Source organism: Capra hircus, chromosome 11 (assembly GCF_001704415.2).
Source record: "Capra hircus breed San Clemente chromosome 11, ASM170441v1, whole genome shotgun sequence".
Taxonomy (NCBI): domain Eukaryota; kingdom Metazoa; phylum Chordata; class Mammalia; order Artiodactyla; family Bovidae; genus Capra; species Capra hircus.
The window spans coordinates 47,543,314-47,615,402 of record NC_030818.1 but is presented as its reverse complement, the minus strand read 5'-3'; the positions used below and the strand labels follow the sequence as shown (position 1 = coordinate 47,615,402).

Sequence of the window (72,089 nt, the reverse complement as noted above, 5' to 3'; positions counted from 1 at the left end):
AATATTTTTAATCTTCAACCCTGTATCATTTCATATACCATATCAAATCGTAACTTCTCAAGTTAAGACTGCTTATAAGGCTAAAGTACTAGCTTTTTGCTCACTGGAATGGCAATTTCAGTATGAAAACATTTAGTAGGCCTCTGATATCGCATATGAGCTTGAGCAAACTCCAGGAGACAGTGAAGGGCAGGGAAGCCTGGCATGCTGCAGTTCATGGGGTCACAAAGAGTTGGATATGACTTAGTTACTGAACAACAACAATAATGTATTTTTTAGTTCAGAAAATACTGCTCTGAAGAAGTTACTGGGGCACATTGCAGCAGGACTCGACTTGAGGGAAACGATTTGGGGCATTCAGCCTTAGTACTTTGTGTCTTAGAGCAGACATGTTTCTGATTTCTGATCTTTGTAATTGTTAAAAGCCCAGTGGTAGCATCTCTCTCCCCATGTTGGCTAACTTCTCCCATCTGGGACTTAATGTAGTTGATTTACTTTTCTAAATGCAGGACTTTACACTTTACCCTGTTAAAGGTTTAGGCCACCATTCTCATCTTTGACGATCTTTAAAATTCAGATTCTTTTAATCTTGGCATTTGCTACAATACTAGTTATAATCTAAAACGGTACACAGTTTTGAACAATTTCTTTAAAAGTTAAACACCTACTATAGGACCCAGTCATTTCACTCGTATGTATTTGCCCAAAAGACATGAAAACATGTCCATGCAAAGACCTGTACATGAATATTCATAGCAGCTTTATTTCTTATAGCCCAAAACAGAAACAACTCCATCAGCAGGGGAATGGGTAAGCAAAGTGTGGTATATCCATACAACAGAATTATTCAGCGGTGAAAAGGAACAAAATAGCAATACATACAACATGCATGAATCACAAAATAATCATGCTGAGTAAAAGACATGAGTACCTACTATGAGTCTACTTATAAAAGTTCTAGAAACACAAATTAATCTATAGTGATATAAAGCAGATTAGTGGTTTCCAGGCACAAGGATGGAGGGAGGGATAAACTGTAAAGGAGCAGGAGGAAAGTGTTCAAGCTGGTGGAAATACCTGGCGTTTTGTTTATGAAAGTAGTTTCATGTCAAATACCTGCCAAAAACTCACTGTACACTTTTAATGAGTGCTGTTTATTATAAGTAAAGTAAACCTCAGTAAAGTGTATGAGAGGAGCTTAAAGATCTAAACTGAATGTTTTGGGAAAAAATTCTACCGTAATTTGTTAAACTGGATACATAACCGTGTATTAGTCGCTCGGCCGTGTCTGACTCTGTGATCCCATGGACTGCAGCCTGACAGGCTCCTCCGTGGAATTATCCAGGCAAAAATACTAGAGTGGGTTACCATTCCCTTCTCCAGGGGATCTCTCGGACCCAATGAGTGAACCCAGGTCTCCCGCATTGCAGGCAGTTTACCGTCTGAGCCACCATATACATATATACATACGCAGCTATTTGGCCAAGCAACAAGTGGGATCTTAGTTTCCCGACCAGGGATGGAACCCACCTGTGTCCCCTGCACCAGAGGCACAGTCTTAACCACTGAACTTTAGGGAAGTCCCTAAACTTGATCTTTAAATGTTGGCTTTGTTTCCAGGAAGATCATCCACCTAACATAGCTTAAGCCAACTATGCAGAACTACTGGTTGCCACACAATGTTAATTTTCTCACTGCTTCAAGGAGCTAGACACAGGGACTCTGGAGTCAGTACTGGCACTTATTATATAGACTTGGTTAAGTTTTTCAGGTATTGTGGATCTTAAGGAAATTAACAAATGTAACGTACTTGGAAGACTATATGGCACATAGTAAATGCTGTACAACTGGGCTGTTTTTATTGTTATTCGGGATTTCATCCATTTAACTGAAATGTTTTTCCAACCAATTATTCCAGTAACTGTGTGCTCAGCTGCTTGTTCTGTCTGACCATTTGGGACCCTAAGGACTGTAGCCCGCTAGGCTCCTTTGTCCATGGGACTCTCCAGCCAAGAATACTGGAGTGGGTTGCCATGCCCTCCAGGGGTCTTCCCACCTAAGGATGGAACCTGCGTCTCCTTCATCTCCTGCGTTGCAGACAGATTCTTTACCCACTGAGCCATCTGAAAGCCCATTCCAGTAACTACAGAAAGCCAAATGAAGAAAAGATTATGGTTATACAGGTCCGGAACACCTGACAGGAGTACCTAATTATTTGCATTTCAAGCTAACCTTTTTTGTTTTTAATGAAAGGTCAAATTTCAACTTGATTCTTACTGTCTTTTCTGATTGCTGATCTTAAACCAACTCTTATAAGATTTCAGTTTATGTCCTGTGTTAATGTTTGCTATATGTACTTTGATGTCTAAAAGAATAATCGAATGTTAAGCAGAAATACCCAATCTATTTACAAGTTGATATTAGGTCTCAAGCAAGAAAGTTTGTTTCTTCTGAAACTCATTTGGAGTATTTTTCTCAGATTGGGGTTAATTTTTGTAAAAAATCTAGCAAAATTCTGAAAACTTGATGTTCCTATTTGTACATCAAAAGTCTAGTTATAGATGACTATCTACAATGCCATTCACTTCCAGGAAAGATACAGTGCATATAGAAAGAAAATGTAATCTTTTATTTGGAGAAATGAAACTGCGCCTTGTTATTCAATATCTGTACAAGGCTTGGTCTTATTTCAGTATTAATAGGTAAAGCCATTGCAAAAGCTCAAGTAATAAAAACACTGCACATGAACTACTGAGTCAAATATGAAAAATGAAAAGTATGAATTACTTGCAATTCAAACTGTCTAAAAAGACTTAGCATTTAATAAAATACTAAGAACCACTCCACTTTTCCTAATTCTAGTCTTGTCAGAAAATTTGTTACACCCCAATTCAGGGGCTTCCCTGCCAGCTCAGATGGTAAAGAATCTGCCTGCAATGCAGGAGACCAGGTTTGATCCCTGGGTGGGGAAGATCTCCTGAAGAAGGGAATGGTTACCTACTTCAGTATTTTTGCTTGGAGAATTCCATGGACAGAGGAGCCTGGGAGGCTACAGTCCATCGGGTCACAGAGTTGGACACCACTAAGCAAGCATACAATCACCCTTTTAGAAATCTCAAAACCTGAATTTAACTTTTGCAATGTATGATATATGTTTTTAATATGCCGCAATAGGTTTAATAGGTTTGATGAGTAAATCAACTCAATCTGAGTGAAAATTTTACTAAAAATTTTCATGTCCACAGGACACTACCTGATTTGTGTTGTGACATGACATTAAAACTAAGTTTTTAAAAATACTTATTAAATATCTTTAATCACTGAAGAAAAAGTGTTTGAGCAAAATTAGAATGTTAATTTGGCAAGTTTTAGGTGTAGTTTCCCTTTAATAAATTCTTTAAATATATCAAATTAATGACACGGTACTACACTTTTACATCGAGTTCACTAAGAAGCATTAAAGGACATTTTCCCCACCATTTGCATCTTCTCTCAGCAATGTTATGTACCATTCACTGTACTTTGTTAAAGTTATCCAAAAGTATTGTTTTTTATGCAATAGTTAATAGTATTTTTTAAAAATCTCAATGTCTAATTGTTACTAACATTTACAGATAGTATTGGTTTTGTCTATTAACCTTGTACTTTGTGTCCTTGCTAAACTCACTTATTCTAGTAGCTTTTCCAAAATTCCTTGGGGTTTTCTACACAGATGATCATTTATTGTTGTTTAGTTGCTAAGCCGTGTCTGACTGTTTTGTGACCCCGTGGACTGTGAACTGCCAGGCTCCTCTGTCCATGAAATTTCACCCTGGAGTGGGTTTGCCTCTTCCTTCTCCAGGGGATCTTCCCAACCCAGGGACTGAACTTTATTCTCCAGCACTGCAGGCAGATTCTTTACCACCAAGCCACCAGGGAGCCCATAGATGATCACATCATTAGTATCAGCAAACAAAGTGTGATTTCTTCCTCTCCAATCTGCAAACCTTTTCTCCTTTCCTGACTATACTGGTTAGGACGTCCAGGACAATACCAAAAAGAACTGGTGAGAATAGACATCCCTGCCTTGCTCCTGGCTCTTGAGATTGGCAATCTTTTAATACCATTATAACCTTAAGGAAGACTAGAGCACATTATGTATCAGGAAAAGGGTTCTCAACCCCTGGGCCACGGACAGTTAACTGTCGCGGCCTCTTAGGAACAGGGCTGCAAAGTGGAAGATAAGCGGCTGGCGACCAAAGCTTCCTCTGTATTTATACCTGATCATCACTTGCATTCCCCAGTCTGTGTAAAAATTGTCTTCCACGGAACCAGTCCCTGGCGCCAAAACTGTTGGGGATCGCTATTTTAGACTAGGTAACCGATTCCATTCTCTTAACCAAAATATGCTGCTTTATTCCTTTTTACCAGAGGGTAAAATTTCATTTAAGAAGTTTTGAGAGATGCAGTGCATACGTTCTAGCATTATGAATATTCTTAACTGAGTTAGTTATTAACCTTGCCTTTTCAGGAAATGAAATTAGTATGTGACCTGAGTTTGCCATAGAACTGGATGACTTATAGTTATTTTACAACTAATAAAATCACAAAAGTAACAGGATTTGCTATGGCACATTTCCAATCACAAAACATAAAGGAATTAACAAAATCATTAATTGGGATTACTGATTACAGATGTAATATAAAATTTATGTCTATTTATATTGGTTGTGCTGAATGGCTTGCGGGATCTTAGTTCCCTAACCTAGACCCCAGCAGGAAAAGCGCTGATTCCTAAGCATTAGACCTTCAGGGAATTTCCTGTCTTTACTTAAACTAAGCCTTTGGTAAAGAATCCACCTGCAGTTCAGGAGACCTGGACTCGACTCATGGGTTGGGAAGACCCCTGGAGATGGAAATGGCAACCCACTCCAGTATTCTTGCATGGAAATTTTCATGGACAGAAGAGCCTGGTGGGCTACAGTCCATGGGGTTACAAAGAGTTGGACATGACTGAGTGAATGCGCATACACAAATGTTTTGAATATCAATCACTGTAAGTAATCTATGGCTAGCTAGCTCAAGGATCTTAACTAGATCAACTAACAAATTAGCTTTACTTGGGCCAAGGCAGACATTCTGAATCAGAATGTGCCAAATACGTGCCAGTCCTTGCCAAAGGTCAGTAAATGTGACTAGGTCAGTAAGAATGATCATGTCCTAACATAAGAACCTGGTTCATGGGAGGGGCTCTAAATGATTTCTGAATAACTGTAAGGGCTTATTAGCTTGATTTTCTGTCATCTGTCTCGAATCTCTGCGAAAAAACAAAGGAACACTTCAACAATTGCTATGTAAATGGGTTAGATTCAATAAGCAGTTGGAAATGTTCTTCATTCTCAAAATGAGTCTAATTTTCTTTTCTTTTAAAAAGCCAGATGAGAAAGAACTGTTTGCTGTGGTTTTGTTTCTATTGATTTCTTAGGGATATTATTGTTCTGAAAAAAGTTTTTAACTGTCAAAAATATTTGAGAAACTTCTTTTAATGAATTACAAAGTGTCCTGGAAAATCTTACTATACTTTCACCATAAATGTGATGTATATTTCTTTTCATGAAAGTCTGGTCATGTGGTATTTGAGTTTTTGTGATTGAGTCTAATTTCTCAACTTCCTATTTGTAATTTATACCTTCTATATGTTCCCTGCTTGCAAATTCTTAATCCTTACTGACCTTTATTATCAAGCCTAGTTTAAGAGAAGCTCCTTCATTAAGTATTACAGCTATAGGTGAAAATGGATCAGGAGTTTTAATAGTCCTTTCAGGATCTTGAACAGGAGAGAGGAATTTAATAATTGAAAGGATGACAATTCTTTGACACCTTTTGGAGGAATCTTAAGGAAAAAAGATACTGGCTAAGTACTAGATAAATTTTTTTTCTCTTCTGGCTCATGTACAATTAGAAATTACATTAGGCTTTTATAAATATCTAAACTAAAAATATACTGGGTCCTAGGAGTGTTTTAAATAGAATATAAAATATTTACCATTTGTTAAGTAGCAGTTAACTGAACAATTAATAAATATATTTACTTAAAAGTGACAAGAGGTAATTTTTAGGTAGTAAATTCTATTTTCCAAATCCTAACAAAATCTCAGCCATAACTCAAAATATTTCACTATCCTTTGAATGTCATTTGATAGCCATTGTAAGTCAAAGTTTCACATTTTATAAATTGCTGTTCTAGTACACAGCCAAGCCAAGCCAAACCAGTTCATAATTTTAAAGTTGGCGAGGTCCTCTACTTGGTTAGTGCAGACTTCCTCAATCTTGACACTGACATCTCATGTAGGATAATCCTTTGTGGAGGCTGTGGTATGTCTATGTTGGTGCCCTGTGCTTTTCATGTTGTGTGTGGCATCTCTGGCATCTAGTAGATACCAGTAGTACCTGTGCTCACCAAGCCGTTCCTTGTCCAGTGGCAAAAACCAAGGAAAACGGTCTCCAAACATTGCCAACTGTCCTCTAAGGTAGGGGTGGGGCAAAAGCATCTGTTTGTGAAAGTCACTCAATTGGGCTAGTCCAACTCCCCTCCCCACAGATGACAAAACAAGTTCAGAAAGTTTGGGACTTAGTGTCATAAAGCTAGTTGAGAAATTAGCACTAGAATCTATTTAGTCAAAGACTTCTATGCCCTCATAACCACCTTGAAGCAGTACAGAAAGGTAATTGCCTGCCAACACTTTGTTTTGAACTGATTTTGTTTAGTCTTTAGTAACTGCACATATTCCAAGTCACTGCACAAAACAAAAAAAAAACCCACTCTGGCAAAAAGCTGTTTTTTTTTCCCCCATGAGAAACTGTTTCCAAATTTCTGTTATGTGGCTATGGAAGCTAAACTGAATTGTAGTCTTGACATCATAATAGCTCAGGCTTGTTAGTGAAAGGCAGGAAGTTTGGTATGAAAGCAGAAAATTCAGATTTTATTTTTTTAATCTCAGAACAGTAATACTAACCCAGGCTGACTGAAGACACTAAACCTAGTCTTCTAAAAGTTGCTATCATTAAGGTACTTAATAAAACTTCATTTGCTTGCAGATTCTGATTTCCATTTTTAGTGAATGGAATTTATATAAAATACTTACAAAATGTTCTAAGAAATTTATAATATTTTACTGTTTTGTCATTCCTTCAAGCGAAAGGTATAAAAGATTATCTAAGAGTACACAAAAATAGAGTATACTGTGGAAGATGAAAATAAAAATTATTTTAATGAAGTTATATTTACTGCTGTCCCTCAGGAAAAAAGAAAATTACCCAACAATGTTCTGCCTTCCACCAAAAATAATGTTCTCATTTTGTCTCTCTGGAGACAAAAAGCAACACGAGGCAACACTGCAAATACTAAAAATTAACTATGAAACTGAAGATGGCTGAATGTTCTACTAGAATCTTCTGCAGTGGGATCAAGCGCCACCATGCAAAATCATTTCAAAACTGCCTTAAAGCCTAAACTCAGTTTGGAACCAGCAGTTTGTTTGTACTTGTAAGCTCTTATAGTACTTGTAAGAATCCAAACACCTCTTAGATCGAAATGGTCAAGAAGTAGCTCTTTGTTTTAGGGAAAATGAATTGGTGAAAACTGTAGAAACTCTAGGCAGGTATACTCCTTTCAAACTTTTGCAGAGACCTGACCAAATTTTAACATGGTCAAGTTTGAATGAACCAGCCCCATCGTTGAGCTCAGGTCTGGAAACGCTCACGGCTGTCAAATATTTACTGTTTGTTCTAGCCAACATCTGATGAGGTTCCTGACCTCTCTTTCATAGTTCTTACTAAAGGGTTTACAATTGCGAACTCTCCCTCAGTCTCTGAAATGTATTTGTGTCTCCTACAGCTCGGGAGTGTCTGAGTCTCATGGATCGAAAAGTCATTCCTTTGAAATGTGATGATCATGTACTTTTAGAGCCTGTCTCCCAGTTCCTGTGGGAAAACAGAATTCTCACTTCCGTAATTGCCAGCAAGCTGACACTGCCCAACCCTTTGTAATTCTGCACTTCCCCGACTCTACTTGAATCCCACCCTTCCCCATTCCTTAAGACCCCCAGTCACTTCTGCGAAAAGTCGGAATGGAGCTCAGTATTTTTCCTACTATCAGTAGTTACTGAATAAAAGTTGTTTTCGCCGCCCTAACTGAAGTCCCGCTTTGACACTGGCAGGTGGTACCTATTAAAAATCACACCACTAACAAGATGAGCTTGTACATCTTGGAGGCTTGTTTTAAAGGGTGTTATCCTCAAAAAACCCGGAGAAACTCTGCGAAGTGATCCCTCAAAAACTTCACCCCCTCTTCTCTTCCTCCAGGGCCCCAGGAACCTTGGGCTCGCGTGTTTACTTCCTATTCTCCCCAAACTCCGACTCCACTTCTTCCTATGTCGTGAGTGAGGTCGCTACTTTCCGGGATGTTGACTTTCACCCAGCGCAGGTCTACGCCCTTCCGCGTCTGGGGCCTTTTCTCTCCTTGCCTCTGTCCCCATCACATCCTCCCCTTCCCTCGCCCTGACACTGTCTGCAGCCTCGGCCGGGTCGCCTCTCTCCCGCTCCAACCTCAGCGCCCCCGGCAGCGGAGACGTCCCTTCTCCCTCCGCGATCCACGTGGGAGCCCGGCGCCCGTTTCCCAGGGGTGACGGGTGGGGAAGGGAGCGGAGAGCCTCAGGTCCTGTCCGGTCCGCCATTTCGCACTCTCCGGGCGCGCCGGGCCTTTACCGGGTCGCAGGATGGAGGGGCTGAAGGCCCGGGCCGCCCCCGCCGCCGGGGCGGGAACTCACCTTCTCTGAGGCAGGGGCAGCGTCTACAACTACTGTCCCCCTCCCCGCCAGCGCCGCCAGCCCGGGGATAGGCCGAGGTGGAGGTGGCGGAGAGGCAGGGACAACCGCTGCCGCACCGCCGCCTCCGCCGCTGCCGAACAGGCGGGGTAAGAGGAGGAGGAGGAGGCGGAGACCGGACTTCCTGAGGGGAAGTCGCCGCCACCACCAGCGGCTGACTGGACGGAACCGGGGACCATGGCGGCGAGGCGCACTACCGCGCTTGCGCAGTCTCCCGCCTCTACGAAAGCCCCGCCCTCCCGGTTGCTCTACCCGCTCAGTGCGCAACTTCGCGAGTTCTCTTCTACCCTGGCTTGCATTAGCCTTTCTTCTGCTGTTGCTTGGTGTACCTTGGTGTTCCTTGCTGTTACTTGGTCTTTTGCTGTTCTTTGGTGATTTCCCTGATGGCTCAGTCGGTAAAGAGTCTGCCTGCAATATGGGAGACCTGAGTTCGATCCCTGGGTCAGGAAGATCCCCTGGAGGAGGCAATGGCAACCCACTCTAGTATTCTTTCCTGGAGAATCCCATGGACCGAGGAGCCTGGTGGGCTACAGTCCATGGAGTCACAAAGAGTCGGACAGGACTGAAGCGACTTAGCACGCACCCACCATTGGAAGAGAGGAAAAACTCCTGGGGCAGCTCACTTTGGGAGAGTCTGAAACCAATTAGGAAGCCGGTACCCGACGATCCTACATTCAGGGCAGCAAAGGAGACACAGATGTAAAGAACAGACTTTTGGACTCAGTAGGAGAAGGCGAGGTTTGGAGAGAATAGCCCTAAAACATGTGCATTACCATATGCTCTTGTACCAGTGCAAGTTCAATACATGAGTCAGGGCACCCAAAGCTGGTGCTCTGGGACAGCGCAGAGGGATAGGGTGAGGAAGGAGGTGGGAGGAAGATTTAGGATGTGGGGGGGGGGCAGGTATACTTGTGGCCGATTCATGTTGCTGTATGGCAAAAACCATCACAATATTGTAATTATCTTCCAATTAATGGAAAAAAAACCCCACAAAAAACCCTAGAATTTTCCTGGTTCTGTAGTTAAGAACCCACTTTGCAAAGCAGGGGACTTGGGTTCAATCTAAGATCCCACATGCTGAGGAGCAACTAAGCCTGCCCTTGTTGCAGAGAGTCCATGTGCAACAAAGAAAGATCCTGCATGACACAACACAGACCCTGAGTGCTGCAACTAAGACCAGACATAGCCAAATAAATAAAATTTTTAAAAAATCAGAAAAATACATGCCTTCCTCCCGTGCTGGTTTTCTTTGTTAGAGCCTTTAATACAGGGTGAGAAATCCTTGGTCTTGATATGCTGTCATCATTGCTCCGTAAATGACTTCTTTCTCTCTCCTGACACCCTCAGTGTATGCAAGTATACATACACACCGGTTCATTTCATCCTCTAATTCCCTGTCTCCCAAGGAAATTAATACCCTGTTTGTGGTCATTTCCTTTTATATGAATATAATATATATTCATGTGATCATGTGATAAAGATATACTCATTTGAAAGGAATATATGTGTGACTGGGGAAAAAAGTTTCGATTATTTTTGAATTTCATAAGATTTACGTCTTTCTCCTGCAGTATTCTGGGACTTGTTTCACTTGCTGTTTTAAGGTACATCCAAGCTGTTGCATATACGTGTAATTTCCTCCTTTCCTTGCTGTGCAATATTCCACCCATCTCCCAGTTGATGGGCACGCCCCCTGGTGCACTGTGCAAAAGTTTCTCTTCTTTATGTTCTCCTTTCCTGTCAAACTAGCATTGCCTAATTTCAAGTTCTCATTACCTTTTGTTAGAGCCAGGGCAATATCTGCCATACTTATCATCATTCCTGATTTTGTTACCGAAAGTGGGTTCTGGGCTGCTCGGTGCTCAAAAGTCAATAAAAAGTCCAGTTTAGTGGGAAGGAAAGTTTTATTTCAGATGCCAGCAAGGGGGAGATAGGGTGGAATCTGTGGAAAGACTAACTCCTACCCTTGACAATCAGTGGACAAGAGCTTTTATAGACAGAGGGAGTGGCTCCATGCAGAAACAGCACAGTCAGCTCTGACAGTCACCTTGAAATTGGTCATCAGTGATCTGACCAGTGTCATTTTGATTGTTTTGTGTGCTGTGGTTTGTTTGCTCAGTCATGTCTGACTCTTTGCGATCCCACGGACTGTAGCCAGGCTTCTCTGCCCATGGGGATTCTCTAGGCAAAAATACTGGAGTGCGTTGCCATGCTCTTCTCCAGGGGATCTTCCCAACCCAAGGATCGAACCCAGGTCTCCCGCTTTGCAGGCGGATTCTTTACCATCTGAGCCACCAGGGAAGCCCATGAATATTAGAGTGGGTAACCTACTTCTTCTGCAGGGGATCTTTCTGATCCAGGAATTGAACCAGGGTTTCCTGCATTGTAGGCAGATTCTTTACCAGCTGAGCTACCAGGGAAGCCCCTGATTGTTTTAGGTACAGTTAATCTTCAGGGTGGGTTTATTCCCATTTCCTTGAGGCCAGTTCTCGGAACTGGGGCAGCTTATGTCATGGCCTATAGTCTGGTTAACTTCATCTGTGGGGAGAAGTATCTATAAGACAGCTCACAGGATACAGCTAAGAATATTATCTATACCTCTTGGGGAGGAACTAAAGGCCCGTGACTTTGCTTAATGACTGCATTATTATCATTTGGTCTCCTTTGACTGTTTTCCTTTGTTCGTGCATTTTTTTCACTTCTCTGATTAAATTTATTCTTCGGCTAAAGTTGTTCCATTATTTTGCCCACAAAGGTCCATGTAGTTAAAGCTATGGTTTTTCCAGTAGTCATGTATGGATGTGAGAGCTGGATCATAAAGAAAGCTGAGTGCTTTCTTCCAAAGAAGAATTGATGCTTTTGAACTTTGGTGCTGAAGAAGACTCTTGAGAGTCCCTTGGATGGCAAGAAGATCAAACCAGTCAATCCTAAAGGAAATTAATTCTGAATATTCTTTGGAAGGACTGATGCTGAAGCTGAAACTAGTACTTTGGCCACCTAATGCGAAGAGCCAACTCATTGGAAAAGACCCTGCTGGGGAAGACTGACGCCAGGAGGAGAAGGGGACCACAGGACGAGATGGTTGGGTGGCATCACTGACTCAATGGACATGAGTTTGAGCAAACATAGTGAAGGACAGGGAAGCCTGGTGTGCTGCAGTCCATGGAGTCAAAAAGAGTTGGATAGGACTGAGTGGCTGAAGAAAAAGAGTTATTCCACAGACAAAAGGCAGGCTGAGGACATAGTGGGGTGGGGGATGGGAAGGACCATAAGGTACTGCTACATTTCAATTTCACCCTCCAGCCTACTCTCAGTACTGCCAAAGGGTACTACCTGGAAGTCATTACTGGCTCTTCATCCAGTCAAACATGAATACTGTACTACTGGGCTTCTGTGCACCTTGCTGATCTCATTATCTTCCCGCTGTTCTCACCTCCCCACCCTGCTCTCGCTTTATGATTCAGCAACATTAAACCTTTACTGATTCCCATAAACACCACGCATAACTCAGTTTATTGCATCTGCCACTTCTTCCTGAAACACCCTCTCCCTACTTCCGAATGAATTCCTCTTTTCCTCAGAAATAAACACTATCCTGAATTCAGCATTTCTTATTCTCATGCTCAAAAGTCAATAAAGAGGCCAGGTTGGTGGAAAGGAAAGTTTTCTTTTTTTTGAATGCCAGCAAGGGGAGAGGTAGCCTGGTTCTTTATATTTTTACTACATAGATATGTATCCCTAAGTAACATGACATATTACTTTGCATAATTTAAAACTTTACATAAACGTTATTTTGCCTACTATACTATTTTTTGATATTAACCTCTGTTGAGTTGTGAGGTTATAACTGATTCCCTTTCATAGCGCTATAACATCCATTGTATGAATACACATGAGCTATCCATTCTCCTGTCTTGAGACTTTGGGCTTATTTCCCATTTCTAATTTTATAGACAATGCTGCTTTATCTTTCTTGTTCAGTCTCCTTATGCACACATGTGAGAGTTTCTCTGGGGGGGTTATACTTAGGAGAGGGATCTACTTTCTAACTAGGAAGTCTCAGTAATACCCACCTCAAAGGATGTTGTGAAAGCAATATGAAGTAATGCAAATAAAACACAGTTTCAAACATTCAAACACTTATTTTTGCTGTATATGAAACACTGGGACATAAAGGGAGACATAGTCTGGTGACAGAGGATAAAGTGAAGTGTAATATGTGCGCTTCTTTAGCTCCCAGAATACCAACTGATTGTCTATACAATATCATGTTGTTTCTTTACCTCCATATCTCTGCTCATACTGCTCTGTTCTTGGGCCTGAAATGGTTCTCCCCACCCCCACACTTATCTTTGTCTGCTACTTCTCTGAAGCCTTCCCTAATTTCCTAGGCTGCCATTACTACCCTTTCCCCTTTGCCTTGTACATCTCTATATGCATACGTGTCTGCTAAGTCATTTCAGTGTCTGAATCTTTGCAACTCCATGTGCTGTAGCCCGCCAGGTTCTTCTGTCCATGGGATTCTCCAGACAAGAATATTGGAGTGGGTTGCCATGCCCTGCTCCAGTGGATCTCCCCAACCCAGGGACTGAGCCCTTGTCTCCTTTGGTTCCTGCATTTCAGGCAGATTCTTCATCACTGGGCAACCAGGGAAGCTGCCGTTTCCTAGAATGCTCCCTAAATGGTCAATGTCTTAGATACCAGGCCTGTATTTCAAGAAGTTTTTGTTGGAGTAGAGTTGCTTTACAATGTTGCATTAGTTTCCACTGTACAGCAACGTGAAACAGCTATCAGTTCAGTTCAGTTCAGTCGCTCAGTCGTGTCCAACTCTTTGCGACCCCATGAATCGCAGCACGCCAGGCCTCCCTGTCCATCACCAACTCCTGGAGTTCACTCAGATTCACGTCCATCGAGTCAGTGATGCCATCCAGCCATCTCATCCTCGGTCGTCCCCTTCTCCTCCTGCCCCCAATCCCTCCCAGCATCAAAGTCTTTTCCAATGAGTCAACTCTTCACATGAAGTGACCAAAGTACTGGAGTTTCAGCTTTAGCATCATTCCTTCCAAGAAATCCCAGGGCTGATCTCCTTCAGAATGGACTGGTTGAATCTCCCTGTAGTCCAATGGACTCTCAAGAGTCTTCTCCAACACCACAGTTCAAAAACATCAATTCTTCAGCACTCAGCTTTCTTCACAGTCCAACCTCACATCCATACATGACTACTGGAAAAACCATAGCCTTGACTAGATGGACCTTAGTCGGCAAAGTAATGTCTCTGCTTTTCAATATGCTATCTAGGTTGGTCATAACTTTTCTTCCAAGGAGTAAGTGTCTTTTAATTTCATGGCTGCAGTCACCATCTACAGTGATTTTGGAGCCCCCCAAAATAAAGTCTGACACTGTTTCCACTATTTCCCCATCTATTTCCCATGAAGTGATGGGACCGGATGCCATGATCTTCATTTTCTGAATGTTGAGCTTTAAGCCAACTTTTTCACTCTCCTCTTTCACTTTCATCAAGAGGCTTTTTAGTTCCTCTTCACTTTCTGCCATAAGGGTGGTGTCATCTGCCTCTCTGAGGTTATTGATGTTTCTCCCGGCAATCTTGATTCCAGCTTGTGTTTCTTTCAACCCAGCGTTTCTCATGATGTACTCTGCATAGAAGTTAAATAAGCAGGGTGACAGTATACAGGCTTGACATACTCCTTTTCCTATTTGGAACCAGTCTGTTGTTCCATGTCCAATTCTAATTGTTGCTTCCTGACCTGCATACAGATTTCTCAAGAGGCAGGTCAGGTGGTCTGGTATTCCTATCTCTTTCAGAATTTTCCACAGTTGATTGAGATCCACACAGTCAAAGGCTTTGGCATAGTCAATAAAGCAGAAATAGATTTTTTTTCTGGAACTCTCTTGCTTTTTCCATGATCCACCGGATGTTGGCAAATTGATCTCTGGTTCCTATGCCTTTTCTAAAACCAGCTTGAACATCAGGAAGTTCACGGTTCATGTATTGCTGAAGCCTGGCTTGGAGAATTTTGAGCATTACTTTACTAGCATGTGAGATGAGTGCAATTGTGCGGTAGTTTGAGCATTCTTTGGCATTGCCTTTCTTTGGGATTGGAATAAAAACTGACCTTTTCCAGTCCTGTGGCCACTGCTGTGCTTTCCAAATTTGCTGGCATATTGAGTGCAGCACTTTCACAGCATCATCTTTCAGGATTTGAAACAGCTCAACTGGAATTCCATCACCTCCACTAGCTTTATTTGTAGTGATGCTTTCTAAGGCCCACTTGACTTCACATTCCAAGATGTCTGGCTCTAGATGAGTAATCACAACATCGTGATTATCTGGGTTGTGAAGATCGTTTTTGTACAGTTCTTCTGTGTATTCTTGTCACCTCTTCTTAATAACTTCTGCTTCTGTTAGGTCCATACCATTTCTGTCCTTTATCGAGCCCATCTTTGCATGAAATGTTCCCTTGGTATCTCTAATTTTCTTGAAGAGATCTCTAGTTTTTCCCAATCTGTTCTTTTCCTCTGTTTCTTTGCACTGATCGCTGAAGAAGGCTTTCTTATCTCTTCTTGCTATTCTTTGGAACTCTGCATTCAGATGCTTATATCCTTCCTTTTCTCCTTTGCTTTTCGCTTCTCTTCTTTTCACAGCTATTTGTAAGGCCTCCCCAGACAGTCATTTGGCTATTTTGCATTTCTTTTCCATGGGGATGGTCTTGATCTCTGTCTCCTGTACAATGTCACGAACCTCATTCCATAGTTCATCAGGCACTCTATCTATCAGATCTAGGCCCTTAAATCTATTTCTCACTTCCACTGTATAATCATAAGGGATTTGATTTAGGTCATACCTGAAAGGTCTAGCAGTTTTCCCTACTTTCTTCAATTTCAGTCTGAATTTGGCAATAAGGAGTTCATGATATGAGCCACAGTCAGCTCCTGGTCTTGTTTTTGTTGACTGTATAGAGCTTCTCCATCTAGGCTTCTCAGGTGGCGCTAGTGGTAAAGAACTGCTTGCTAATACAGGTTAGATATGAGACTCGGGTTGGATCCCTGGGTGGGGAAGATCCCCTGCAGGAGGGCACAGCAACCCACATCAGTATTCTTGCCTGGAGAATTCCATGGACAGAGGATCCTGGTGGGCTACAGTCCATGGGATCACAAAGAGTCGGACATGACTGAAGTGATTTATCATGCATACATATATCCACTGTATTTTGTATTTCCTTCCCATTTAGATCACCAGAAAGCATTGAGTAGAGTTCCCTGTGAAACACAGTGGGTTCTCATTAGTTATCTATTTTATATATCCTAAGGGCCTACATTTTAATCATCTTTGTATGGGGGCACTGAGTATAGTGCCTGGTAAAAGTGCTGATGAATGCATGTGGAATGAGTGCCTTCAGAACTCTTGAGAGGAAAACAATTTGAGCTGAGAATTTTAGGAGCTGAAGGAAGAAAGATGGAAGCAGGAGTGCTGCTTTAGTAAGAATGCAGGGACCAGAGAGAGTGTGAAGTTTTGTCAGTGATGTAATTTTATAGGATTGTTGTTGTTGTTGTATAGTCACTCGGTCATGTCCGAGTGGAACCCCATGGACTGTAGCCCTCTATTGGAACCCCATGGACTGCCAGGCTCCTCTGTCCATAGGCTTCCCCAGGCAAGAACACTGGAGTAGGTTGCCATTTCCTTCCCCAGGGGATCCTCCCAACCCAGGGATCCAACCGATATCTCCTGGGTCTTCTGTATTTTTTACTGCTGTGCCACCTGGGAACCCTGATTACACAGGATATAATGGACTATTCAGGAGGGAACCTGCTCCTCTCATTCTGGAAGGTGAGGGCTAGGTGTGTCCACAAACCTCTCTGATCCTGTGATTATGAAATGATAATGAATCAGCCAGTGAATGCACTTGAAAACAGTGAGCAACCCCTGGCTTATTTAACACTGCTAGGCGTTAGCTACTATTCGTCTAAAGCAGGATTGGCAAACATTTTCTGTAAAAGGCCAGACAGTAAATATTTATGACTTTGTGGGCCATGTGGTCTTTGTTGCAGATATTCAACTCTGGGGCTATAGTGTGGAAGAAGCCATAGAAAATATGTAAACATATGAGTATGGCTGTTTCTTTAATATGATTTATCGTTACTGAAATTTGAGTTTCAAATAATTTTCAAGTGTCACAAAATATTCTTCTTTTGATTTCCCCCACTCTACCCCAGTGCCAGTCATTAAAGAATGCACAAACTGTTCTTAATTCACAGGCCTAAGGGAACATTTTCGACTCCTGGCCTAATGAATCTTAGCTTTGGGTACAAAGGAAGGTCAAATCCAATGATAAAGTGCTGTACTTTTACTAAAATAATAAGGGTGTAGAGTTTCTCCCCTGGAGTAGGAAATGCAACCCACTCCAGTACTCTTGCCTGAAAAATCCCATGGACAGAGGAGCTTGGTAGGGTACAGTCCATGGGGTCGCAAGGAGTCAGATATGACTGAGCGACTGAGCACAGAATTTCACAGTGGGGAATGAGACAGGTTGGGAGACCAGAGAACCTTTGCTAAAATGCTTGTGCCTGGACACACCTTTCTTCCGAACAGTAAAATACAAAGAAACTATATAGGACTAAAATTAACTGCCTGCATGCGCAGTTGGGGTGAACTCTGGACAAAAGATATAGAGAGAACAAAAAACCCAACTGCCACTTTTGAAGAGCCAGGAGCAAAAACTGGGTGTCAGGAACAAAAGCAGGGTACAGAACATGCCCTCTGCCCACAACACCTAAGCCATCCCTCTAGCCCAACTTCTGGGCAAATCACCTAAGCCACCCCTCCAGCCAACCTTTGGACACATCCTTACCCTCACCCCAAATAAGGAACAAGCTTGTCCCCTCCCTAGGGGAGCAAGCAAGCAAGCAAGGGATCCTGTTGTTTATTCTTGTTCCGCCCTTTGCCTTGTCTGAAAAAAAAAAAAGGTCTTCAAAGAAGATTTAAAATCCTGCAGCTCTCTTGATTTGCCACTAGGTGGTGGTCCCTGCAGGTGTGTGACTGAATCTCACCAAAAGGAAGGATTGAGTGTGGTCGATCAGCTACCGTGATATTAACACTGGCACACAAACTGTCTTAGTGGTTCAAAATCGTTACTCTGGGTTTCACTGACATCTCCACCTGCACACTTATTTCTACATATTCCTTGAATTGCAGCTTATCCAACTGAAGGGAATGCAATCACCCTCTCAAGGCCTCTGAGATTATTTGATCAAAAATTCAGGATAATAATATGAAAACAGAATATGGTTAAAGATTTTGGGGCTAAAAAAAAAAGATTTGGGGGCTGCTATGTGGAATCGGAACAGATTCCATCCAAGATGAAAGTTAACCAGTGGCAAATTATCATATTGTACACCTTAAACTTATACAATGTTATATGTCATTATATCTCAATAAAGCTGAAAAAAATAAAGTAAAATACAGGGGTAAATAAAAAATGAAAAAGAAAAAACAATAACAATGTCTTACAACTTATTGAATAAAATAAGAATCTGAGACTCTATACCATAAATAAATAAATACATACATAAATTAGGGAAAAAAAAAAGAGAAAGTCTCAAGAATATTGGAGTGGGAAGCCATTCTCTTCTCCAGGAGATGTTCCCAACCCGTGGATTGAACCTGGGTCTCCCACATTGCAAGTGGATTATTTACCATCTGAGCCACCAGGGAAGCCCCCGCACCAAAAATACATAAATTAAAAAAAAAAAAAGTTAACCAGTGGAGCTTTTAGTAATGGTTACTTGAAGCCCATGTTTAGGCTTGTGTTTGAATTCTTTCCAAAATAGGTCCCAGTCTTGGCCACTTCATGTTAGCTTCTTCTACCATTGAGGTGCAAGACTGGGGACCCAGCAATGGTTGCCCTTACTTCTTTAGGGTACTGGGTACTCAATAGCCATAGTAATGTCCTTGGTATGTGTGTATGGCCTGAGCAGGGAGGGGAGTTCAGCTAAAACCTAGGTAAATGGAACCGAAATGGAGCAGGACCCTATGGTCCTTACCGCCTTCTTGCCCTCCATTATCCCACCCATGTTCTCTGCTGACCTTTTGTCTGTGGAAAAACTTCAGCCAAATAATACATCCAGGGGCTTCCCTGGAGGTCTATTGGTTAAGAATCCGCCCACCAACGCAAGGGACAATTTCTGGTCTGGGAAGATTCCACATGCCATGGGCAAATAAGCCCGCATGCCGCAACTACTGCAGCCCTCTCGCCTTGGAGTCCATGCAGCGAGAAGCCACTGCAAAGATAAGTCTGTGCACTGCTATTAGAGAGTAGCCCAGCTCTCCTCAACCAAAGAAAAAAGCCTGAGTGCAGCAAGGAGGATCAATGCAGCCAAAAATAAGTAAATGAAAAGATAATTTTTCTGAAAAAACAATAAATCTAGTCAGAGAAGTAAGAAAATGCAGAAACAAAGAAAACCAGTCAAAGGAGACCAAATAACAATAATGTAGTCATTAAGCACAGCTAAAGACCTTTAGTTCCTTCTCCAGAGCCATAGATAAAAATCTGAGCCATGTCCTGTGAGCTCTCTTACAGATACCAAACCCCCAACCGGGGGAGAATTTAACTATATAATGATCAGACTGCAGCCATGACATCAGCTGCCACAGTTCCAAGAACTGGCCTCAAGGAAATGGGAATAAACCCACCCTGGAACTGAAGAGTAACTGTACTTAATCAAGATGACGCTGGTCAGATCACCGATGACCGAGTTCAAGATGACCGTCAGAGCTGACTGCTGTTTCTGTTGGTTCTGCATGCAGCCCCTCTCTCTGTCTATACGAGCTCTTGTGCCCTAATTGTCATGGGCTGGGGAGTAGTTGACCTTTGGACAAGCATCCGCCTTCCTGACCCCTGGTTGCCAGCAACCAAAATAACGCAAACTTTTCTTTCCACCAGCCTGGCCTCTTTAATGGTTTTCGAGTGGCGAGCAGCTGGAGCCCACTTTCAGTTACGGAACCACTGTAGTCATTCTCATCATCCCCTTGTCTGCAATCTCCTAACTCAGCCGGTACTCGTGGGACCAGGGATCCTTTGACTTGCACAGTCTCATTTTTCTTTCTTTCTTACCACCCTTCTTTATCTGTTAATAGATACATCAAAGAAAGAGACTGGATGGCTATTAAAATCATTAATGATGGGAAAGTTTCCATCTTCTTGGAGCAGAAAAGTGCTCAAGAGAGATAGGATTGTGAGGGTCTGTGAAGCTCAAGTTTAGGATCTTAACCTCGATACCACATCGCCAAATGGTTATGCCCACTCTGGACCCTCGTTTGCTCTCTTAAGAAATGTGGAATGAATCTACTGCTTCTTCCATGCTTTGATGAATGACACTGAAGAAAGCTCTCATGTCCTTCTTGAATCTCTTCTGGCTAAACACCTCCAGTAGAGCGATAAGGAATCCACTAAAAACTCTAGATGTGCTTTTTCTGATGATGAAGAGCAGCACTTTTCAATGGAGGCAGTTCCACTAGTTAGGGGCCATCTTAGAAATGTGTATGTCGGGGGGTGTTTTGGTTGTTATGATGATTGTGGAGTGCAACTGACATAATGTGGGCTTCCCAGGTGGTGCAATGGTAAAAAATCCACTTGCCAAGGCAGGAGACATGGGTTTGATTCCTGGGTTGGGAAAATCCTCTGGAGGAAGAAATGGCAGCTCGAGCCAGTATTCTTGCCTGTTAAATCCCGTGGGCAGAGGAGCCTCGCGGGCTACAGTCCATGGGGTAGCAAAGAGTCACACAACTGAGCACACACATGCAAGCACTGGCATACTGTGGGCAGAAGTAGGGCTAGGGCCAGCAAGAAAGGTTGGGATCCCAGTGGGAAAAAAATGAACTGGAAGTGGGCAGATGGGCAAAAAGCCTTTGCATAAGATTTGTGTTGGTGTTTGACGCCACAGGGCCCTGTGCTCCCTTCTCCATCACCAGCCTGATAACTAGAGTCAACATCCCCTGTCTCACTGTCCTGGCCAGAGATGCCGGGTGTCCCGGGAAGTAAGCAACAGCCTTGTACTTCAAATATCTGGATATTCATTTCACTTATGTAAAATCATATTTATAATTATCTGAGTCTAGAACACTGTCTTATGTAATCATAGATCGGTTTCTGTAAATTTTTTTAAAAAGCTGGGTCCTTTTATTTTTTAAATAGTAGTAACATTATATAAGCTAGTTTTTTTTTTTTTTAATGTTGTTGTTCAGTTGCCAAGTTGTGTCCAACTCTTTGAGACCCCATGGACTGCAGCATGCCAGAGTTCCCTGTCCTTCAATATCTCCTGGAGTTTACAATGAATATATGTTATTTTATTATAATTTAACTGTCATTTTCCCTTTTCCCTTACTAGGTTAGATCAGAGTCTTAGTCCATTTGAGTTGCAATAACAAAATACCAAAGCCTGGGTAGTTTATAAACACCAGAAATTTATTTCTTACGGTTATGGAAGCTTGAAGTCCTAGATCAGGGTGCCAGCATGTTCGGATGAAGGCTCATTTTCAAGTCACAGAATTCTCCTTGTATCCTCACATGGCAGAAGAGAAGGGCCGAGGCAATCTCTGGAGCCTCTTCTATATATAAGGCATGAATCTCATTCCTGAGGGTTTCACCTTCATGATTTAAGGATCTACCCAAGCCCCCACAGATTAATACCATCACCTTTGAGGGTGAGGATTTCTACTTATGAATTTGGAGGTGGAGGGGACAAATATTTAGACTTTGTGAAGTGAACCTGTTAGTTGCTCAGTCATTTCTTTGTTTTTTTAATTTTATTTTTACTTTATTTTACTTTCAATACTGTATTGGTTTTGCAATACATTGACATGAATCCGCCACGGGTGTATACCAGCTCCCAATCCTGAATCCCCCTCTCACCTCCCACCCCATATCATCTCTCTGGATCATCCCTGTGGACCAGCCCCAAGCATCCTGTATCTTGTATCGAACATAGACTGGCGATTCGTTTCTTACATGATAGTATACATATTTCAATGCCATTCTCCCAAAACCTCCCACCCTCTCCCTCTCCCTCAGAGTCCAAAAGTCCGTTCTATACATCTGTGTCTCTTTTGCTGTCTCGCATACAGGGTCATCATTACCATCCTTCTAAATTCCATATATATGTGTCTGTATACTGTATTGATGTTTCTCTTTCTGACTTACTTCACTCTGTATAATCGGCTCCAGTTTCATCCATCTCATTAGAACTGATTCAAATTTATTCTTTTTAATGGCTGAGTAATACTCCACTGTGTATATGTACCACAGTTTTCTTATCCATTCATCTGCTGATGGACATCTAGGTTGTTTCCATGTCCTGGCTATTATAAACAGTGCTGCAATGAACATTGGGGTACATGTGTCTCTTTCAATTCTGGTTTCCTCGGTGTGTATGCCCAGCAGTGGGATTGCTGGGTCATAAGGCAGTTCTATTTGCAATTTTTTAAGGAATCTCCACACTGTTCTCCATAGTGGCTGTACTAGTTTGCATTCCCACCAACAGTGTAAGAGGGTTCCCTTTTCTCCACACCCTCTCCAGCATTTATTGCTTGTACACTTTTGGATCGCAGCCATTCAGTCATTTCTGACTGAATTTCGCTCAGTCATTCCTGACTCTTTTGACCCCATGGACTGTAGCCTGCCAGGCTTCTCTGTCCATGGAATTCTCCAGGCAACAATACTGGAGTGGGTTGCCATACCCTTCTCTAGGGGATTTTCCTGACCCAGGGATTGAACCTGGGTATCCTGCCCTGCAGGCAGATTCTTTATTATCTGAGCCGCCAGGGAAGCCCCAGAGGAGTTAGTAATCTATGTTTTTTAGGTTCAAGAACTAACACATTATATTCTCTATAAATTTAATTTCATACATCAAAAAGGATTTTATATAATATTTACTCTAATGTAAAACAAAGTATAATACTGTATGTGTTAGCTTCCTATTGCTGCTTTTTAACAAATTCAGCTTAGTTCAGTCATTCAGTCGTGTCCGACTCTTTGCAACCCTATGAATCGCAGCACGCCAGGCCTCCCTGTCCATCACCAACTCCCGGAGTCCACCCAAACCCAGGTCCATCGAGTTGGCGATGCCATCCAGCCATCTCATCCTCTGTCGTCCCCTTCTCCTCGGGCCCCCAATCCCTCCCAGCATCAGAGTCTTTTCCAATGAGTCAATTCTTCGCATGAGGTGGCCAAAGTACTGGAGTTTCAGCTTTAGCATCATTCCTTCCAAAGAAATCCCAGGGCTGATCTCCTTCTGAATGGACTGGTTGGATCTCCTTGTAGTGAAACGGACTCTCAAGAGTCTTCTCCAACACCACAGTTCAAAAGCATCAATTCTTCAGCACTCAGCTTTCTTCACAGTCCAACTCTCACGTCCATACATGACCACTGGAAAAAACATAGCCTTGACTAGAAAGACCTTTGTTGGCAAAGTAATGTCTCTGCTTTTCAATATGCTATCTAGGTTGGTCATAACTTTCCTTCCAAGGAGTAAGTGTCTTTTAATTTCATGACTGCAGTCACCATCTGCAGTGATTTTGGAGCCCAAGGAAATAAAGTCTGACACTGTTTCCACTGTTTTCCCATCTATTTCCCATGAAGTGATGGGACCGGATGCCATGATCTTCGTTTTCTGAATGTTGAGCTTTAAGCCAAGTTTTCACTCTCCTCTTTCACTTTCATCAATAGGCTTTTTAGTTCCTCTTCACTTTCTGCCGTAAGGGTGGTGTCATCTGCATATCTGAGGTTATTGATATTTCTCCCAGCAATCTTGATTCCAGCTTGTGCTTCTTCCACCCTAGTGTTTCTCATGATGTGCTCTGCATATAAGTTAAATAAGCAGGGTGACAGTATACAGCCTTGACGTACTCCTTTTCCTGTTTGGAACCAGTCTGTTGTTCCATGTCCAGTTCTAACTGTCGCTTCCTGACTTGCATATAGGTTTCTCAAGAGGCAGGTTAGGTGGTCTGGTATTCCCATCTCTTTCAGAATTTTCCATAGTTGATTGTGATCCACACAGTCAAAGGCTTTGGCATAGTCAATAAAGCAGAAATAGATGTATTTCTGGAATTCTCTTGCTTTTTCCATGATCCAGCAGATGTTGGCAATTTGATCTCTGGTTCCTCTGCCTTTTCTAAAACCAGCTTGAACATCTGGAAGTTCAAGTAACAAATTACTTAGTGATTTAAAATAACATAAACTTATCATATTAGAATTCAGTTGTCAGAAGCCAGAAACGGAGGGTTCATTGGGTTTAAATCAAAGTGTCATCAGGGCCATGCTCCTCCTGGGGGCTCTTGGAGGAGCAGATATACCCCTGCCTTTTCTAGTTTATAGAGGGCACCTACATTTCTTTGCTCATAGCTCCTTCCTCCTACTTCAAAGCCAACCATATAGCATCTTCAAACGTCTCTCTGACTCTGATCTTCTTGCTTTCGTTGTTACATTTCCACCTGACATTGACCATCCCCCAACTCCCTCTTATAAGGATTCTTATGATTTCACTGGGCCAACTGGACAATCCAGAGATAACCTCCCTCTCTCAAGAGGTTTAATTTAATCACGCTTGCAAAGTCCCTTTTGTCATGTAAGATAATATATTCACAGGGTTGTGGAGTAGGACCTGAGTATCTTTGGGGAACCGTTATTCTGTCTACCATGTTTTAAAAATTATTTATTTGTTTATTTAGGCTGCACTGGGTCTTTGTTGGTTTGTGTGGGCTTTCTCTAGTTGTGCCGTGCTGGCTTCTCGTTGTGGTGGTTTCTCTTGTTGCAGACCACAGGCCAAAGGTATGTCTGCTTCAGTAGTTGCAGCTCTGAGGCTCAGTAGTTATAGCATAGGGATTTAGTTGCTCCATGGGATATGGAATATTCCTGAACCAGGGACTGAACTTATGTCCCCTGCATTCTCATCCACTGCACCACCCTCTACCATGTTTTAATAATATAATCTTGTTGTTCTGAAAAGGTTGAGACTCACTGAAACTAAAGCACCAAGCTTGATGCTCCATCTCTCTTTCTGACTTCGGGCAGGTAGATGTCTTCCTTGACCCTGGGTTGGGAAGAACGAAGTTATCTCTACCAGGCAGAGCTGCTGGCTCCCAAGGGTGGACCCTGGCTGTTGCCAGGCAACGTGGGTATAGACATTCATTTGAGACTAACCTGAAGAACTCCTATTTAATCGCTTTTGTTTTTCCCGGAGAGCATGTGATGTTTATTTTGGGGGGCACCCAATTTTAAATGTCTTAATGTGTTTTGCTCTTTGGAATAGATCAGAGTTCACTGAATTATTCTCTAGTTCCAGGCACTATGTGTTATGATCTAAAACCTGGGATACATGGAGATGGCTTCTCAGGTGGTGGTAGCTACCTGACAATGCAAGAGACACAAGAGAATTTGGTTCGATCCCTGGAAGATCCCCCGGAGGAGGGCATGGCAACCCACTCTAGTATCCTTGCCTGGAGAATCCCATGGACAGAGGAGCTTAGCGAGCTACCATCCATGGGGTCGCAAAGAGTCGGACATGACTAAAGTGATGTAGCATGCATGCAAGGTCTGACAGACAATTCTCCAGCTGCTTGCAAGAGCAAAGAAGCGTCAGGAGATACAATTACGTTGAAGACGCATTAGAATTTTGAATGTATCTTGATGGTTTTGAGGAAGAAAATGGACAGAATAAATAAATTTGCTATCATTTAGTAAGTTCTGTATGAACACAGCCAAATGCTATGCCATGTCCGCTGTACCTATTATCTCATTTGCCAGTGAGATAGAAATTATCACCCTTGTTTTACAGGTACTATCTCAGAGTTGTCCCGCTAAGTTGCTTCAGTCATCTCCGACTCTTTGTGATCCTATGGACTGTGGCCTGCCAGGCTCTTCTGTCCATTGGATTCTCTAGGCAAGAATACTAGGGTCGGTTGCCATTCCCTTCTCCAGGGGATCTTCCCCACCCAGGGATTGAATCGGGGTCTCTTATGTCTCCTGCACTGGGAGGCAGGTTCTTTACCACTAGTGCCACCTGGGAAGCCCATGGTCCTAGAAGGCTCAAAATTCAAATGCAGACCTGTCTAACTCAGAAGCCAGTGCTTGTAAACTAGTACACTTACAGAAACCCAGAGCACAGAAATCCGTAAACAGATGCATCCCAGAAATTAAAAATATTACCTAAAAAGATAAACCATAGCTCCAGATCTGCAAGTGTCTTTCTTTTCAACCTCAGTGAGAGCTGTCTGGTGAGCAAGATGAGCGGCATCCAGTTCAATAGCTGAGATTTTAGCCTAATCCTTCCAATGTCCTCATTCCTGGTAAAGAAGGTATTGGTACTTTTCTGGTAGCAGACATGATGTTTAAGGGAGATTTGACAGAATGATTGACATGAGGGCTTTCATCATCAAAGCTGGCTTCCTTTCATAACACATCCTGTGGTCCAATATACCTACATTCATCAGAGAATGCTCAGACCTCCATGCCCTGGGTGGGGCACTGTGGGAGAGCCAAGGAATATTAGAGAAGAGGGAGGCCCCTTGGAACCTAGAGAGTACTTAGTTGCTCAGTCATGTCTGACTCTTTGCGACCCCATGGACTGTAACCTGCTGGGCTCCTCTGTCCACGGGATTCTCCAGGCAAGAATACTGGGATGGGTTGCCATTCCCTACTCGATGGGATCTTCCTGAGCCAGGGATTGAAGCCGACTCTCCTGCATTGCAGGCAGAGTCTTTACTGTCTTAGCCACCAGGGAAGAGAGGTTATATATATGGCAAAGGGTCAGATTAGCATCTGTTACTTTCTGCCAATAGTCTACCCATGGAGAAAACAAGGGGCCCATCTCACTTAAGAAAGTGCAAGCCTGACAGCTGAAGGGTCCCAGAGCAGCAAGCATCGCCTCGCCTCTTCTCTTGGACCACTTCAGCTGTCTCTGCTTTGGATTGACAGAGGCATCTGGTTGCTAAAAATACCCTACTGACCAAGTGCTGCCCATTCCAACTAAAGCTGAGCACGACTGCAATCCAGGACTTAGCTACTCCTTGCAAAGGAACTTTTCCAAAATTTTCAGGCCCAATTTGAGAAGCACACCAGCCCATGGTCTTTTTCTACTTCGTCAGCTTGGCTGGGAGGTGGAGGGGATCCTTCCTGGGTCACTGTCCTCTGGCCTGCCCCATCCCGGTCTCCAGGAAAAGAAGCAGAAGGGGGAGTGAGAGAGGGCCCAGGGGCTGGAGGGGGTAGGGAAGGGGAGGTGCTTGTCCATTTATAGACTTGCTCTTTGGGATGCTGAAGGTGCTGAAATAGCTGCGAGGACAAGGGACTTGGCTCAGTTTTAAATATCTGCCGAGCTGCCCGAAGACTCTGAGATGACAATAGGGGAAATGGAGAATGTGGAGGTCTTCACTGCTGAGGGCAAAGGCAGAGGTCTGAAGGCCACGAAGGAGTTCTGTGCTGCCGACATCATCTTCGCCGAGCGGGCTTATTCCGCTGTGGTTTTTGACAGGTACGGAATGTGGGTTGTTGCCTTCTTTCCTCCTGGTGATTTGGCCAGTGCCACACTCTCAAATTCTTTGCTCTCAAAATTGAGGGAGAGTAGCACTGACATATATACACTACTGTGTGTAAATAGGTAGGTGGTGGGAAGCTGCTGTAAACACAGGGAGCTCAGCCTGGTGATATGATGACCTAGAGGGGTGGGATAGGGTTGGGGTGGGAGGGAGACTCAAGAGGGAGAGGGTATACGTATACATATAGCTGATGCACATTGTTGTACAGCGGAAGCTAACGCAACATTGTAAAGCAATTATCCTCCAATTAATAAGAAAATGATCATGGAAAGGGATACAATTCATGTGGCTATTGATCTGCACAGCTGTTTGCTGACAATACTTTTTCTGCAAAGGGTCATGGTCAATGGGATTTGCTCTGGTGCCTAGGAGGGTTGCAAAGGTGATTGAAGGCTGTAGGGCATACTCTCAGGATACTGGGCTTCCCTGGTGGCTCAGACAGTAAAGAATCTGCCTGCAATGCAGGAGACCTGGGTTCAATCCCTGGGTGGGGAGGATCACTTGGAGAAGGAAATGGTTACCCACTCCAGTTTTCCTCCCTGGAGAATCCCATGGACAGAGGAGCCTCTCGGGCTACAGTCCATGGGGTCGCAAAGAGTTGGACATTACTGAGCGACTAAGCATAACACAAGCACTCAGAACATAAGTGAACTTGCCCGAGTGGGAGTGCTGTGTGTGCAGATGGTGGAGGGAAAGGGAATGAAAAGGGGGTGTGGTGTCCAGGAGACATTCTTCTATGGAACGCTCCATATTTTTTGCTTCGGAGGTGTAATAAATATATTAGAAGATTACGTAATTTCTGAGACTTTTAAAAAGTAATTACAAACACACAAGTAACACTGGAATCCATTTACCTTTGAAAAGTAGAATATCACCAATGACCTGTAACCCTGTTTCATGTTTCCCACCCCAGGTCCCAGTTTCCTCTGTCTTTCCTCTGAGGTAATCCTTGTTTTGACTTTAATATGTTTCCTTCTAGAATGTTCTTGTACTATTACATCTCTCTACATACATATATATATATATATATCTGTACTTATCAAAATGCGTAGCTGTAGTTTGTTTTTTCTTTTTAACAGAAATGGCACTGTATATATATATATATATATTTTTTTTTTTTTTTTTTTCCCCAGGCCACACTGTGTGGTTTGGGGAAATCTCAGTTCCCTGACCTGGGATTGAACCTGGGACATGGCACTGAAAGCACAGAATCCTAACTACTAGGTCACTAGGGAACTCCCAATAATATCATACTTTCGATGTTATCCTTGAACTTGCTCCTTTCACTAAACAACATGTCTTGATATTTATCCTCATGGAAACCATTAAGTCTATAGCCACTTCTTTTAAATCCTCAAAGATCTGCGGGGTTTTTTTTTTGCCCACATGTATATCTATCCATGTTGATCCATATGCTATGGACCACCGGTTTTAACTGCTGTGGGTATTTTACCGTATGAATATATGAACTTTTGAAAATCTATTGTCCCGTTGAGAGACATTTGGTGGTTTCCAATTTTTCATACAAACAAATGTTTCTGTGATTGAAATCCTTGACCATGTCCACTTGCATGCATGTGTGATTATCCTCTAGGAGAACTGGCTAGGAGAGAAATCACTGTGCCTTGGAGTGCGCAGTTTTCCATTTTAATAGGCCCTGCAAAGAGGATCTATTAAATTTACCTTCCCATTCCCCCTACAGTCCCGTCCGTACTTGCCCACCACACTTTTGCATGTGTGCGTGCTCAGTTGCTTTAGTTGTGTCTGACTCTTTGTGACCCCATGGTCTGTAGCTCGTCAGGCTCCTCTGTCCATGGGATTCTCCAGGAAAGAACACTGGAGTGGGTCGCCATACCCTCCTTCAGTGGATCTTCCCGAACCAGTAGTAATAATCTTTATTTTTAAAAAACCCTCCATCGTGATAACATTATGACAGTATTCTCTGAGCCCCCAAATTGGGGTGACCTGACTGACACTGATGTGGTCTAAATTAAGAAGGCCTCTGATAACCTCGATTTGGTGGTTGACTCACTGTATGACCATCCTGAGAATAGGCACAGCTTTTCAGAGATAATTTAAGTAGCATTCAAATTCTCATTTCTTCCTGCCCACCAAGACCTTCAAGGAAAAGGCTGTGAATGGAGTATATGGCTAGCTACAGCTGAGGAATTTAGAAAGGCTGAGATGACAGTAATACTTCTTCAGGGGGAGTGTGTCTTACTTTATTTACTTGTGTGGGTGTGTTGGGAGCAGTTGAGGAATCAATTGGATTCAGAATTAAGACAGAAAAAGCTAGAAACACAGGAACTCTGAACAATGATCTTAGTACTACTACTGACTCACCATTTTGCCTTTTATAGAACATCCATGGGTGTCTTCAACTCCCTAAAAACCAACATTGCCAATCAGTTTCCCTTTCAAAAGTGTCTGAAGTTGAGTGGATTTTCTTTCTATTACAAGAGTAAAACTTAGGAAGAAAAAAATGTATCTTCACATGAAGCTAACATTGACATGGTTGTCTATTTCCTTCCAGCTTATTTTAAAACGTTGTTGTTGTTTATTCACTAAGTCATGTCCGACTCTTTGTGACCCCACAGGCTCCTCTATCCATGGGATTTCCCAGGCAAGAATACTGGAGTGTGTTGCCATTCCCTTCTCCAAGGGATCTTCCCAAGCTAAGGATTGAACCTGAGTCTCCTGCATTGGCAGGCAGATTCTTTACCACTGAGTCACCAGGGAAACCCATTTTAAAACATAGGTTTCATTTATTTGTACTATTAGTTGGGATCTTATCTAAACGTCGAGCATGCCCAGTCATGTCTGACTCTTTGGGACCCCATAGACTATAGCCCATGAGGCTACTGTCTGTAGAATCTTCCAGACAAGAATACTGGAGTGAGTTGCCATTTCTAACTCCAGGGGATCTTCCTGGCCCAGGGATCAAACCTCCCCCTCTTGTGTCTTTTGAGCTGGCAGCAGATTTTTTTTACCACTTCCCAACCTGGGAAGATTTTCATATTAGGTATCTTCTGTGTTACTATACTCTCTTTGTAGAGTTTAAGACTGCATACTTTCTGACCATTCCTGTATAAATGGACATTCAGATTGTTTACATGTTTTTCTTATTATAAAAAATTCATCATTCATTTGAAGTAATAACTATATAAAAACAACTTTAGTGCATGCTGCAGATAAAATGCTAATAAAATCTTATTGTTATAATAATAATAAAGATTAGGATGATTAGAGTAAATGATCTTTAAAATGATTTAAAAAATTGAAAAGATTATTTTTAAAAGTGATTTACCTAGTACACCTGAAACTAATACAACATTTCAAGTCAACTATATTTCAATAAAAAAGAAAGAAACATAGAAATTGAAATGACTGCTTCATAATTAAAAAATAAGAGATATAACCAAACTCATCACTGCAGAGATGAGGGAACTGCTCGGGTGTACCTGAGACAGCCTAGAGAAGCATCAGAGGAAAGCTTTGCTCATCCTATCTTCACTCCAATTTTAGGGTCCTGGTGAGATTCAGCCACTGTAAGGGAGAAACCTGACTGGGGAGGTAGACCAGGTGACCCACAAAAGTCACCCTATGAAAGAGGCATTTTCTAACATTGTGTTACTGCAAACCAGGCTATCTGCATTACCTTCCAAAATGAAGATTTTATCTTTAGTTGAGTAGTGCATTAAATGAAAATCTCTTCTTGCAAACAATACATGAAATATATATGTATGTATATGTATATATTCTGTGAATCATTACAGGACTTCCCAGGTGGCACAGTGGTAAAGAATCTGCCTGCTAATGCAGGAGATGCAACAGACGAGGGTTCAATCCCTACGTTGAGAAGATCCCCTGGAGTAGGAAATGGCAACCCATTCCAGCATTCTTGCTTAGAAAATTTCATGGACAGAGGAGTCTGGCCAGCTAAAGTCCATGGTATTGTAAAGAGTCAGACACGACTGAGTGATTGAGTACACACACGAACATACATGAAGCCTTACAATAAATGAACCCCTGTGAAACCACCATCCTACTTAACTAGAACATTATATTACATTCATCTTGCCTATCTTTTCCTATCCTGTCCCATACTTGTCCCAAAGGTAACTACAGTAGTAGTCTGAATTTTGTGTTACTTATCCCCCTGTGTTTTCAATGATAGTTTTGCCATATATGTACATATTCCTAAACAACAAATAATTTAGTTTTTATAGCTTGTTTTTCATCTTTTTAAAAATTTTATTGTTTATTTATTTATTTATTTTTACTTTACAATATTGTATTGGTTTTGCCATACATCAACATGCCAAGGTATACAGTTATAGGTGGTTTTATGTTCTTGCTTCTTTCATTCAAATGTTCTTCTATTATTTATACATATGGTTTTGTGTAACTAACAAAATGAGTGAGCTCTGTATGTGTATGTACCACAATTTATGTTTCCATCCTCCTGCAAGTAGTTGCTATGGGACATTTTTGTTTCTATCTCTTGGTCAACAGATACATGGGATGTGTATCCTAGGAGTGGAATTTCTGGTTCATAATGCATGATATATTTAGCTTTAAAATATAATGCTGCACTGTGTCATGTTGACTTGCAAGTTGAATTGTGTCTTTGTTAGAATAGACTGGGCTTAGCATTCAGAGCAGCTCTTCAGGCCTTTGTTATATAGCCCTTAGGTCTGGTTAAAATCGCTTTAATTTGGTTGGTTGGAAAAACAGGTCATCTGCTTAAACATAAAAGGCCAAGAATAAAACAGAGATAATCCATTGAGACCTGGCAAATGAGCAGCACTTGGGCACCAGGATCCCTGGTAGACATGGCTAATCAATCAGGCAACACCTTCTTCCTGAACTCCAACTTGGCCTCACTGTTCTTTCTAGCAGCAGCCACTGCGAATCAACCAAAACTGACGTTTAGAAGGGAGCCTGTGCGTCATGCTTTTGGGGGATTCTGAGTTTCATGCTGGAAGGGGATGAAGGCAAAGTAGGTGGATAAGGTCAATTTACCAAGGAGTCGTCTTTCATGGATTTGGTCTTTGAAAGTGGTTGAGCCCCCAGGCATGGTGGATAAGCTTGAGTTGTTCAATGTTTCTCTCTTCTCCTTTTGCTCTGTACTTAATTTTATATAGGCTTAGTTGTCCGAGGCATGTGGGAGTCTTACCAGACCAGGGATTGAACCTGCGTCTTCCTGTAATGGCAGACATTCATTCTTAGGAGCTTTCCTGCTGGCTTGGATGGTAAAGAATCTGCCTGCAATGCAGGAGACCCTGGTTTGATCCCTGGGAGAAGATCCCTTGAAGAAGCAAATGGCAACCCACTCTAGCATTCTTGCCTGGAGAATTCCATGGACAGAGGAGCCTGGTGGACTACAGTCCACTGGGTCACAAAGAGTCGGACATGACTGAGTGACTAACACTAACCTTTAAAACTTATTTTAGAATTATTATTATTTTTTGATATAATTTTATTTATTTATTTTGGCTGTGTTGGGTTTTTGTTGTGGGCTTCTCTCTAGCTGGGGCGAGCAGGGGCTCCTCTCGAGTTGTGGTACTCAGGCTTCTCATTTTGGTGGCTTCTCTTGTTGTAGAGCATAGGCTTGAGGGCATATAGGCTTAGTAGTTACAGTTCCCAGGCTCTAGAGCGCAGGCTCAATAGAGGTGACCCAAGGGCTTAGCTGCTCTGCTGCATGTGGGATCCTCTTAGAACAGGATTGAACCTATGTCCTCTGCATTGACAGGTGGATTCTTTACCACTGAGCCACCAGGAAAGCCCAGCATTATTTTGTTTGAATTTATTATTATTATTAAGGAGGTGAAAGGTCTTTTAAATATGCCTATTGGTCATTACGTTTCTTCTTCTGCAATTTGTCTATTTTCTATTGATGCCCTCACTTAAAAATTATATTGTAGCTCATTTGCTTATTACTACAGGGCTTCCCTGTGAAGTACAGGGAAGCCTGGCATGCTATAGTCAATGGGGTCACAAAGAGTCGGACATGACTGAGGGACTGAACAACCAAAAAGATGTTATTAGTTCCAAAGCTTTCCTTGGAACATCTGTAAGCTTTTGAACCCCTGACACTGAGTTTCTATTACCTTCTAGGTAGAACAGGGTTGTCGGCAGTCTGGAAGTGAAAAGTGTGTATTTCTTGATGACAACAGAGATGATGTAGAGTACGTGTCGGGCCATCGAGGGGAATTGGATCATAGGACACTGAAGATCTCTTCCAACCTGAGATTTTCTGAGTTATACCATTTTTTTCAGTACATGCAAGGGACTACAGCGTGGCAAGACAGGGGTGTTAGGCTAATATAGGAATAAAGCTTGTTTTGATTTAATTTAGCATCAAATACAACAAATATACTTTTTATAAGGAAAGTGTTCGTGGGCAGTTCTAGAAGCCAGAAATACTATTCAATTTTTTTTCTTTTTATTTGATAAAGTCCCAGATGTCTTACATTTAGAGAATCTGTAGCCTATGGGTTCCTGACTGGGTCCTTGGATCCTTAGCTAGGGAAGTACCTGTAACGAGAGGATCAAAATGTATGTGGATGCGCATGCATGCTTTTTATTTCTGGGGAGAAAGTTATTACTTTCAAAATGGTCCTCAACCCAGAAGAAGGTTGAGACCCATCAAATTCATTCAAGCCCTCTCTCTTACAGATGGGGAAACTGAGGCTTAGTGAGGCTTTCCCCGGGTCACACAGGGCAGGGGTTGTGTCTCCCAGGATCTTGTCTGTCATCGCTTTTCACTATCCTCCCCAACCACCCAACCCCTACAAGTGGGCCTACCATTGCCTACCTAATTTTCTTTTGTTCTTGTCAATTCAATTATTAATATTTAGTCGTAATAAAAGAAAGAATATACATCTATTAATTGCAGAAGAATCAAGATCTGGTTCTGGGGCCTGAGAAAGGTTAGATCCAGAGACTTGTAGGTAAGAAACAGAAATATACATGTGACTATACAGGGAAAGGGGCTTCCCTGGTGGCTCAGATGGTAAAGAATTTGCCTGCAACGCAGAAAACCTGGGTTAAATCCCTGAGTTGGGAAGATCCCCTGGAGAAGGAAATGGCAACCCACTCCAGTATTCTTGCCTGAGGAAATTCATGGACGGAGGAGCCTGGAGGGCTACTGTCAACAGGGTTGCAAAGAGTTGGACACGACTGAGTGGCTAACACTTTTCACTTTGATACAGGAAAAAAATGTTTATAATAATAAACCAATGTATTAGTTTCCTTTGTTGTTGTTTAGTTACTAAGTTGTGTCTGACTCTTGCAACTTCATGGACTGTAGACTGCCAGGTTCCTCTATCCATGGAATTTCCCAGGCAAGAATACTGGAGTGGGTTGCCATTTCCTTCTCCAGGGGATCTTCCTGACGCAGGGAACAAACTGATGCCTCCTGCATCAGCAGGTGGATTCTTTACCACTGAGCCACCTGGAAAGCCCCAATTAGTTTTCTACTCTTGGTATAAAATATTATCACAAATTTAGTGGTTAAAACAACACAAATTTATTTGCTGAAATAAAATAGGACTATGTTTCCAAGATTTTTTTTTAGCTTCTATAGGCTGCCTGCATCTCTGGGCTTTAAAGCAGTTGTGCAGCATCTTCTCCTCTGACCTCCTGCATCCTTCGTAGGACCCTAGTGATTACGTTACACTCACCCAGATGATTCAGTTTTACCTTCCCATCTCAAGGTTCTTAATCTTCGTTTCATCCGCAAGTCCCTTTTGCTATGTAAGGTAATTCATGTAGTTTCCAGGAGTAGGACATTGACATTTTGGGGGGCTATTTTTCAGCTTACTTCAACCAATAATATGCACTTCCTATTAATCCAGTTTTTCACACATGATGTTAAGAAGTGAAAAGGACAGTGAATTTTTTATTTTAAAGTTCTTGACCAACTCCTAAATAATTCTGTTTAAAGAGTTGGAAGTGCCCAAGAGAACCTATCTATTCATCTGAGCAGGGAAAATCAAAGATGAAAATATGAGAAAAATAAAGATTTTTAAAAAACTTTTTATTTTGTAATAGAGTATAGTCAATTAATAAGCAAAGTTGTGACAGTTTCAGGTGAACAGTGAAGGGACTCAGCCATACACATACATGGATCCATTCTCCCTCAAACTCTCTCCCATCCAGGCTGCACGTAACATTGAGCAGAGCTCCCTGCACTATACAGTAGGTCCTTGTGGGTTATCCATTTTAAATATAGCAGTGCGTACATGTCCATCCCAAGCTCCCTAACTGTCCCTTCTCCTCATCCTTTCCCCGACAACAGAAGTTCATTCTCTGAGAGTTTGAAAAGAAAGATAGTTTAGAACAAATTACTGTCAGCTGGGCTTTTTTGAAAATTAAGCCAGCTATGAGCTTCTTCAGGTCCAATAGAGACGGCTGGGCTTGCAGTCCATGTAATTCTATGTGGACCCATGGGAACACCAGAATTAACCATGGCATATGCACAAATACATGTGTGACCTTAATCTGGTAACAGCTGGTGGGTAAGTGGTGGGATATAAATGATGCTATAAATGGAAATAGTTTAATAAAGGGATTAGATAAGTTCCTGAGCAGATAGTTCAGAAAATGAATGAGTAACTGTGAAAGTATTCGGGTTACAGTCTTCAACATTTGCATTTGGTGTTAAGGATAACCACAGAGTAGATTTAGACATATATCTGTGATTTGGCACTTTAATTCATCTGCAGAGGTCAGACATGTTGATATGTCGCATGGCCCATAGCGAGCTGTGTTGCTAAACTTTAATCCTTACATGCAGAAGTTTAGGGATAATAGCTTTTTAAGTAAAGATTAGGTCAAATGCCAAGTTGTCCCCCAAACAATGTCACCTTCTCTTATTTGCATCTGAAGATGTGTTCTGAGTCTGGGAAGAGGGGTTTGGTAGAGTGTGGGAGGTGCATCCAGGTCTGAGTGAGGTGTGTGAGCCTTGTCCTGGGAGCTGTGGCAGAGAAAATCTTGAAAGTTGCAATTTTAATCAAAGAAGTGTTAAAAATTTCTAGGTCTGTTCTAGGGATGTAGCACCACCTAACTTCCGCTAAGGTAAATAATTGTGCAAATGTGAATCCCTTAAGGATTGACATGGGCCATTTAAAAACAAGACTGGGGGGCTTCCCTGGTGGCTCAGTGGGGAAGAATCCACCTGCCAATGCAGGAGATACCGGGTTTGATCCCTGATTCGGGAAGATCCCACATGCTGTGGAGCAACAGAGCCCAAATGCCACAAGCACTGAGCTCTAGAGCCTACACACAGCACTGCTGACGCCCACTCGCCGAGAGCCCACGCTCTGCAGCAAGAGAAGGCACTGCAGTGGGAAGGCCACACACTGCAACTGGAGAGCGCCCCCGTCACAACTAGAGAAAGCCCGAGCAGCAACGAAGACCCAGCAAAGCCAAAAACAAACAAACACAATTTTAAAAATGACACCAGGCCTATGCCGTAGCAAAAAGAAACTGAGTGTCCCAGCTCTGGCCATGTCTCTCCTCTCTGCAGAAGCCTCCACTGGACCCCTTCTGTCCCCTCCACCCCAGCCCCCCTGCCGGTAGAATAAGGTCTTATTACTGAAAGATGCATTCTAGGTCCCCCACAGTCCAGTCATTTTTCCAACATTATTTCCCGATAATGTGATCTTGTCAAACAGTTCCTCCTGTCCGCTAGATACCCCTGCCCTGACTGCTTCCCCCATGGAAGGCCTTGACTCATGCCAGTGCCTCCCCGTGGCGGAGCACTTGACCTTCTATGTATAACTCGGCTCATCTTCAGACAGTCAGAACCGTGCCTCCCAGCCTCCTCAGTGATGGCCTTCCCAGATTCCTCCTTCCTTGACCTTGAATCCTGCAGCAGGATTCCTAGGGGGCATGCCTCACCTTCCTTATATGTGTTTATGCTTCAGCTCAAACTGGGGACTGCTTGAAGGCAAAGTCTGTATCTTCTTTATTTCTGTCAGCTAGCTCAAGGCAAGACACATAAAAGATGCTCAATAAATGCTTTTTAATAAACTTAGAACTTTTAATTTACTTTTAAAAGTGGAAATATGGTAAAAAATATAAAGAAAACAAAAAATTCAAAAATTGAGGTATAGTTAATTTACAATATCATATTAGTTTCAAGTGTATGACACACTGATTCAATATTTTTATAGATTATATTCCATCTAAAGTCATTACAAAACACTTGCTGTATTTCCCTGTGTTGTATCCTTATAGCTTGTTTCCTTACAGCTTATTTATTTTATCCATAGTAGTTTGTATTTCTTTTTAAAAAAAATATGTCTTTACAGAAGGAGGTGGTAGGATCATGGAATCATTATCAACTACGATGAGACTTTTTTTAAATACCTTCTTCTTAAATTTTTTATTTATTTTTTAATCTTTTGGCTGCATTACAGCATGTGGGATCTTAGTTCCCCAACCAGGGATTGAAACTGCATCCCCCAGCATTGGAAGCGCTGAGTCTTAATCATGTGACTGCGAGGGAAGTCCCAGTAGTTTGTGTCTCTCTTAATCCCATACCCCTATCACGACCCTTCCACCTTTCCTCTCCCTACTAGTAACCACTAGTTCTCTACATCTGTGAGTCTGTTTCTGTTTTTATTATACTCATCTGTTGATTTTATTTTTTAGATTCCACATATACATGATAACAAACGTTACTTATCTTTCTCTTTCTGACTTATTTCACTAAGCATAATGCCCTCCAGGTCCATCCACATTGTTGCAAATGATGCCCAATAAAAAACTGTGAAAGAAGAAAGATGGGGAGGAACAAGGAAGGAAGAAGGAATTTAAAATATTGTAAAGTTCTCCAGGTACTTGAGGGATGCGATGTTCTTTTTAAAAATTAATTATTTTAATTGGAGGATAATTATTTTACAATATTGTGATGGTTTTTGCTATACATCAACATGAATTGGCCATAGGTATACATGTGTCCTCCCATCCTGAACCCCCCTCCCGGATGTGATTTCTTTAAGGCAGATGCTCTCCCCTGCAATTTTTAAGGGCAGACCTCCTCTCAGGCTACAAGTTTTTAGGTAGCCCAGGAAGCCAGAACAGTTGGTCCAGTCCTCTCTGGCTGTGTTTTTAGAGGGCTCGTTCACCTTGCAGGCGCCTTCTATTTGCATTTATCTGACCAGGAACCAGTTATTTCCATACAAGGAGCTGAGCAGCAGCTGCCTTTCCATCCCTCTTGACTCTGACAGATGATACAACCCAGGGCTGCAGAGGAAAGAGCGAGCAGGGACCCGCTGGCTGGGGCAGGGCACACTCAGGGCTGTACACAAAGCAGGTAGGTTTGGGAGCTTCCTCTGCCTTCTGTGCTAGGAACAGTGTCAGGCACCAGGGACCCCTATGAGAATAATATCCCTGGGAAGACAGTGATGACCTATACACTGAAGGGTTGCTGTGACAGTTTAACAAAAGAGAATTGCTTAAAAATATCTCTGAAAATTGCAAAGCACTGTGTAAATGGGACTCTTGTGGGGACTGAAAAAATGAGACTAAGGAGGAGAAATGTGGCTTGGTGAAGGTCATCAGCTAAGCTGGTTGGCAGAAGCAGTCTTTCTCCTGGAATCTAAGATGTGGTTTTAAGTGGGGAGGGATAAATTGGGAATGTGGGATTAACAGATTCACACTACTATATAGAAAATAGATAAACAACAAGGACCTACTATACAGCACAGGGAACTATATTCAATATGTTGTAATAACCTATAATGGAAAGGAATCTGAAAAAGCATATATATATATATATGTACAACTGAATCACATTACTGTATACCTGAAACATTGTAAATCAACTATACTTCTTTAAAATAACTAAGTGAGGAAGTGGTATTAGAACTTTATTTATTTAATTAAAGTATAGTTGATGTATGATATTATATGTCACACGTGTACAATGCAGTGATTCACAAATTTTAAAGGTTATACTCCATTTATAGCTATGACAAAATATTGGCTATATTCCCTGTGTTGTACAGTATATCCTTGTAGCTTTTTTTCCCCAAACTTTAAAAATTGTAGAATGGAATCTAAAACAGATTGGGAGCCTGTAGACAATGATTTGATGGTTAACATTTGGGACCCACCATGAGTTCACTAGGAGAAAGATCATTTCTGATTGATCATGTTTTCTTCTTATGAATTGTAATTAAACATTGATTATAACAAAGTGATTGTAAAGACTCTGATGAGACAAAATGAAGGCAAGACATTGTTGAACTGGTGGCTGAATCGAGTCAAGGCCTGATAAGGGATTGTATACATTGTTGTAAAGGTCTCTCCGTCACCCGGTATGGGGTGAGGTCTATACTGTAGTATCTTGGGGCTCTGTCCCTAGCCTACTCCTTGTTCAAGTAATTAATGGGCTGCAATTCTGCGCAATTGTAAGTAATTCTACTCTTCCTCTCTCGCTGGGAAGACTTCAGGGAATACAAGGGAGTGAGGAAGACATTACTATGGGAATAACCTAACCTGTAAGTAGGCACTAACCTTTCAAACCCTTGAGCACTTTATGATTAACTACTGGCATTGCACCTCACAGCAGTTTGTGGAGTCGGCCACCTATCACTTCCGCTTTCTTTCTGAGCCAAGAGAACACATCACATAACACTGGTGACATCAGCAACTCTGTCATCCTTACTCTTGCCAAATGCACAGAATTATGATATAAATGTGTAGATGAAATTTTGGGTAAAACAGGTCATGTCCCATTATACTGTAGATAATTATGACTTTTTTATTCTTTGGAGAAAAGGACAGTCTATTTCAACAACGAGAAGTACACGTGACACAGAATGCTCTCTCCCATGCCATGGTGCTAATGACCTGTGACTCTCAGCAAGAGCACTGTGAGGAATTTCCACCCACTCCCTTGGCTTAGAAGACAAAGTCCCTGGTTCCTAAAGGGGAACTCCTATGTTGTGATCCAGGAACACCCTGTGTCTCCTCTTATAGTGCTGCTCAGGCTGCCTGGTGACCCCGGGTTCAATTGTTCCTCCAGAACTTGTGATAGTCCCAGGGCCTAACGCATACAGGTCGTAAATCTATACTTACTGAATTAAACTGAAGGGTTTATATGCAGAGTTCAACAGCATTCCCTTCATTAGTTTCACTGAAAAATATCTGCCAAAAGAATAGTTACAGGGCTTCCTTGGTGGCTCAGTGATAAAGAATCCACCTGCCAATGCAGGAGACATGGGTTCAATCCCTGATCTGGGAAGATCCCTCATGCTGTGGAGCAACCAATCCCATCTGCCACAACTACTGGGTCTGTGGTCTAGAGTCTGAGTCCCACAGCTACTGCAGCCCTAGAGCCTGTGCTCTGCAACAAGAGAAGCCACCACAGTGAGAAGCCCTGGGACTGCAACTAACAAGTAGCCCCTGCTTGCTGCAACTAAAGAAAGCCCTCGCAGCAGTGAAGACCCAGAAGGGCCAAAAATAAATAAACAAAATTATAAAAAAGAATGGTTACAGCTGGAAGGGACCTTTGGAAACCCAAGCCCCTCATTTTGAAAGGTGGGACTCTGAAGCTGAGAAAGACAAGGGCAGCCCACTGAGCCCATACTCAAAGGCCAGTCTCCCAACAGCTGGTGTGGTGCCCCAAGGTCACAGTTTTCTCCCTCTATTTCCAGCCTGGTGAATGTTGTGTGCCACACCTGCTTCAAGAGGCAGGAGAAGCTCCATCGATGTGGGCAGTGCAAGTTTGCCCACTACTGTGACCGCACCTGCCAGAAGGATGCTTGGTTGAACCACAAGAACGAATGTTCGGCCATCAAGAGATATGGCAAGGTGCCCAATGTGAACATCAGGTGAGAGCTGGGCACTGGGGTGGGGCTTTGGATTCCCAAATGTCAGGTGGGGAGTGGGGTGGCAGCGGGGGCACCACGCCTCGGTCCAAGCAAGCTGGGCTGAGAGCAAGTCAGGAGAAAGCCCCAAAGAGACTATGATTGCTGCTTCTGTGCTCTCCCTTGGTCTGGGCTGTGCTTAGTCACTCAATTGTGTCCGACACTTTGCGACTCCGTGGACTATAGCCTGCCAAGCTTCTCTGTCCACAGGGATTCTCCAGATGAGAATACCGACATGGGTTGCCATGCCCTCCTCCAGGGACTCTTCCCAACCCAGGGATCGAACCCAGGTATACCGCATTGTGAGTGGATTCTTTACCATCTGAGCCATCAGGGAAGCCCCACCCCACTTGGTCTGGGAAGCCCATTTATGAGGGAATTTCCACTGGGTGGAGCTGGCTGCAGACTTGTTCTATGTGGCTCCTCAATGTTTAATTTTAAAAAACTGACCTGACTATCATATAATATGGCTTATATGAGGAATCTAAAAAAAAAAAAAAGGTCCAAATACATTTACCAAATAGAAATTGAGTCACAGATGTAGAAAACAAACTTATGGTTAGCAACTGAAACTAACACAATGCTGTAAATCAAGTACACTCTAACAAAAATTAATTAAAAACTGACCTGCTTGTCAAAAAGTTAGGAAGTTACACATTAAAAAAAATTAAGATTTCTGGCTTCTCTTGAAAAAACGTGAAGATTTGGCAAAATGAAAGCTCAATAGCAACTAACCTCTTTAAAAAAAAATAGAACTTTTCAAATTATCACAGCTCCACTCATCCCCATGGTTGTACACTAGCTCTCTGGACTCATTACACCTGAAAGGCATTTGCATTTGTAAAAATCTCTGCGCCAATACCTTAATTCCAGAGCTACCAAGTGCAGGAGGCTCCAGCAGGGTAGGACCTGATGCTAGATTGCAGGTAGGTGCTTATGAAGCTGGCAGTGGAGAGTGGAGGAGATGGGGATGGTGATGCTGGAGCCTTTGAACTGAGCATTTTAACTGTGAAGTTAAAGCCCAGACTAACTTATGGGAAACTGCCAAATGAAATTGCTTAGTTAGCTTCCCCATCCCCTGTTCCCTAGTTCCATCTGTTGAAATCTTACTTCTTCTTTTCCCCTACTCCTTCTTTTTGTAATTTCATGTGAAATTTTATTTATTTATAAATTTCCCTCTTATTGAGGTGTAATTGATTAAGTCATAGGATATTGATATTTTAAATGTATTGTACACTGTGTTGATTTGCTATACATGTATATCGTGAAAGATCTATTTATCTGTGGTCATCCAAGACAAGCTTTCTAAGTGAGTGCCCTGCAGGTTCAGAATGCCACCACCAATCTGGAGTGGTGGGCCTCTTTCTTTGGTCTCTTCCTGCCTTCTGTAAAGGGAGGGCAGTATGAGAACCAGCACTCTGGAGGTTAGCATGGCAGGGAATGTGTATTACCCACACTTTACTCGCCATTGGAGAGGTTCAGAGAGGGCAAGCAACTTGCCCAGAGTCACACAGTAAGAAGTGGAGTCATCAGACTTCTCCGGTGCTCATCTCAGTTAGCCGCAGGGTCAGGAGAGACACAGGTTGCGGGGGGCCTCTGCAGAAAGGGAGAGGCAGTGGAACTTCCCTCAGCAGAGCTGAGGGGTCCCGAGGAAAAGTGAGTCTGCTGTCCGCCAACCCAGCCCCTCGGGGAGCGAGAGACAATCAGACGACAGGGGTTCTGTCTAAGCAGTTCCACTTTATTGTCGTAAGCTCCTGGTTTACATAGGCAAGCAGGGATGTTTTGCGAGGGACTTTCCATAGTTCTACCAATCAAGTTAAAGGTCAGATTACCATGTGCTTACATCATGACAGGGGTCTATGGTGATCACCCATTGTCCACATGCACAGAAATCAAGAGAGCCAATCAAAAATTTTGACAAACAACTTAAGCTGCGCCCTCATCTCTTCCGCCAGGCACCATCTTAGCTTTACACCAAAAAGCTAGCCCTTCTTTTTAAGGTTTCCCATTGAGGGCCCCACAAGAGGTAACTGGACCTCACTCTGTCCCCAGACCCCTCTCATGGTTTCCCAGACCACACAATATGGCTTCCGCTTCCGTCTTCACCTTCATTCGCTTTCTTCTCCTTGCTCCCTAGCCCCAGCCAGCACCTTGCTGTTTCTTTTTCCCCCTGCTTCTTTTCACTGGACCCTGCAGCATGTGGGATCTTAGCTCCGCAAGCAGGGACTAAACCCATGTCCCCTGTTGTGGAAGTTCAGAGTCTTAACCACTGAACCACTAGGGAAGTCCCCACTTTGCTGCTTCTAATCATGCCAAGCTCTCTCCCTCTCTTTAGGGCCATTGTATTCGCTGCTCTTTCCCCATCTGCACAGAGCTGGCTCCTGTTCACTCCACTGGCAGCCCCGAGTGCCTCCTCCAGCCTCCGCTGAGCACCTTGGCTTCCCCTGAGCACCTTGGCTTCCCCTCCCCCTCCCGCTCAGGTCATCCTGTTTGATTTTGGGTACAGCACTTAGCACTGGTTATCTTTTCAACTTAGGTCTCCCCGACTCTAAGAGGGCTTCCCTAGTAGCTCAGTCAGTAAAGAATCCACCTGCAATGCAGGAGACAAGAGTTTGATCTCTGGGTGTGTTAGATCCCCTGGAGAAGGAAATGGCAATCGGCTCCAGTATTCTTTCATGGGAAATCCCATGGACAGAGGAGTCTGGTGGGCTACAGTCCACGGAATTGCAAGAGTCAGACAGGACTTAGTGGCTAAACCACCAACCACCACTCTAAGACGCTTCACGACACAAGAAATGCCATCCCTCTAGTTCAGAACTGTTACCTTGAGCCCGACACCGCGCCAGGCAGCAGGAGGCACTCGGCAAGTGGTTGTGGAAAGAATGATTGCAGCAAGGCCTCACTCACTCCACCCTTCTGCACAGGCTTGCGGCACGCATCATGTGGCGGGTGGAGAGAGAAGGTAGCGGGCTCACTGAGGGGTGCCTGGTCTCTGTGGACGACCTGCAGAACCACGTGGAGCACTTCGGGGAGGAGGAGCAGAAGGAGCTGCGGCTGGACGTGGACACGTTCCTGCAGTACTGGCCGCCGCAGAGCCAGCAGTTCAGCATGCAGTACATCTCCCATATCTTCGGCGTGGTGCGTAAGAGTTCGCTCAACCTGGAGGTGGCGTGGGGTGGAGGTGGGCAGCGACCCCAGCGCTGCCAGGTCAGAGAGGAAGGGGCGGCACTTCCCTCGTGGTCCAGTGGTCAATACTTCCCCTTCCAAAGCAGGGGATGCAGGTTCAATCCCTGGTTGTGGAGCTAAGATCACACGTGACAAAATAAAGAAACAACAACCCCAAAACAAAACAGGCAATGTTGTAGCAAATTCAATAAACACTTTAAACATGATCTGCATCAGAAGAGAAAGTGTGACTGGGGAGGCCAAGAATAGCTCTGGAGGGTGAAGGAGGCCTTAGATGAGGAGCTCTCACTCAGTTCTCTTTCTGGTCTTGCTTTACTATGAGGTCATTCCTGCGGGGTCTGAAATCAACATCCCACCTGAAAACTACTCTTTATCTCCCATCGCATGTTTGAATGGTGATTTACTCTCTTGTTCATCTGCATTTCCTATACTTTCTCTACTCCACATTGAAAATGAAGACCCAGGGGGACTTCCCTGGTGGTCCAGTGCTTGAGACTTTGTCTTTCAATGCAGGGGGCATGGGTTCCATCCATGGTCAGGGAGCTAAGACCCCCACATGCCTCATGGCCAAAAAACCCAGAACAACAGAAGCAATATTGTAATAAATTCAATAAAGACTAAACATGGTCCACCACCACCACCCCCCGTCTTGAAAGAAAATAAAATGAAGATCCAATCACTATTTCTTCTTGCTGACCAGACACTTTGGAAATAAGATTCTTCCCTTTTCCAGATCTAATGGGCTGATCTTGGGGACCCAGGGAGAGGAGAGTAGGGGCTTTCTGGAGAGCGCTGTCTTGAGCCACAAATCCAGGCCTCCTGAAGTCATGAGGGAGGAGGGGATGGGAGCCCGGTGGGTCAGCAGACTCAGGCTGTGGGCTATGGGAACTTGTCTCCCATCTGGCAGGCTGAGGGCCTTCTGGGCTGCTGGTGAGTGGGCTGAGGAGGGAATTCTTGTAATAAAATAGTATGATCGTGCTCAGCACCTCTGAGTCCCCCCCATGTGCCAGAGCTTCTGTAATAGGGTTTTCCAGAGAAACAGAACCACAAGGGTGTGTGTGTGTGTAGAAAGAGAGAGAGCCAGTGAGAAAGAGATTTAATGAACTGCCTCTTGTGATTGTAGGGGCTGCTGGTTAGGCCAGCAGGCTGAAAACCCAAAAAGGAGAATTGTGTTTCAAGTACAAAGGCAGTCTGCTGAAAGAATTCCTTCTTACTTGGGGAACCAGTCTGGCTCTATGAAGATCTTCGACTGATTATATGAGGCCCACCTCCATTGTGCAGGCTAACCATCTTTATTCTAAGCCTCCCAATTTAAATGTTCACCTCATCCAAAGAACACCTTTTAGAAACATATGGAATCATGCTTAACCAAATATCTGGCCACCACAGCCCAGCCAAACTGACATAAAATTAGCCATCCCAGTGTCCCAGATAGTATTTTATTATTGTACACAATCTCTGCAACATAAGAGGAAGTTCCAGGCTTTTTCTGGTACTGCTGTGTAGCTTGTGAGATCCTATATCCCTAACCAGGGACTGAACCCCTGCCCATGGCAGTGAAAGCAATGAGTCTTAATCACTGGGCCACAGGAGAATTCCCGTTTTGGACTTTTTAAGAATACAGCTACCCCAGACTTTCAAGGTAATGGTGTAAATTGAGACTCTCGCATGGTACTAATCTTGAGGGTCATTTGGAATCACATAGAGATCAGGAGACTAACTGTTTTGTTTCCAAACTCTCTAAGCATTTCCAGAATGAGACCAGGTTTTCTATTTTTAAAAAACTTTCAACAGCTGGTTAGTGTTCTGCACCAAGTCTGGTCTGTTAGCTGACTCTCATCTTTTCTTCTGGGCAGATTAATTGCAATGGTTTCACACTCAGTGACCAGCGAGGCCTGCAGGCTGTGGGCGTGGGCGTCTTCCCCAACCTGGCCCTGGTGAACCATGACTGTTGGCCCAACTGCACTGTCATATTTAACAATGGCAAGTGAGTATGTCTTTAACTTGGGTTGGTGTGCTGGGGATGGGGAGACAGTAGGGTATCATCTCTACATTTGACTTAAACCAAAAGTAAACTGTTGGACCTGAACTAGCATGGATTTCATCTGGATAGAAAATTGAAATTTTATTCCAGAAGAAGTGTAGAGAAGACAAATGTAATGAGGAAGGTAGCAAAGTGATTTCTGAGTCTTTGTATGTTTCTTGAGGTTGCTGAGATATGTTAAATAAGCCTCTAACTACTGTGTAATTTTGAACTTGATGCCTGAGATTTTCTATGTAGGGGTCATTGCAAAGCATCATTGGCTGAGAAGGCACCTGTCAGGAGCATGTGTTAGTCAAGTTACCAGCAGAAATCAGAAGGCACACTCAAGGGTTACCCTAAGAGAATTTAATAAAAGGGCAATTGATAGAAGTGTGGGTAAAGCTGAAGAAACTGACATAAGAATGGTAAGGTGTCCAGGGTCTGGGCAGCAACATGAAATCATGACCTCCTCTAGAGGTAGAGGGGTGATGGAGGAAGTGCTGTTCCTGTGGCTGATGAGAGCTGTAGCCATGGGAGGGGGCCCTTTGTCCCCCAGCCCAACAGCTCAGCTGTGCCTGTAGAGAAACCAGCCACAGCTGGAACCGCAGTCAGGCAGAGAAGGAGCCAAGAGACTAAATACCCCAATTTCTCTCTCCTCCCACCTTCTGATCTCCTTCCATTGGCTAAACCAGAAGCCAGACGACCAAAGAATCTGGTGATGAGAACTTCAGAGGTCAGCCTCGCCCCCTGGAAGGCACAGATCAGGGGATGGAAAGGCAGAGAATAGAACTTGGGGTGGGGTGCAAATGGAGAAGAGTCAGAAAACATGATGAACCCAGGTTGTCCATGGTTCAGACTGGGGGAGCTTTGGGGTTGTGAAGAAAAGTGTTAGTCACTCAGTTGGTGTCTGACTCTTTGTGACCTCATGGGCTGTAGCTCACCAGGCTTCTCTATCCATGAGATTCTCCAGGCAAGAATATTGGAGTGGGTAGCCATTCTTTTCTCCAGGGGATCTTCCTGACCCAGGGATGGAACCCAGGTCTCCTGCATTGTAGGCAGATCCTTTCTTGTCTGAGCTACCGGGGATATAAGGCCTAAGAAATGTTTCTTTTACTGTTAGAGACGAGCTCTTATGATGATGCAAGTTGGCTATAAGCCATCAACAATGAGCAGGTTTCCCCCCAAAGATAATGGTTTCTGGTTCTCAGCCAAGAAACAAGCTTATGCTCCAGTGGAGCCTGGACTCTGATTTCCTTTTCCTTCCTAATTCTGAAAGCAAGGGCATGCATGACATTAGGCTTTCGAGCACTTGAGAAAGTCACTCAAGACAGGAAAGTTTATTTTGGACCTAGGTGACAATCTTTTCCCAGTATATTTGTGTTTCCCTTCCTAAACCTCTTGGGGTCCCTGGCCTGGACTTCATGGAATCTCCCCAGAAGGACTGGTGTCTGGAGTTACCCTGGTAGGTAGAGAGGATCAAATTCACAAGTGGGACTGGTCTTTCTGGGCACCCCTCCCATAAGTGGTGGTGACCCAATGCCCTTCTTGTCATAGCCACAGAAACCTGGGGGGCCCTTTTTTCAGATCATCACCAGTGTCTGCTCTGGCTTTGAAGCATCCACTAATTTTGAGCAGGCACGTGGTACCCGAGCTTCTTGGCTGTTGTATGAGAGAAGGTGACTTTGCAGTAACAGTCTAGGTGCCTGCCATAGTGGAAAGAATACTGGTTGTGGTGTTAAGAGTTCAAATCTAATCCCAGCAATTTTTGCATACTACCTGTGTGACTGGTCTCCAGACACATTCAAACTCTTCCCAAGACAGACATCAAAAGAGGCCACCCTTATGCCCAAGATGCTTGTTTAGAGGGATAATAATATGTAGCTTCCCATATGGTTTTTTAGCACTCTACCTTACTTATTTATGGAAGAATGCCTGCAGGAATATTTATTTCATTAAAGAGAAATTGATGTTGTTCAGTTGCTTAGTCGTGTCCAACTCTTTGTGACACCATGGACTGCAGCACGCTAGGTTTCCCTGTCCTTTGCTATCTCCTGGAGTTTGCTCAAACTCATGTCCATTGAGTCAATGATGCCATCCAACCATCTCATTCTCTGTCGCCCCCTTCTCCTCTTGCCCTCAATTTTCAATTTAAAGAGAAATTAGCCATAGTAAACCATCCAAGGATTGTTTGATTCTGCTTCTTGGTGGCAATGCAGCTGGTGACTTGAAGCTGAAGCCCTATTGGTGAACCACTCAGAAGACCCTAAGGCTCTGAAGGGCTACTCCAAGCCCAATTTGCCCATGATTTGGCATTCAAACTTGACTGGGCAACCAGGAGCATCTTTCATGAATGGTTCATATGCTTTTTTTATTTTTTTGCCCTGCTGTGGAAAAATATGGTAGCCCTCTACTTTTGAATTCATTGTCTTATGACAGTCTCATTGCCAGCTTACAGATGAAAATACCAAGGCCCAGGGAAGGGAAGTAACTTGTCTAAGGCTGAGTCCTTTTGAACCCAGAACCTCTCATTCCATATCAAATGTACTTTCCGTTATACCAGGCTACATCTTGGCAAGGGAGCTCAGCTGGAAGGGATTGGGAGAGAGGTGGTTGTGCTGGCCAAAGCTTTGATGGCATAACCTGGAATGCTGTGCACTATTGCTAGCTGTATGGGACGAGCCGATGGTAATGATTTCCACTTGGGTGTCTGTTTTGTTTTTCAGTCATGAGGCAGTGAAATCCATGTTTCATACCCAGATGAGGTGGGTCAGTCTTTGCAAACCTCCCTGTTCCTCTGACCCATCTCCCTCACTTGCCTGATGTGCTGGGACTGCCCCTTCCTGAGACCCCTTGGTTGCTATCTGTAATGCCTGTCTGCTCCCCCAAATCTCATCTTTGCTGAATGCTGTATGTTTAATGCATCTGTGTTAATCATCTTGTTCCTCACCCACCACTACCTTCTGTGCTGTGCTTGCTTTTGCTCCCTTTCTTCCTTCTCTTTTACTCCTCATTTCTTTCTCTCCTCCAACTCCAAAGTACGCCAGTCCCTTCCGGTCCATGTCTTCTTAGAAAAATACACATGATTCCTCTAAACCCTGTTTACCATGAAATGAGGACTGTTGATATTACTGACCTACTAAAGGACTGTGTGTTTGTTCATGACCTCCAATTTCTCACTCAGACTAGTTCTAAAAATGGTATCTGTAATTGTGATGTTTTTGGTAAGTATTTATTCATGTATTCTCTTTATGGCTTCTGGGCCAACTATGAATTAATGGCCAGTATGATATAATAAAACTCTTGAGTTCAAAATCTTGGCCCCATTGCCAAAATGCTGTGGGACCTTCAGGGAAGTTACTTCACCTCTCTGGGTATCAGCATCCTCTTCTGTGAAATGAGGAGGTCAATGCCCTGTAGCTGGGATATATTAGGATTCTAAGCAGAGCTGTGTGAGTAGGTCATCTTGCCCTTCTCTCCTTTTGCTTTCCACTCCTTCAGTAACAGTCAAAAATTAGGGTGGAGATGAAAGGGAACAAGGGACTAAAGACAGTTTTGCCAGTCTCCATATAAGTTGTGTGTGTGTGTGTATGATCACATTTATTGGGCATGGCAGTGTACCCCACTGTGAGAGAAGTGGTCACCTCAGATACCTGGACACACGCATCACTGTGATTCAGCTGTTTCTTGCTGGGCTGTCACCTCAGAACATGTGAAAGGGGTTGCCTCTGACTGAGACCATCTCCTGCCTTTCACATGGCATCTGACTCAGCCTCTCTGGGAGGTGAAGGGAATGACCATGGACCTCTCTGCAGATGCTTTCCTAGCCCTCCACATTCTGCCACTCACTCTCTAGGTGATGGGTTCTCTCCGGGAAGGAAGGTGCCAGGATCTTGGGGAGCTACAGGAGCACAGCTTAGATACAGAAGCACAGTTTGCTGGGCTTACTACTCTTTCTATAGCTTCTGGCCTTGTGGGTAGAAGATGCATGGCTGAGAGGCCCATGGGCTGGTCTCTGCTGGTTTGGCTTAGCTGGGTGTCAGTTGTGCAGCGGCCTTTTGTCTTCAGCACATTCTGTCTCTATTACCTGGTGAGGTGTGTAGTGTTGAAGGTAACTGGAGGCTCAGGTCTAGGCTGGAAGGTGGTTGAAATGTCATCTGCTTTCTCTAATCCACCTTCAATCCCAAATCCATGTCCCCAAGTAAAGAAAAAAGTGAAAAACGCAGTGGGCTACTAAAAAGCCAGCCTTTAGTTGCCTTCAGAGATCTTCAAGCATAACTCTCCCCATTTAATGTTTGCCTGAACCATTGGACCAAAAGTTTAGATAGGCCAGGGCTTATAATTAGACACAAAATGGGCTAAGATTGTGGGTAACTGAATATGTGTGTTTCTGAGAGAAGCAATCCCTCGCTAACCAGACATGACTATTAAGTCTTCTCTTGTTTGAAGTTTGTACCTTATTATTTCTCCCTTCCTTTGTTACAATCAGTGGCTAAATGCACAGGGATAATTGCAGACATGGCAGCTTCATATGCTTTTATGACTAAGCCCAGCTCTCTACTGGGAGTCTATTTGAGCTGATTTCAGAGCAACAGAGCAGATTTGTTTGTTATGACAAGCAGAGCAGACCTATTCAGAAAACTGTCCTTTATGTCACAATTCCCCCTTTTGGAGGAATGTTTTCTCAGACTGTTAGTGGAAGTTGTCTTTGAGGTTCAACTCCTTGAAACCTTGAAGAGCATATATCCCACCCTGGATTTGATTGACTCTTCTCCTTTACCTTGGTCCAGAATTGAGCTCCGAGCCCTGGGCAAAATCTCAGAAGGAGAGGAGCTGACAGTGTCCTATATCGACTTCCTTAACATCAGTGAAGAACGCAAGAAGCAGCTGAAGAGACAGTACTACTTTGACTGCACATGTGAGCATTGCCAGAAGGGGCTGAAGGACGACCTCTTCCTGGGGGTGAAAGACGACCCGAAGGTACATGCAGCCCCACTACTGGGGTGCTTTTGAGCATCTTCCTCAAGAGCCAGACAAGGGTGGATTCCCCAGCTAACTAAGGTGCCCTTGCCTTGCTGATTGGTGGACAGAGCATCACAGATGGGTCCTAGCTGGTGTCTTGGTGCCACTGCTTGCCAAGTTTTTGAGTCTGGGGAAGTAACTCTGTTTTCTCAGTTGTAAAATAGGAATATGACATCCACTGTGAGGGGCTGTTATGAGGATTAAACAGGATGAGCTATGTAAAGGAAATGGCATAGAGAGTAGACACTTAGTAAATTCAAAGTTCTTCTTCTTGGCCCCTTGCACATTAAGTGATGCAGAGAGTTTCTCATAGAGAGACCAGATGGGCAAAGAGATTTGTTGTCAGATTATCACAAATATGTTCCTAATCTTATGGAAATGGGCAATGTGCAGACTAGGTGATATTGAGATTGGCTAAAACGTTTACCTCCTGAGTAGCTCTTTCCTCATCAATGGTGAGACCACTGAGCATGGAAAGTCCTATCAATGAGGAGGTCAGGGGCTTGCTGAATTGGAAGAGCTAGGCTGCTAGGTGTCAGAAGAGCCAATTAAAGCAGCAAGCCTTTAGTAGCTTCCTATAATGGTAAAGCATGTGGCTGAGATTAGAGTGGGCACCGATTCCCCCAGTCCATTCCCCCCCCACCATGGGAAGGCATGCAGGTGGAGGGTCAGGTCGATCAGCACAGATGTGAGGGTTGGCTCATTGCTGAGGGACACAGAACTGAAGGCTCCGCAGTTTTATGGACCCTGAGGCATGCGAGTGAGGGGGTGGGAGGTACGGGAAGAGTTAGGAGTGGAAAAGTCCTGGATACGGAGTCAGAATGAGGAAGCATGTCTTAAAATCCCCCAAAGACTTCCCTTGTGGTCCTGTGGTTAAGACTCCATGCTTCCAATGCATGGGGTATGGGTTCCATCCTCAGTCTGGGAGCTAAGATCCTACATGCTATGTTGTGCAGCCAAGAAAATACTAAAAAAGAAAAGAAAATCTCCCCCAACTCCACTTTTACAATAAGCAGGCCTCAGTAGAGGCTCCTGAAGAAGACCTCAAGACCTCAGTTAATCAACTGTACTTCAATTAAAAAGAGAGAGAGAGAGACTTAAGAATGAAGGCACCTGGGTCAGGAATGCCCATATGTGAAGAGTGTGACCTGCCAGGATGGGCCTGAGCCCTTGGCTGCACCTCCCTTCAGAGACTGCGGTGCACTGGCCTTGCACCAAGTCTTTCGTGGGGAGGGCAGCTTTCCCTCCTACCTGTGTGGCCTGCCAGGTACAGCTTATAGTCAGATTTGAAAAAGCACATATAGGTTTTTAACTGGGTGCCAGACTCCTTGGAGAAACTAACTCAGTATTTCTGTATAATGCACAGTCCATCAGTGCATTTGAAGACACAAGTATACTTGTGAATTAACTTAGCTTCTGTATCGTATTGGGCTTCCCAGGTTGCACTAGTGTAACGAATGCACCTGCCAAAGCAGGAGACATAAGGGACTCGGGTTTGATCCCTGGGTTGGAGGAGAGCATGGCAGCCCACTCCAGTATTCTTGCCTGGAGAACCCCCTGGACAGAGGAGCCTGGGGGACCGTAGTCCATAGGGTCGCAAAGAGTCAGACACGACTGAAGTGACTGCACGCACACATACGCTGCACCCTGTGTGTTGGCAGACACTTGTCTCTGGTTAGAGCAAAGGCTACAAACAAAACTGACTTCTGTGTTCAGAGGGTGGGACCCACTCAATTACTTATGGCATCAGTGCTACTCTCCCCTGCTCATTTCTCTCATCCCCAGGCTATTCTAGACATTTTTTTTTTTTCTGCCACTAACTTATTTTCATTTTTAATAGGTAATATTTTTTACCCTTTGACCAAGCTGTTCTAAGAATTACCCTGCAGATATACTTGCATACATGCATGGGTATATGTATAAAGAGATAGGACACTGCAGCATTGTTGGGAACAACAAAATATTGAATAATACCTAAATAACCACCAATAGGGAAATATTTAAGTTAAGGCAATACCTCAAAGTCGCTAAAACTGATGAGGTATATCTTTATGTACAAATATGAAAGGAGCTCTATTTCTTTTTTTTATTTATTATTTTTTAATTGAAGTATAATTGATTTACAGTGTTGTGTTAGTCTCTGGTATACAGCAAAATGATTCAGTTATACATGTGTGTGTGCATGCTAAGTCGCTTCAGTCGTGTCCAACTCTGTGTGACCCTCTGGACTGCTGCCTGCCAAACTTCTCTGTCCATAGCACTTTCCAGGCAAGAGTACTGGAGTGGGTTGCCATGCCCTCCTCTAGGGGATCTTCCTGATCCAGGGATAGAACCTGTGTCTCTTATGTCTCCTGGACTGGCAGGCAGGTTCTTTACCGCTAGTGCCACCTGGGAAGCCTATACACACACACACATAATTCTTTTTCATGTTTTTTCCCATTATGGTTTATCGTGGGATACTGAATATAGTTTCCTGTGCTACGTAGGAGGACTTTGTTGTTTATTCATTCTATAAACAATAGTTTGCATCTGCCAGCCTCAAACTCCCAATCCTTCCCTCCCTGCCCCCTTGGCAACCATAACTCTCTTCTCTGTGTCTGTGAGTCTGTTTCTATTTTGTAGACAAATTCATTCATCTCATATTTTAGATTCCGCATGTAAGAGGTACCATATAGTGTTTGTCTTTCTCTTTCTAGCCTACTTCACTTTAGTATGATAATGTCTAGGTCCATCCATGGAGCTGCACATGGCTTTTAAAATCTCTGAGTAATATTTCATTGTATATAGGCACCGCATCTTCTTTATTCATTCGTCTGTTGAAGGACATTTAGGTTGTTTCTGCATCTTAGCTGCTGTGATTAGCTGAGCTCTATCTCTTTTTTTAGAAGCATTTATGTATTTGTGTTTGGTTGGGCTGGGTCTTCCTTGCAGTGCACAGGCATTCCCTAGCTGTGGTAAGCAGGGCAACCCTTCATTGCAGTGCTCAGGCTTCTCTTTCGTTGTGGTGGCTTCTCTTGTTTCAGATCATGTGCTCTAGATGCTTCTGTAGTTGTGGCACACAGGCTCGGTGGTTGTGGCTTGTGCACTCTAGAGTGGAGGCTTAGTAGTTGTGGCACATGGGCTTTAGCTGCTGTGTGGCATGTGGAATCTTCTCGGACCAGGGATCAAACCTGTGTCCCCTGCATTGGCAGGTGGATTCTTATCCACTGTGCCACCACAGAAGTCTGAGCTCTATTTCTTAAGGGAAAAGAGTTAAGGGGCCAAACATTGACATATGAGTTTGTTTCCTAGGGCTGCCATAACACCCAGGACCCCATACAGGGTGACTTACAATAGAAATGTATTGTTTCCCAGTTCTGGAGACTAAAATTTGAAATTGAGGTCTTGGCTGGACTGGTTCCTATTGAGGGCTATGAAAGGAGTATCTGCTCTAGGCCTCTTTCCTTAGATAGTAGAGGCCCTGGGCCTCTTTCCACGGTCTTCCCCTCATGCATGTATCTTTCTCTTTACCTGGCATTCTGTTTATGAGAACACCAGTACCACTGGATGAAGGGGCCACCCTTAATTAAATATGACCCCATCTTAGTTAATTACACCTGCACTGACCCTATTTCTACAAAAGGTCACGTTTTGAGGTACTAGGGGTTAGAACTGAAACATATGGATTGAATTTGGGAAGGGAATGTAACACTGTATGCAAATTAAAATTAATTTATTTAATGCTTAAAATTAGAGGTGACGCATGCACTCACACAGACACACGTTACCCACGTGTGTACAAGCAGAAGTCAGTCCCGACACAGGGCAGGATACAAAACACTCAGGAATGTGTTCTTTTTAAAAAATTGTTTATTTATTAATTTATTTTTGATTATGCTGGGTCTTCATTGCTGCATGTGGGCTTTCTCTCGTTGAGTTGCGGTGAGTGGGGGCTATTCTTCGTTGCGGTGCACTGGCTCTAGAGGACTCGGTTGTCAGTAGTTGCAGCACGCAGACTCAGTAGTTGTGGCGCACAGGCTTAGTTGCTCAGTGGCATGTGGAATCTTCCAAGACCAGGGATGGAACCCATGTCCCCTACATTGGCAGGCAAACTCTTATCCACTGCACCACCAGGGAAATCCCAGGAATGTGTTCTTTATAGGAACAACCCCATTTTCACAGAATCAAAGGTTCTATATTCCAGGTAACGTGTTTTGGCTTGTATGTGTGGGGCACTGAGCTCAGTACCACGGGAGGTACAGAAAGGAATAAGCTACTGTGCCCACCCTTACCCTGACCTTCTAGAACCTGCAGGTTAATGTGTATCTTATCTGCAAGCCAGCCAGCCTTCCCACCTGCTGCCTGGACTTGAGTAATTTTTTAATAACTTACTTCTACCACTACCTAATTTTTAAGACACAAGATCTTCTTTTCTCCCTTCTGAAATTAAATGAAATAACTGTAGTTATTTCTTTGAATCTTTTGAAGTTTCTTTTTATAGAAACCAAGTTAAGGTGTTAGTTTAATTATAAATTTAGTACAAATGAACTCAAAATAAATTAGATAAGAAACTAAATTACTTATTATGTCATGGAATATCTGTTTCTTATCTAATTTATTTTGCGTTTTTGCATGCGTGCTAAGTTGCTTCAGTTGTATCTGACTCTTTGTGACCCTGTGAACTGTAGCCTGCCAGGCTCCACTGTCCATGGGATTTCCCAGGTAAGAATACTGGAGTAGGTTGCCATGCCCTCCTTTAGGGAGTCTCCGCGACCCAAGGATCAAACCTGTGTCTCTTTATGTCTTCTGTATTGGCAGGCTGACTCTTTACCACTAGTGTCACCTGGGAAGCCTCTTTGAGTTCCTTAGTACTAATTAATTTATTTCCCATTTACTTATCCTGAAAGGACGCATCTATGCTCATATAACAGAGAAGGCAATGGCACCCCACTCCAGTACTCTTGCCTGGAAAATCCCATGGACAGAGGAGCCTGGAAGGCTGCAGTCCATGGGGTCTCTGAGGGTCGGATATGACTGAGCGACTTCACTTTCACTTTCATGCATTGGAGAAGGAAATGGCAAACCACTCCAGTGTTCTTGCCTGGAAAATCCCAGGGACGGGGGAGCCTAGTGGGCTGCTGTCTCTGGGGTCGCACAGAGTCGGACACGACTGAAGCGACTTAGCAGCAGCAGCATGCTCATATAATACACTGTACATGTAGATTTTAATATTTTTGTATATTTTATACATTTTTAGGAGTATATCCTTATACACACCCAAAAATCTGTAGTTACATTTTAAGATTCTGAAATCAGATGTGTTGTTTTTTCTTTTTGCCATTTAATCTTTCTAGTTTTTATGGGAGTATAACCAACTAGCAATGTTGTGTTAGTTTCAGGTGCACAGCAGAGCAACCCAGCTATACGTATACATGTATGTATCCGTTCTCCTCCAAACTCCCCTCCCATACAGGCTTTCAAATTTTTTGATATTTACCTAGCAATATCAATAGTTAAGTAGGTGATGTGTGGCTGTTAGTTCCTGCCCCTTCACTTTAGATAAGCTGCTACCAGATGGTGACCATATGCCCACATCTTCCAATCTGAATTGAAGAGCTGACATCTCTCTTGATACAAAACATCAATGATTTCTGCTTGAACCGACCTGGATTCAAGGCAAAAGCTTTTTATTATTTTTATATCAAAAATAAAGAAATAACTTGGGTTTTCATGGTGGCTCAGACAGTAAAGAATCCACCTGCAATGCAGGAGACTTGGGTTTGATCCCTGGGTTGGAAAGATCCCTGGAGAAGGGAATGGCAACCCACTCCAGTATTCTTGCCTGGTGAATTCCATGGACAGAGGAGCCTGGTGGGCTACAGTCCATGGGGTTGCAAAGAGTCAGACCTGAATTTGGTTTCTCTATTAAAATAAAGGAATAACAATGACTCAACCAAAACAAGTGAGCAGAAAAAAATTTTTGAGTATAATTTTTTAAAAGCAAGTGCATTTGAAGACATAATAAAAGGCTATTACAATATAGCAGACTGGAGAAGGGAATGGCTGCTGCTGCTGCTAAGTCACTTCAGTCGTGTCCGACTCTGTGCGACCCTATAGATGGCAGCCCACCAGGCTCCCCCGTCCCTGGGATTCTCCAGGCAAGAACACTGGAGTGGGTTGCCATTTCCTTCTCCAATGCATGAAAGTGAAAAGTGAAAATGAAGTTGCTCAGTTGTGTCCAACTCCTAGCGACCCCATGGACTGCAGCCTTCCAGGCACCTCCATCCATGGGATTTTCCAGGCGAGAGTACTGGATGGGTTGCCATTGCCGAATGGCTACCCACTCCAGTACTCTTGCCTGGAGAATTCCATGGACAGAGGAGCCTGGCAGGCTGCAGTCCATGGGGTCACAGAGTCAGACACGACTGAGTGACTAACACTTTCACTCCGCCCAACCTCCCAATATTGTAGTGGAAAGGACACTGGAGAAAAAAATTAGGAGGCCTGTGTTCTCATTCTGGCTGTGGCCCTGAATGTCTAAGCTTGGGCAAGGTTCTTCCTTGTGGGTTTCAGTTTCCTCATCTGTGAAATGGGGCATTGGACTATCTTATTAACAGTTCCTTCAGGCTTTACTATGATGTCATCACAATTGCTTTTATTTATTTAAATATGCTTTATCACAGTCTGATAAGCTCCTCTCTGTACACCAGCCTTTGTGACTCAACTTCAAACCTTCAGTTGGCATCAAATTGTTTCTGACTCATTTATATATATATATGTTATATATATAATGTAATATATACATATAGAGCTGGATAAAAATAAAAACCAAATATTTTTAAAATAGAAAATAACACCAATTTCCCTCAGTTGTAGCTTTGTACCCTCCTTATTTAAGTTGCTGTTTTTAAAATTTTTTATTTTTTTCCTCTGTCTCCAGCCTTCACCTATGGTTTTCACCATAGGAATATTTCAGTTTTTCAAGTTTGGGGAGCCACTGTCCCTCTTTCCCTCCCCTCCTCTTCTTTTGGTTCCTCCTCTGGTGCCCACCCCCCGACCCCCTTCACCACTAGCTCCTCCCTCTTCTCCTCTGACTCCTTTCTCTTCCTCCCTATTTTCTATTAATCTTGGTGCTCCAGGAGAGTGGAACCTCTCTCTGTGGGGTTCCTTAAATCCTATCTGCAGATCAAGTTTTCCTGCCCTTACTCTGAAAAGAGAGCCAAGTGGAACAGCCTATTTCCCTTCTCAGAATAGCTTTATCACATGTTGCACGGGTCAGTTAACAACCTTTCAGCCAGGTTGTTTTGAGAACCGTGGCAGTTGCTTCCTTGAAAAAATTTAACTCCCTTCAAGAGCTTAAAGTAGCACTTTTTCTTACAGCATCAAATTGAAGAAGATTTTTAAAAAATGCTTTCTATGAGATGCACTTTATTTTTTTAATTTGTTTTTAATTGGAGGATAATTGCTTTACAACATTATGATGGCTTCTGCCATACAACAATGTGAATCAGCCATAAGTATGCAGATGTTCCTCCCTCTTGAATCTCACCCCATCTCCCCATCCCACCCCTCTAGGCTGTCACAGAGCACCGTGTTGACCTCCCTATACTATACAGCAACTTCCCATTAGCTATCTATTTTCCATATGGTAATATATATATTTCATTGCTACTCTCTCCATTCGTGCCACCCTGTCTTGCCCCCTCTGTGTCCAAGGTCTGTTCTCTATGTCTGCGTCTCTATTCCTGCCCTGCAGATAGGTTCATCAGTACCATTTTTCTTAACATCTAACAGCTTGGTATTCTCTGAGTCTATTCTGCAAGTTATTGATTACTTGAGAAGATTCACTAAGAATTTTGAATATGATGGAACTTACAGTAACTTGGAGACTAGTAGTCATCAACTAGATGGGATTTTATGAGCCAACACTTGGGCAACAAATGATAGGTGAAACTGAAGATGTAGGTTTGATGGATGGATGATACGATACACCTCTGGACCCTACTTACAGGACTCTGCACACTAGGCAAGACCTGGACTCCTCTCACTAATGTTGATTCAAATGGGCTTAGGGAAGCAGCTCCTGATGCTAAGTCGCTTCTCTGTGCGACCCCATAGATGGCAGCCCACCAGGCTCCCCCGTCCCTGGGATTCTCCAGGCAAGAACACTGGAGTGGGTTGCCATTTTCTTCTCCAATGCAGGAAAGTGGAAAGTGAAAACTGAAAGTGAAGTCACTCAGTCGTGTCCCACTCTTAGCGACTCCATGGACTGCAGCCTACCAGGCTCCTCCATCCATGGGATTTTCCAGGCAAGAGCACTGGAGTGGGTCGCCATTGCCTTCTCCGTAAGGAAGCAGACACACACTGAAATGATGTGGTCTGGGACCAAGACATGACCAGTTAACTAACGGGGCTGAGTAGCACTCAGGTGGGAAGTCAACATTTGGGTCATCAAGCAGGAAGGCAGCCAGAAATCTCAGCCAAATCAAAGGTCAAGCTGAAGGTTAACCCAGGAGTGAGACCCAGTGAAAGGCAGAGCACTGACGTATGCGTCGATTGTCAGGCTGTGAGGCAAGTACAGAAACAAACACAGCATTGTGGGGAAGCCTAGGCTTCCCTGGTAGCTCAGACAATGAACAATCTTCCTGCAGTGCAGCAGGCCTGATTTCTATCCCTGGGTTGGGAAGATCCCTTGGAGAAAGGAATGGCAACCCCCTCCAATATTCTTGCCTGGAGAATTCCATGAACAGAGGAGGCTGGCAAACTACTACAGTCTATGGAGTCACAAAGAGTCAGTCATGGCCAAGTGACTGACATTTTCACTTTTCAGGTACAGAAGGACATGGAAATGAAGGTAGTTAGAATTGTAGGGATAATGAAGAATTCTGCAGGAGTCAAAATAAGTGGAGGGGAGGGGAGAAAAAGAAACATAATCCCACTTCTTTAAGTGATCCTGATGTTGAAGCAAGCTTTTCTTGGTTGGCAGCTCTCCTACTGCAAGGTGAACACAGCAGAGCTGGCTCAAGGCAGCTGGGCGCTTGAGAGAAGACCCTGATCTCCATTTATGGAGGAGGGTTGTTTTTAAGGGGACGGATGCCCATTCTCTTAGTTTTTGATAGTTTAGGGGAGGTGACTCCACAAAACAATTTAAGCAGAAAATCTAAACAGAGTTGTTGACCCCAATTCCTTATGGTAAAAAAAAAAATTGGATACTTGGAGATCTGATTAAATAAATTAGTCTAGCTTCATACAGTAGAAAATTCTAGTTATTAAAAAGGCAATATCGGCTTTTGGTTTTATTTTAGAAAGCAGTTACGGGCTTTTTTTTGCCTGGGATAGACCATTTTCCTTAGAAAATTAGTCTCATGCTCCTTTCCCTCCAGACTGTTATGCTTAGAACACAGAATGAATGAGCTCTTCATGTGGGCAGCAGGATAATATCTGTAAAGTTCTTTAAAATGCTTGGTAGCTTTGCTTTCATATTTAAATGGGGAAATATCTACTGTTCAGTCACTAAGTCGTGTCCAACTCTGTGCAAACCCATGGACTGCAGCTTTTCAGGACCCCGTGTCCTTCACTGTCTCCCTGAGTTTGCTCAGATTCCTGCCCATGGAGTCAATAGTGCTATCTAACCATCTCATCCTCTGCCACCCGCTTCTTTTTGCTTCAATATTTCCCAGCACCAGGGTCTTTTCCAATGAGTCGGCTCTCTGCATCAGATGGCCAAAGTACTGGAGCTTCAGTTTTGGCATCAGTCCTACCAATGAATATTCAGGACTGATTTCCTTTAGGATTGACTGGTTTGATCTCCTTGCACTCCAAGGGACTCTCAAGAGTCTGCTTCAGCACCATAGTTCAAAAGCATCAGTTCTTCGGCATTCAGCCTTCTTTATGGTCCAACTCTAACATCCATACATGTCTACTGGAAAAACCATAGCTTTGACCATAATGAGTGAAAAAAAAAACAGGCAATAGAGAGAAATATGTTACTATACCAGTTAGAAGAATATGATGCTATTGATGTAGAAACACTCTCGCATGTGTGAACATGCAGGATCGAAGTTCAGCCAGTGTAAGCTGATATGGTCACATACACATACTATTGATGGGTCTGTGCCTTTGATCTGTCAGTGCTTTCCCTATACTAGTTGTTAAATATTTAAAATATTATTCCTGTGTATATGTATTAGAAAATACTCCTCAACATACTGTGTCCATCTTTGGGTGAGTTCTGGAGATTTCCGCTTTTTTTCTCCATATTTTTTCACATGTTTTATTTATTTTTTTACAGTTTGCATATATTAATTTTACAGTCAGAATAAATAATAAAAATATTTTTATTTTGCAAAAAATTATATCAGATTTGCCTAAGCAAAAAACTATTTTTTTCCCCCCAGAAAAGAGCTTCTGATATTGGTAAGCATTGCAGGCAAACTCTTTCTTTGGTCTTTGGGAAATCTGGCACTTCTTCAAAATTATGCTTTCATGGGAACTGGGTTCTTAATTACATCGAATATCAAATATTCGAATATTAAAACCTCTAATATCAAAACCTCGTTTTTGTTTTTCAAGATTGCTAGACTGCTTAGGCAAACATAGGAAGCCTAATTGGTCTAGATTTCACAGCTAACAAGTTCTTCATGATAGCTGTTTTTTTTAAACCATGCATTTATTTACTTTGTGGTGTCAGGTCTTCACTGAGGCACTCTGGGCCTTTTGTTGCAGTGCACTGACTATAGTTTTGGCACCTGTGTCTCAACAGTTGCGTCATGCAGATTTGGTTGCTCCTGGGCATGTGGGATCTTATTTCCCTGACCAGGGATGGAACCTGTGTCCCTGCTTTGTAAGGTGGATTCTTAACCACCAGATCACCAAGGACGTTCCATGATATCATTTTGATCATCCTAGGAACTATGAGCTGGATGCAGAGACACATGAAAGGGTTGACAGCCCACAGCCATAGGGCCCTGTTTAATGAGCTTCAGTGGCAAACTGGAGTATGATTTTTTTTTTTTTTTTTTTGGTCAAACCCTCAGCCTCTGTCCTCAGACCTGTGCTGGCCAGTATTTGGGTGAAAACAAAAATTCAAGGTCATACCTATAGAATATGTGGTTGATTTGAAGTCAAGAGGAAGAATGGCAAACATTTGAGTGATAGAATACAATAAGAATCCAAAATGCCAGGAAAACACAACAGGGATTAATGTCAGATTCTTCATTGGGGTCTATAAACCCAGGCATGAGCTGGGCTGGGGAATGTGACCCAGCAGCAAGGCTCTGGGACTTGGTCAACGGAAAATGCAATGTGCATCAGAAGCATAATGAGGGAGTTGGAAAAACTACAGGGATCCTGAGCAGCATTTACAGAAACGAAGCTTTCACAAGGAGGAAGGCATTAATCTCGTGCTACAGTAAATGTCAACAAGAGCAACTGAACCTATTTGCAGGGCAGGAATGAGACGCTGACATAGAGAACTAAAATGTAGACATGGTGGGGGGGAATGGGAGGGTGGGACAAATTGGGAGATTGACATATATACTCTGCCATGTATAAAAAGAGAACCAGTGGAAGCCTCCTCTAGAGCACAGGGGGTTCACTTCGGTTCTCTGGGATGAGGGGGGGTGGGTGCGAGGGAGGTCCCAGAGGAAGGGGGATATGTGTACAGTTATGGCTGATTCACTTCGGTGAACAGCAGAAACTAACACAACATTGCAAAGCAATTATCCTCCAATTAAAAAAAATGTTGGCTGTTCAGAGATGCGGTGGGTTGTCTCACAAAGGGGCCTCCAACTCAACGTCCCTTCCTTTCCCAGCCCTCTCAGGAGGTGGTGAAGGAGATGATACAATTCTCCAAGGATACACTGGAGAAAATCGACAAGGCTCGCTCCGAGGGTTTGTACCATGAGGTAAAAATTCATTTTTATAGGGGACAGGGGTGGGGAAGAGGGCAGAAGGGTTCTTTAGTAAAGGAGGGAAATGGTGGGGGGCAGTCAAGATGGGGAGGCTACCAAGCAGGGTTTTTTCTGGAAGATGTCCCATGATTGAGACCATGACTCTTCTTGCCCTTAAGCCATGCAGCCTCTTTTAGAGTTTGAGGAAAGCACAGGCAGCCTGACAAACGTCCCTGGGGTTTGGGGGATGGTCTATAATATTTTAGGTTGGCATCAGGGACGGAGGAATGGAAACGGCAGTGGATGGCTTGCTTTCTGGTAACTGAATGTGTGTCCTGCTTACAGTTTCCGGGCTCTTCTAACTGTGCATTCAACCCTGGCTCTACACTAGAGCCAAGCTGTACACTAGAATCACTGAAAAATACTGATGCTCAGGACAGTCCTTCCAGAATCTCTTGGAGTGGAACCCAGACATCAAGATTTTTAAAGCTCCCACGTGATTTCAATGTGCACCTAAAGTTGAGACCCACCACCAGCACTGACCTGCAGAGCACTTACTTGCATTGAATTCACTCAGGCAGTTTGTTGGAAAAACAGATTCCTGTGTCTCACCCTCTGAGATGTGATTCACCCGGTCTGCAACAGAACACAGGGATCATCACAGTATTTTTTTTTTTTCCCTCCAAGCTCTTTAAACAACTTGTGTGGCTGGATTTGGATGCCACTAGGAGAAGGCAATGGCACCCCACTCCAGTACTCTTGCCTGGAAAATCCCATGGATGGAGGAGCCTGGTAGGCTGCAGTCCATGGGGTCACAAAGACTTGAACACGACTGAGCGACTTCGCTTTCACTTTTCACTTTCATGCATTGAGAAGGAAATGGCAACCCACTCCAGTGTTCTTGCCTGGAGAATCCCAGGGATGGGGGAGCCTGGTGGGCTGCCGTCTATGGGGTTGCAGAGTTGGACACAACTGAAGCGACTTAGCAGGGTGTGGCAGTGTGGGAGATTCATTTCTGTTCATTTCTGTCAGCTTTTCCGTTGTCTTCATTCTTCTGTCCTCACTCATTCACTGCCCATTTTTGAGCCCTTATTGAGGTGACCAACACAGGACATGCTGCTTGCCTCCCAGGAGTCTGTCAAGTCTCAGGGAGAGTCCCATGAACAAAGTGTTACTGTACAATATAGAAAATCTAGAGGTTTGAGGTAAGAGCTTCAGCTCCTGATTCCATTCCTCTGTCCCCTCTTCTTCTTCATTTGTCTTCTTCTGTGCTCAAGCTGGGCAGGGCCAGATGTAGGGCTGGACACTGCCTATGAGCTCATGATTGTTTTCAGGATGGATTGTTTGTTAGCTCACACTCCATCACTACCCCCTACCCACCCAGTTGCCCCAGGGGCCTCTGGGAGAATCTCAGAGAAAACTAATTTCCACTCATTAGAAATGGAAAGAATTGTGTGACGTTTCTTCCATGAGATTAGCAAGGGAAAAAGAAGAGAGCTATGAACCACTAAAATCTAGAAACCATCTGACTTTGTAGGGCATCACTGAAGCTATGTCTACACGTGAGTTAGTCAGGAAAGCCTGCCTCCAAGTCCCTTGGGATTGAGCCCATCTTCTTCCTCACCAGGACCAGTGTGGCCTCCTTCTAGTCAGTCTCCTGGGCCCTCTCTCTGCCAATCCATCCTGTACACCTCTAGCAGGTCATGACTGTCCAATGTCACTGTGCATAAGGGCCACCCGGGGGCAAATACGAGCTACAGATGCTAGGGTCCCTCCCCTAGATATTTAATTTTTTTGGTCTGGGGTAGGACTCAGACACTGGGATTTTAAAAAGCTCTCCAGGGACTTACAGAGACTTTGTCCCAGTGGTACCTGAGTGCATGCTGGTATCACTAGTCCAAATGATGCATTTTATAGCCATAGAAGTGTGGAAATGGAACCATAGCTTGGATTCTACTGGTTACATCACCTACCATACCACACATATCCTCCTAGCCTAATAAAAAGTTTTATAATGCTGTCAAAGGCTCAGGTGAACCACAGCTTTATAAGCAATACTTCATGAGAAGGGGCCATATCTTCCAGCATGTGGTATCCTCTTTCTGTTTTCCCAGCTTTATTGAAGCATAGTTAAGAACTAGAAATTTTACTTGTTCCAGGTGTTAAAAAAAAAAAAAAGCTCTCCAGATGATTCCAAAGCACAGCCACGATGGAGAATCATGGACATGATGGTTAAGATAAAGCTCCATTGCTTGGTTTAAATCTTCACTCCATCACTCACTCTCTGTATAACTTCAGCAAAGCACTTACCCTCTTTGTGCTTCTGTTTCCTCATCTGGGAAAATGAGGATATTAGCAGCACCTCTCTCATCATGCTGTTGTGAGAGGAAGTAATGTGTGAATATAGCTTTTATAACTCCCTACTGACTTCTTTTTTAATTGGAGGATAATTACAATGTTGTGGAGGTCTCTGACATACATCAATGCCAATCAGTCATAAATATATATGTATCTCTTCCCCCTTGAGCCTCCCTCCCTGACACATTCCACCCTTCTAGGTTGCCATGGAGTGCCAGGCTGGACTCCCTGTGTTATATAGCAGCTTCCCGCTAGTTATCCATTTTACACATGATGGTGTATATATGTCAATGCTACCTTCTCAGTTCGTCCTTCCCTCTCTTTCGCCTATGTGTCCATTCTTTATATCTGCGTCTCCATTCCTTCCCTGCAAATAGGTTCATCAATACCACTTTTCATATTCCACATATATGCATTAATATACGATATTTAATTTTCTCTTTTTGACTTACTTCATTTCACTCTGTATGACAGCTCTAGGTCCATCCACATCTACAAATGACCCAGTTTTGTTCCTTTTAATGGCTGAGTTCCTTGTAATATACCATTGTGTGATTCCATTATTCTTAACCAGTTTTATTTAGGTTTCTGTCAATTGCTAAGGAAACTCCTGACTAGCACACATACATACAGCAGATAGGACACTTAGTTCATGTTTGTCTGGCCACCTTCCATGCATATCATCTCACTGCATCCTCATATGGCAGAGGTACGGACACAGAGAAAGATGTCTGCATCTCCATCCCTTCTCTGCGAATAGGTTCATCAGTACTATTTTTCTAGATTCCATTTGTTGTTGTTCAGTTCAGTTCAGTCCCTCAGTCGTGTCCGACTCTTTGCAACCCCATGGACTGCAGCACCCCAGGCTTCCCTGTCCTTCACTTCCCTGTCCTCCCAGAGTTTGTTCAGACTTGTGTCCATTGAGTCAATGATGCTATCCAACCATCTCATCCTCTGTCATCCCCTTCTCCTCCCACCCTCAATCTTTCCCAGGGTCAGGGTCTTTTCCAATGAGTCAGCCCTTCGCATCAGGTGGTCAAAGTATCGGAGCTTCAGCTTCAGCATTAGTCCTTCTAACGAATATTCTAGATTCCATATATATGCATTAATATGCAATATTTGTTTTTGTCTTTCTGACTTACATCATTCTGTATAACAGGCTCTAGGGTCATCCATCTCACTACAACTGACTCAAATTCATTTCCTTTTTATGGCTGAGTAGAATTCCCTTGTATATATGTACCATTCATCTGTTAACAGACTCCATACAAACTTCTATGGTAACTCCTCATCCTGCCGTGTCAGTGCTGTGTCCCACTGTTACCCTTTCCATTCCTACATCTTAGCCAAATGGGAACCATTTTTCTCTTCAAATCACAAGCTGGTGCTTTCCCATCTCTGTTAGCAATTTCCTCAGTCTTCGAAGCATGAGTGTCCAGCAGCATCATGATGCTCCCGTATGTGAATTAAGCTTGTGCTCTGGTGCAGTGAGTACGGACAGGGCTTGTGTCTCCTAGGTTGTGAAGTTATGCCGGGAGTGCCTGCAGAAGCAGGAGCCAGTGTTTGCCGACACCAACATCTACACGCTGCGGCTGCTGAGCATTGTTTCCGAGGTCCTCTCCTACCTGCAGGCCTTTGAGGAGGCCTCACACTACGCCAGGAGGATGGTGGATGGCTACATGTAGGTGACGATCCTGGGGCTCAGGTAGTCTCCAGAAATGTGTCTATTTCAGGGATGGTAAGAAGATGGCAGGCATATCACTATATCCCTCCTTCTGGCACTCACAGCAGGCATTAGTAATCGATCACCATCCTCTTTATGACTGAACCTCTTTATCATGGTGTACCCAGCAATAATGTCCAAATAATCAGATCTGATACTTGAGATGAAATCTGTGTGTCAACCTTTGTCTTTCCCACCTCCAGGTTGTCTATTATTTGGGTCTTCTGCCTTTGGTTTCCTTAAGGCTAAATCTGGCTTGATTTTAAGTGCCTAGAAAGGTTCCCCCCACCCCCAACCAATCAACAGAGGCAATCTTGCAGCTTTAGAGCTTATCAAAAGAAAAAAGAGAGGGACTTCCCTGATAGTCCAGTGGTTAAGACTCTGTGCTTCTACTGCAGGGGGTGAGATTTCAATCCCTGGTTTGGAAACTTAGATTCTGCAAGCCCCACAGTGTGATAAAAAACAACAAACAAGCAAACAAAAAACAGAGAGAGAGAGAAGGGAAAAAAAAGAAAATAAAAGAAGTGTGGGCCATCCTTGCTTATAAACTGTAAAAGGCAACTTCCTTGCCTTTCCTCTGCTAATGTCATCTCTTGCTGTATGTGTCCACACTGGTGTGTGAATTTGTATTTCTGGCCAAATGAACACTTTTGCATAAGAAAGTTGTATTTTTTTGAATGGAGGGTACCCTCTTCAATCCATGGAGGGTACAAAAGGAGGGTACCAGGGAAGTAAAAATACTATTTTGTCCCATGAAGAACATTCAAATTGTTTTTTCCCCTAAACTTCTTAGCTTTTTCCCAAGGAGAGGTTGGGTGCTCCTAAAGGCTGCCAGCTCCCAGTACTCAAGTTCCAAGTACAATCCTGACCCCGTTTCCCTGTGAGGATTTGGCTCAGTGGCCCAGGTCAGAGTCTCCACCTCACAGCCTCACCACGTGGGTGTTTGGTATCTGACTGTGGCTCTGTGTGCCTCAATCTATCTTTGATGGTGGATACCTCCCAGGGCTGATGGGAAAGCAAATGGACTTAATCAGTGAGGTCACTTTGTTTTATTTATTTATTTAATTTTGGCTGCCCTGGGTCTTCATTGCAGTGTGCTGAGGCTTCTCTCTAGTTGTGGCACACAGGCTCTCTAGTTGCCCCACAGCAAGTGGGATCTTAATTCCCCAACGAGGGATTGAACCTGTGTCCTCTGCATTGGAAGGAGGATTGTTAACCACTGGACCACCAGGAAAGTCCCATGGTCCCTTGTTAGCTGTCAAATGCTGTGCAGATGCAAGGCAGGTTGGGAATATGGGTTATGATTACTTGCTATGTCCTTACAGGAAGCTGTACCATCCCAACAATGCCCAGCTGGGCATGGCCATCATGCGGGCAGGGCTGACCAACTGGCATGCTGGCAACATTGAGGTGGGGCATGGCATGATCTGCAAAGCTTATGCCATCCTCCTGGTCACACATGGACCCTCTCATCCCATCACCAAGGACTTAGAGGCAAGTGGCATTGTGGGGCTGGGCTGGGCTCTCTGAAGATGAAAGCTGAGTACTAGATTCTGCTTTTGCAAAGACCCTAGTTGCCTGCTAGACCAGGAGGGAATTCAGACATGCTTAGTCTTTCCTCTCATTTTACATCTGAAAAAACTGAGGCCCATGGAAGGAGAATAACCTGTCCTTAGTCACAAAGCGAGTGGATGGCAAAGCTCAGACTTGAACCCTAAGATGTTCCACGTCTGGACTGAGAAAACCTAATGGTGTGCATGTGTGTGTATCACGTACATTAGAAAACCTGCTACATGGAGTAGAGTCAGAGAGCACAGGCTTTAGAATCAGACTGCTGGGATCCAATTCCTGCTTTACCACTTTCCAGCTGTGTGGCTGCTAATACTGAATGTATGGGCCTCAGTCTCCTCATCAGTGAAATGGAGGAAAAAGACAGGGTTGGCACAAGGGTTTGATGAGTTGGTGTGTGAATGGCATGCTCTTCATAGCTACTGGTTTCCTTTGTGTTTTGAAGACTGATTTATTTGAAAGTAACAGAGTTCAAAAGACTGTCCTCAGGCAGCGGTGTAGGGAAAGAGGACAGACTCTGGCATCATAGAATGTACGAGAAGACTAACTTTATGTCAGTATATTAAGCTTGTCAAATAAGTCATTGTCACCATATTCACTGCTCTGACCTTAGCCCTGCAGCGAAGCCTGGCCCTTGATAAATATTTCTTGAATTAACATTACGAGGGTGAGGGTTTTGCTATGTGTCACAGGCTGTAGTCTTCCCGGCACATTATAAAGTACAAGGGCATCTCACCCGTTTCATGTATGAACAACTTGAGGGCTGAAGGGATTAAGTCCCACAATGTTAGATGGGATTTCAGTGCAGGAGCCAAGGTTCAAACCAAGGTCCCCACCTGGCACTTCCTAAGAATAATCTCTGCTGAGAACGGTCCCTCAAGCTACTCTCTCAGTGGTTCGTGTGACTGCCTCTTCCTAACAAATGGAGCCCACTGTCAAGACATTCGACCCCCAGTGGATGAGTGTGAGTATACATGCGTGCATGTGTGTGCAGGGTGTATGTGTGTCCTTTCCAGGAGGGCCAGCCTAAGTCAGAGACCGACATGTCCTGGGGCTTTGTCATCACAGTTTTTGATGTATCCGCGTCCCACAGGCCATGCGGATGCAGACGGAGATGGAACTGCGCATGTTCCGCCAGAACGAATTCATGTACCACAAGATGCGCGAGGCCGCCCTGAACAACCAACCCATGCAGGTCATGGCCGAGCCCAGCAACGAGCCGGCGCCAGCTTTGTTCCACAAGAAGCAATGAGGACCTGCGTGGTGGGGGAGGGGCGCCGTGGCTGGGGGACTGGGGAGACATCCTGGAGGTGGTGGGTTTCTGGGGAGACCCTTGATGAGGAAATCAGGGTAAAGGGCAACTTTGTTGCCATGGGAACGTACTGCTCTGTGATCCCTGCTGTCATTTTCTTTAACTTCAACTGAGTCCAATTCAGTTTAACTCTATCCCAGCCCAGCCCAGTCTAACTCATCCTACAAATGTTTATTGGGTGCTAGACCTTAGGTATAAAGAGGTCCCCAAGGTAACTGGGGAGAGGAAACATAAACAAGGCACAGCGTGACAATAAATGCAGTGGTAAGCTCTATGGAGAGAGGGTATGTGTCTAGGGTGTGTGTGTGTGTTGTCGTCGGGGGTGGGGGTGGGTGTCCATGGAGGAGATGACCTCTGAGCTGAGAGTTGCAGGTACCTGGAGTCTCCGTTGTTTGCTCACCTATCTGTGCAGGTGTCTCAGGGATATTCAGGATTTGCTGACTGGAATGGGTGTTATCCAGTTTCCACAGGTGACTGTGGAGTTATGAAGGAAGGGACTGTGTTTGGGCCATGTGGGTCCTACTCAGAGAACTAGAACCTCTTTAATAAGGGTACTATGCAGAAGGAGATGGAGGTTTGCTCAAGCCACTTGAGGCCTCAGTTTAAAGTCTGTATTCCCAGGATTATTCTGAAACTACTTTTAGAACAGAGAGGGAGTGGCTCCCTTCTCCACCCTCTGTGTCAAGCCCTGTGATTCCCATGCTCTGGGAGTAGTTGGATGTTAGCTGAGATTTCTCTGGCCCAAGTCTCAAGGGTGAAGCTGAGGGAAAAATTTGGAAACCTACCTACCTGATAATCATGGGTCCAGCAGAATTGGATATTTGATTTGGTTACATGTGCCTGGGTGGTCTATATCAGCTTAGACTTCATCACTGATGCCCAGGAAATCTCTATTTTTAGTTATGAATAATTATGACTTCCTTGGGTTAATTTCTTTCATTGTCCATACTCTGAGTTCTCTGCTTTTCTTACCAGAGACACTTCACACTTAGGTTGGGACCTCTTTGGGGTATGATCAACTTGCTCTCATCTCCTGGGGAGCTGCTCTTGATTTTTCACTCAAAAGTGAGGGTCTTGGGAATCAACCAATCCAGCTGTCCCAATGACCTGGGACAGTTGTCCTAATTGTGCTCTTGTAACTTCTGGGAGCCCAAACTTCTCACCAGTGTTTTGGGGGATCCTGGACCAAAACCCTCTTTTTGGGAGTGTCACCAAGTCTTCTATATCCTTTGGAGCCACTCTTGACCCCAGAGCTCTGACTAACATCTCGAAGTCACATGATCCCCCCAGGACCTTTATTTGTCACCTGTGTCTAAAGAGTCACTTCTTCCATCCTTACACCCCTTCATCCTCAGAACAATCCACTACCTCCCTTGGAACCCAACAGCCCTGCCAATGTGCCAAAATCTTTGTCCAAAAAGTTCTGCAAAGATGCCAACTCTTTGCAGAATACTTGTACCTGGCACTTGGCTCTTTATTGAGGATACCTGCTTCTTTAGAACTTTCACTGGGAGAGGGACAGTTCTTCTAAGCCCACATACTACACGGCAAAGGATGGAACCAGCCCTCTCCCAGGGAGCCAACTGTGCCAGTTCAAATGGTCCGTCCCTCTTCTACTCCTAGTCTTCCTAGGTCGCCCTAGTGGTAAAAACTGGCCTGCCAATGCAGGAGACCC

General features: G+C 43.7%; 2 protein-coding genes across 3 annotated transcripts in view; one reads left to right on the top strand and one right to left on the bottom strand.

Moving 5' to 3' along the window:
- Nucleotides 1-8,984, bottom strand: part of KRCC1 (lysine rich coiled-coil 1) — a 14,253-nt gene extending 5,269 nt beyond the window's left edge. The window contains exon 1 of the mRNA XM_018055351.1: nucleotides 8,808-8,984. The gene's annotated coding sequence lies outside the window, so the exon portion shown is untranslated. The remainder of the gene's footprint in view (nucleotides 1-8,807) is intronic.
- Nucleotides 27,147-70,686, top strand: SMYD1 (SET and MYND domain containing 1). Of its 2 annotated transcripts, XM_005686696.3 has the most exons (10): nucleotides 27,147-27,401; nucleotides 41,142-41,318; nucleotides 44,279-44,492; nucleotides 46,397-46,527; nucleotides 49,287-49,325; nucleotides 51,351-51,540; nucleotides 63,375-63,467; nucleotides 67,328-67,491; nucleotides 68,859-69,027; nucleotides 70,196-70,686. In XM_005686696.3, exons 1-10 carry the CDS (start codon nucleotides 27,265-27,267, stop codon nucleotides 70,352-70,354), a joined length of 1,473 nt encoding a protein of 490 aa, XP_005686753.2. In that variant the 5' UTR covers nucleotides 27,147-27,264; the 3' UTR covers nucleotides 70,355-70,686. The 2 variants fall into 2 exon arrangements, with proteins under 2 accessions (XP_005686753.2, XP_005686754.2); XM_005686697.3 differs by lacking the exon at nucleotides 49,287-49,325.

What these genes read in the sequence shown, in the direction of transcription:
- SMYD1 (XM_005686696.3), top strand. Translation starts at nt 27,265, where the DNA reads ATGACAATAGGGGAAATGGAGAATGTGGAGGTCTTCACTGCTGAGGGC. An exon ending in GTGCCCAATGTGAACATCAG is followed by an intron (nt 41,319 to 44,278) that starts GTGAGAGCTGGG and finishes CCTTCTGCACAG; the next exon opens with GCTTGCGGCACGCATCATGT. An exon ending in TCTCCCATATCTTCGGCGTG is followed by an intron (nt 44,493 to 46,396) that starts GTGCGTAAGAGT and finishes TCTTCTGGGCAG; the next exon opens with ATTAATTGCAATGGTTTCAC.